The sequence below is a fragment of the Sorex fumeus genome, unplaced genomic scaffold (genome assembly GCF_029834395.1).
Source record: "Sorex fumeus unplaced genomic scaffold, SorFum_2.1 ptg000063l, whole genome shotgun sequence".
Lineage (NCBI taxonomy): Eukaryota > Metazoa > Chordata > Mammalia > Eulipotyphla > Soricidae > Sorex > Sorex fumeus.
This window is the reverse complement of record NW_026606120.1, coordinates 13,728,724-13,790,384: the sequence shown is the minus strand read 5'-3', so window position 1 is coordinate 13,790,384 and position 61,661 is coordinate 13,728,724. Positions and strand designations below refer to the sequence as shown.

At 42.9% G+C, this 61,661-nt stretch overlaps 1 protein-coding gene across 1 annotated transcript; it reads right to left on the bottom strand.

The window, feature by feature from the left end:
• Positions 1-971: 971 nt before the first annotated feature.
• MFSD14B (major facilitator superfamily domain containing 14B) lies at positions 972-41,679 on the bottom strand. The gene is made up of 12 exons (XM_056127785.1): positions 41,398-41,679; positions 24,823-24,918; positions 20,351-20,413; positions 15,954-16,081; positions 13,591-13,705; positions 12,847-13,065; positions 10,567-10,680; positions 8,368-8,439; positions 7,054-7,166; positions 5,383-5,480; positions 3,520-3,662; positions 972-2,612 (listed from the first exon to the last, which is right to left on the bottom strand). Exons 1-12 carry the CDS (start codon positions 41,494-41,496, stop codon positions 2,361-2,363), a joined length of 1,512 nt encoding a protein of 503 aa, XP_055983760.1. The 5' UTR covers positions 41,497-41,679; the 3' UTR covers positions 972-2,360.
• Positions 41,680-61,661: the final 19,982 nt, after the last annotated feature.

The following is a 61,661-nucleotide window of genomic DNA, read 5'->3' as shown; positions in this document are numbered from 1 at the left end:
ATACTCGAGAGTCACACATGTAAAGGTTCTGAGTTTGTATGTGGTTACTGAAATAATGATGCAGAAGAAAGATTGATCTTGATTGGGCTGGGTAGATGGGTTATGGTGTGGAGCGAGGAACTGACTCCTGTGCTGTTCACAGAGGCATACATTCAGTGTTTTCTAAGTACCACTCAGGCCAGGTCAGGGTGCTGAGAGTGAATAGCTTGGTGGGACAAAAAAAAAAAAAAAAAAAAAACAGATGCAAACGCCTGCCTGCAGTGGGGCTCCATTCTAGGGTATAGAGACAAGATGATGAAATGGGCAAAATAGACAAGAAGTGAGATGACTGGGATGGACAGGAAGGGACCATTAATAGGGTGCTCGGGGAACAGAAACACGGAGGTGAAGAAACGCATTAAGTAGGCGTCTGTGGGAAAGGAACATGAAACAGCCTGAGAAGGTCAGAGGGGTGTGTGTCTGTGTATGTGTGTGTGTGTGTGTGGGGGGGTAACTGGGGTGTTAGGGAGGGAAGACCAGGATGCAGGCAGTGAGGGCATGTGCAGTGTGTGGGCCAACAGCAGGGGCTAGGTGTTTGGCAAATGAGACCTTGATGTAAACAAACTGAAAAAGACATGGACAAGCAGCCCTGTGGCCACACGGCCACAGAGACGTTGCTTACTGCTGCTGAAGTGAGTTAGATATGCACGCGCTGCCTTACCCCGTGAATTGCTTTGCTTCGTTAAAGGCAGTCGGATGGACTTATTTGGGGCTGCCCTGCTGTCTATTCCTCCTCCAAATCTTGGGGGAGGGGAGGGCACACCATCTTTCCAGGACTGTTCAGGAAGCCTGTGACCCTTGCAATGAGTCTCTCACTAGGCCAGCAGTTTATGCAAGGGTCCTGTGGTTTAAAGATATCCTATCGTTTTTAACTAACAGAAAACTACTCCGAAGCTCAATGTACGATTTGCTTTAAAGAAACACAAACGGCATAAAAGTATCCACTGCAAATTTATTATGCATTAGGAAGCTTAACTTAAAAACCAAGAGCATAGTAAAAAGATATGTTATCTCTGTTCACAGCAGAACAGGTTTCAAAATATATTTTCTTTTAAATGTATTCAGTCAGTACACAATCCTTTATAAAAGTTGTATATATTTTTTTCTGTCAATACCTTCATTACATTTATAAATACAAGATTTACACAGCACCCCATCGAAAAAGAATTAAGACTCCTTACAAATATCTACATATATTTCATTCCTATAAAACATTCAAAGGAGTGCTCAGTTAAAGGTGGGCCCTAATTTATGGTCCTTTTTCCTGGTGCAGCAAAATACATATAAATCTGTAAAGTTTACTTTGTCCATAAAACAGCTCAAAAAAATTAGCAAGACACTTATTGTAAGACTGAGCTTCCTAACCCATCAAATTTTAGAAAGGAATTTGAAGTGCATATTCCCATGAGATCCAAAGTGAGAGAAACAGATGGAAATAAAGACCCACAGGAAAGATACTACAGAGCAGTTAAGGCAGGGGTGAGATGAACGAGCAATGGGACATGAACCGCAGGAAGGAGCACAGAAATGCATGGGATCAGCCTGAACCCGGATACAGATTCCACAGTGACAGGTGACCAACGCTCACCTTGAGGGCAGCCACACTGTCGAGACTTCGTTCCTTGCATCCTCCAATTTCTATGTTGCCACCAGAATGCTTAGATCCAATAAAAACAGTAGGTTCAGGAATCTAAACTTCTTCTACCCAACTCAAATTTTAAACAAAAAAGTTCCTTCATGTGATAATATTGATCAGTGATAACCTTTATTATAGATCAACGGTGGATAGGCTTTCACCTGACCAGTGAACAAAGGTGAGAGATCCCTGATACTAAGACCCTGGAAGCAGCGACTCAAACACCTTATGGGCTAAGCGGGCAGTTCAGAAATACAGTGAGGGAGATGCTGAGAAGGGAATCTTGACCTCACATTTGGCCAGAGATGGCCATCCTGCTGTAACGCTGAAAAGGGCATGGGAACGTTACCCTAAATCCTGAGTTATGAAGGAAAAGTCATCATTTCTACCAGAGATAAGACTTTTTCTATTGAGTTTTCAAGGTTGGACTCCAGATAGCTTTGCAAGTTGCATATTAGTTGCAGAGTCATTTTTCAAATCCTAACATGTTCTAATATAGAAACTGAAAGAAAAAGAATGAAGAAAGGAAACAGGAGGGAAAAGGGGGGGGAGGCAGACGGACAGAGGGGGTCATTCCTAAAACTTGGCCCTGAAGGATGCCACCAGCCCTCCCCTTCAGCACCATGAAGTGTCCATGTGGTGTGGCTCTCCGAGCTGGTGTGCGCAGAGCTGCTTCCTGCCGTGTTTACAGCTCAGTGCACTGGTTCCCAGGCTCTTCGAAGGAAGAGAGCTCCCAGATGCTGCTGTCTTGCAATAGTGGCTCAATGTCCTCGTCACTGGCACGGTCTGGGGTATTGGTCAGGCTCCCGCTGATGCTGTTGCTATGCTTTTGGATTCCACTGCCTTTACTGTACTCAGGGATGAATAAGGCAACCAGAAAGGACATAAGGACTATACATGCCCCGAATAAAAACGGTGGGCCTGGGACCATGGCTCCCTGATGGCATGAAGAACAAAGAAAGATGAGGAACTTGGTTAGTGCTTGCAACCTAAAAGGAGTCCAGGGTCCCCTCCACCCCTCTAGACCACACCTCTGAAAGTGGATCATTGTCTCAAAGCTAATGTTTCAGTTACCTCTACAATGGCTGCTTCAATTGGGCAAAGTCTAATTGAGTCTGGGGCAAGGAACAGAAGATGGCAGTGAGCCACCTCTCACCCACATAAGCAAACTTGCTACCTGCAATCTTATTCTGTGATATCATATCGTGCAACTTTGTTTCTGTTTTTGTTTTTGGTCAACATTTGGTACTCAAGCCTTACTCCTGACAGGACTGAGGGGCCATATGGGGTGCCAGGGATCAAACCCTGGTTGGCCATGTGCAAGGCAAATGCCTTACCTGCTGTACAGTCATCATGGACCACCATATTCATGAAATTCTGTACACAAATGTAACTTCTGGCTTTGTACAGCAATCTATATTCTTAAATATCACTTTGGGAAAGGAGTGTATCAGTATAAAAAAACAGTAAAAATAGTATTTCAGTTTCAATTCTAGCTGGAACGTTTCGATAGTATAGTACGCTGAGTGTTTGTACGCAGCCAAATGAGGGTCAATCCTTGGCATCCTTTTATGGTCCCGAGTACCACCAGGAGTAACCCCTATGCAATGCTAGATGTGACCCAAAAAGCCAAAAGTCAAAGCCAATAAAAAATAAAAAAAACAGCTTAACAAAATTCGAACTCATCTTTGATGAATCACTGACATGATTTCAAATTCCAGGAAGCATCAAAGAGAGCATTACTTAGTTAATAAAGGACTAATACTATACAAAAAAAAAATCACACTCCAAATTTCAGGCCAGAAGATTTTCCTGTTTGAAAATGAGACTCATCATCAAAGTACCTGCAGGGCAGCACTATTAGAATTCACTTCTGTTCCCAATTCAGTCAGTTCGACGTGAAACATGTAGAAAATGAAGCCATACAGTGCTGGCCCCAAGCCATTACAGAGTCCCCTTATTCCAGTTATGATCCCCTGAGCAACTCCTAAATCAGAACAGAGAAGCGAGTTAGTATTCACAGAAAAGCAGGTTGAGATCTGACTTTATACTTCCCAATTATAGTGTGCTGTGTCCACAGAGGGCTCTGTGCTGGGGGAAAGCCACTCGGGGTCTTGGCCCAACATACCTTCACTCACTCCAGAAATGCTTTCTGGGTTTTATCATGCCTCTTGCATGTTTAATCTGCCAGTACCAGGCAATCTGCACTTCTGCATGGATTGCATTGTTCTGCCTTTCATGTAAAGATACTTTTTACAATGAAACTCTGCCCTTTGCTTCTTGCCCTGCCACCCAAGTGCTGGTAAAGAAATGCCTCATTTCCTGCTATCTCTGGCCCTGTACAACCTGTGTTCAAACCCCCATGTCCTATAAGGTCCCCCAAGCTATGTCAAGAGTGATCCCTGAGCGCAGAGCCTGAAGTATCTCCTGAGTATTGCCAGGTGTGGCCCCCAACCAAAACAAACAAAAAAGGTAACAAACAATCCCTTCCTGTGGGCCTCCCCAGCAGTTCTCTATTTGGTCCAGCAGTGCAGGTCTATTAGATCATGCTCAGGCTGGCAACTCAGTGCTGCCAGTGGTGCTAAGACAGAACCCAGGGCCCCACCCATGCAAAGCAAGCTCCAAGCCCCATGGCCTATCTTCCTAACCCAAGACCATCTTTTTCAAGTTCTTCTATGGTTTGTTTTTGGGCTATACTTGGCAGTACTCAGGACTTATTCCTGGCTCTGCACTCAGGGACCACTCCTGATGGTGCTCAGGGGACTGTATAGGATGATGGGGATCAAACCTAAGTCAGCCTTATTCAAGGCAAATGCCCTACCTGCTGTACTAGCACTCCAGTCCCTTCAACGTAGTAGTATTTCTTCTTCTTTTTTTTAATCAAAAACATTTAAAAATGGTTGTTAGGCATTTAAACACTCCCCCTCCCTCCCATAAAATCCTGCTTTTCCTGGGGTACATTGGGTAGGGCATTTGTGTTGCATGCAACCAACTTGGGTTCGATCCTGAAATCTCATGTGGTCCCCCAAGCCTGCCAGGAGTGACTCCTGAGTGCAGAGCAAAAAGTAAGCCTTGAGCACTGCTGGGTGTGCCCAAACGCCCCCAGTGCAAAAAAATAAATAAATAAAAAAAAACCCAAACCAAACCTGTTTTTCCTGATAGGTAAGATGAGCCATTAAAGAGACAGAAAAGGACTGACCTGGGGAATAGGAGCACAGAGAGGAGAGTCAAACTGGTCAGCGCCAGCTAATCTTAATTCCTCTCACACTCTGCTGCACCCAATTATCACCAACTAGACAGATTTATTTTTTCCTCATCTTCTCAGAGAATCATTTCCTAAATTAAGTTAATGGACTCTTAACTCATGGCTCTGTTGCACTGTCTTCCATTATTTAACAGATTATCTGTTAAAATATTATCATCTAGTCAATACCAATGGCCAAACACAGAAGAAGCAAGAATGAATAAAGGATAGTTCAATAAAGGACAGTCCCACTTCTGAGTCTTGGTATTCGACCTGATGATTCAGATAAAAACAACTCTGCTTAGAAGATCAAAGCAGGAAGGTGACCAGAACTGTCCCCCTGCAGAGCCAGTGTGTGTGACTGCCGATGGGTCCAGTGGCTGCCACCTCTTTTGTTTATGAGGAGCGTACGAGCGCCACTGTTTTGGGCAGGAGCTTTCCCGCTGGAGGAGGGCGACCTCACCTTGCTGATCTGACTCAGCATTCCGTGAGACGAGGGCACTGATCGCTGGAAACGTGATGCTGGACAAAGCGGCCACTGTCCCTGCTGCCCACATCATCCTGCAATGACAGGACAGGCACAGTCAGGCGGCGGGGCAGACCCAAGATGCAGCAGACAGCAAGAGGCCAACACACACTTACCTTAATTAGTACTTTTTTTTTCCTCTTTAAAAACATTAACAAAACAAAACCCAAAAAAACAACCAACCAAACTTTAGAATATTTTTATATCACAATTTCAAAATCTGAGCTTCCTCTACTTCAGACTTCTACGTTTTTAGGGCTACGCCCAGCAGTACTCAGGGCTTACTCCTGACTCTGTGCTCTGGGATCACTCCTGGTGGTGCTCAGGATATGGGATGCTGGGGATCAAACCTGGACTGGCCACATGCAAGGTAAACAGCTGTACACTCTCTCTCTCTCTCTCTCTCTCTCTCTCTCTCTCTCTCTCCTGTGCCCCTCAAGACTCCTGTCTGTTGTGTAGTGGCCTTAAGTGTGTGCCAGTGTTAAGTACAAGCATGAGGCAAGTACAGATCCTGCTGGGTTCACCACTCACAAGGTCAGCTGAGCTAATTTCCCAGTTTTTACTGAAAATATAAAGTCCCTTAGACCACTCACAAGGTCAGCTTAGCTAACTTCCCAGTCCTTACTGAAAATATAAAGTCCCTCAGGCCAAAAAAAAAAAAAAACCCAAACAAACGCATTTTTAAGGCATCATGAGTTTTATTCAATCAGCTCCTGAACCAAAGCTCACAGGACTGAAGAAGAATCAACCACAGACCACTGAAGCATTTTTCTCTAAATTCCATCCTCTGTTTATAAGCGCAAAACAAGGGCTCTGATATGTGGTGACTTGGCACAGAAGGAAACTCACCACCGAACAGAGCAGCACTTAGGATTCTTTTCATTTCTTCCTTTACTGCAGGGTCCATCCTGATCTTTCCTCCTGCTTATGGGAATCTATTACTCTAGTACTGGTCAGCTCCCAAGGCCTGTGATTTTGAAAGCTCTCTCGAGGCCCACGGAACCAAAGGCTTTGTGCCCAAGTCTGTGCTGTTGCTCCACCTGAGCAGTCACAGGTGGGAGCAGTAACAGGCTAGTTCAGTCTTCACGCTGGGGTTCTGACTGCTCTGTGATGTCTCTAAGACCAATAGCCATAAAGCTTTCCTGGTGGCTGGGAGAGGAGTTAAGTAATGACTCAAGACAAGCTTTGTGAAAGCAACTAGAATAATACAAATTACCTAGATCCACTCTTCCCAAAAGTAAATCTGAAAGTTGTCTTATGAAAAACATTTTGTAAATTGGAAGCATGGGGATTACACTTATACAAGGGTCCAACTCCACACCTGCTTACTCCCCCCTCCACCCCACACTGTCCCAGGGCCTGCATCCCCCCACTTGGTTAGCTCAGTCCTGCAGACCTGTTCTCAGGTTCTGTCATCTTGGACCATGCTATTCCCTTACTATGTTTCTTGATATTCTCACACCTGAAAGCTTCAATACACTTCCTGAGCAATTTAGTAAAATAATCCTTTATTTTATTCAAGTTCTTCTATATCACACTCAACCACCTTGAGCTACTCTGAAAGACAGATCTGCGGTTAATCCCTGATAATTCACAGTGGATGCTTACCAGGCCTGAGATCCAAAACCGTACCAGGCTAACTGGAACATCTGGAAACCCAAACCAAGGAGGACAGTGTTCTTATTCCCTAAGGATCTCATCAAGATGCTCAGGAAGACTGTCTGCAAGGCAGAGAAGAGAGTCCTGAGAAACCATGCAAAGAAAGACTGTAGACCAAGTCCATTAACGATGACCCAAAACCATAGAGCCTGCAATGTGCTGAAGTGATGCTTCATGGGGTCCTGAGCGAGCAAGGGAACAGGCCTCCAGCCCTCTCCACAGGGGAACAGAATGACACAGGGAGCAGGACTCCAGCCCTCTCTATAGATGCCCATCTATCCTGATACGTGGTCAGCACTTCCGGAAATGCCATCCTCATCATTTGCCAGATATCCCATGCCCCAGTCTCCAGAAAAACGCCAGTTAACTAACATACAGCAACTTCCTGTTGAATGTTGAGAATGTGGGATTTGGCCAGTGATATTTTACAAAGTTGGATTGGTAGGAATTTTTAATAATTCTTTGCTAAGAACTAGGTAAGGTAGTCTGAAAGGATTTAGTCTTGGCTTTGGCTAGTTGAGGAACCAATTACACTGAAAAGTCCAACAAAGACATGAGTCAGTTAACAGTTTTGCATACTTTACATTTGCGGATACAGTATCTGCGAGCTCCCAAGGACCCTGTCAATTTTAACACTGGTCAAAACAATTTTGGGGGAAGAAAGGGAGAAAAGGGAAGACAGGGAAAAAGGGATGCTAACTGCCTCCAGGCAGTGGCACAGGCCAGAGTGGTGAATGCATCTAAGCCCCTGGAGGGGCTGACTTGAGAGACCTGGGTCCTGTCTTTTGTGACTTTCTATCTACAATAGATGTAAAACTGTTTCAACTCTTCATTCATCATATATTTTCTTTCCTTTTCCGAGGAGCTAATATTCTAAAAAGTACTGAAAGGCTGTATTAAATACCTAAGTCACACCTCAACATTCTATTAAAAATGTTAGCAGTGGGGTGGAAGTGAGCACAGTACACAGCCTCGTATATGGCTAACACAGGTTCAGTCTCCAGCACTGCTTATGGGCTGAGCACCACTCGTGTGGTCCCCCAAAAACCACAACTAAAAAAAAAGTAATAGTTTTGTGGACTGTCTTCATGTCAGCTTCCTGTGTTTGATATCATACCACAGATCTACATAATAGGCTGGGGAGAGGGGGCAGATGCAGGACTGAGGTAGGGATGCTGGGAATCTTCATAAACATTCCTGTAGGTTCCCATCAATCTAATTATTTCTCAATGAAAACATTTTTAAAATAGGGGTAACACTTACCTGAGCCACAATAGACAGGATTCCTACCATAGCTATGAATGCTGCGATTTTAACAGATCCAAAACCTATGACCTATGGAAATGGAAAACAGGCACTTTTTGTAATATGATACTAATAAAGGTTAACTGTTCTACAAAAGTCATAAAACTTTCATAAAACAAACGAAGGCAATGCTGAAAGTTGTGCATGAGTTTCTGTTCAGACCTGTATTTTCATCTCTTTTGGCTCTTCCCCAGGAAAGGTCTGATGAGAACCCCACGGGGAAGATCTCAAGGAGCTGCCAGACTCTCTCCCAGTAGCCGTCCCATTCTACATTCTCACCAGCAGCTTTAAAGTGCCCAGCTTCTCCATAAACTTATCAGTATTTTGGGGGTTTGTTTCTGATTTTGGGTCACAACGGTATTGCACAGGGGTTACTCCTGGCTCATGGACTCAGGAATCACTCCTGGCAGTGCTCAGGGGACCATATGGGATGCTGGGGACTGAACCCAGACTGGCTGTGTACAAGGCAAGTGTCCCACCTGCATATTATCGCTCTGAACCCCTTCATCAGAAACTTCTGATGACAACCATCTGGCAGGAGTAAATGGTAGCTGACTGCTGTCCCAACGTGCACTTTCTTGATAACTAATAATACTGTGTGCACCTGCATTCTGGCCCTTTGTCTAACTACTCTGGAGATGCGTGTATTAAATATCTTTTGCCTTATTTTTTAATTTTTTCTTCCTTATTTTTTAATTTTTTCCTCCTTATTATTTTATACGTATTACTGGACACAAATTCCTTATCAAATGTATGAATTATAAATATCAAATGCAATTTCAACTAAAATTGTGTAAATTAACATCTCTTAAAAGCAAGCATAAATACAAAGTAACAGAACACTGATTTCGTTGTCATCAACAAGCAAATGTACAGGAAAAAGTTTATATATGTATAGTAGCTGTTCATATCAGTGTAAGGGAATAAGATATGACTTTTCACTTTATTCACTGGGCTTTCCTTACATGTTTCTTACGTATTTTCTGTACTACATGCTTATTTAATGCTCAATATAAATATAGGTGCAGATGAAAATTTCTACATCCATATTATACTACCACTTTTCCTGCTAAATCTTCAGTATTCACCCACCAAAATGAGCAAAACAGAAAGAGAACTGTTCATAAGTTTTACTTATCTGCATATACCATATGAAGTATCAGTCGCTATCATGAGACTATAACAGCATATTTAACAAGCCTTGTTAAAAAATAACTAGGGCTAGAGCGATAGAACAGCAGGTAGGGTGCTTGTCTTGTACACAGCTGACCCGAGTTCGATCCCTGGTACCACAGATGCCACCCTTTACTCCCCCCCACCTCCTAACACCCCCTCCTGCCCCGCCAGGAATGAGCCCTGAGCACATCTGTGTGTGCCCCTGCCTTCCTCCCACCCCTAACATGGGTCTTAGAAATTCCTGAGTTGTGAAACAATAGCTGGAAGAGGGAATATGGCTATTTTCAACTGCCTTAAATTAACTGCTGAGGACAAGGCAGAAAGTAACTTTTTGAAGAGAACAAAAGCAGAGGAAACAGACTGTTTTAATGGCTGCTCTGGGCCATCCTGAAGTCTCCAGCAGTCAGGACTCTGCCCACTGAAAACCATTACTTAGCTGGTGTGATCAGAGCAGACCAGGTCAGGGCAAGTCTGAAACCAACATATCCCTCTGAAAGTTAAAGACTGAAAAAATGATTACAAATATTTCTCTTTATATGTAACTGCCAAGGAAACTTTTTCCTAGTAAGCACTTTTACTGTATTAAGACCTCACTGCATTAAAGGTCTACTTAAGTAAGAGCCTATATCGATAACTGGAGGCACATTCACACATTTTATTTTCTCTACAATCTTCCTCCCAAATACCTTCAGACCCTTCTTTGATTTTCCTCATCATGGTCACGGTCACGGTCTTCCTGTTGTTCGTCGATTTGCTCGAGCGGGCCCACTAACATTGTGAGACTTGTTACTGTGTTTGGCATATCGAATACGTCACGGGGAGCTTGCCAGGCTCTGCCGTGCGGGTGAGATACTCTCGGTAGCTTGCCGGGCTCTCCGAGAGGGGCAGAGGAATCGAACTCAGGTCAGCCATGTTGGCTGAGTGTAAGGCAAACGCCCTACCCACTGTGCTATTCAAAAGCTATTATGCACCATTACCCACCTGCCTGAGATAGAGAAAAAAACTTGAATACTGTCCAGCTTCAGGGAGGTACGAGAGAAACACAGTAATGCAGATCAGCAGAACGGTAGAATCTTTGCCGACTTTCTTCAGAGACTAGAAATAAGCAGAAAATGAATCATATCAACAGCCAAAAGACTCTAATAATCACTGATTATCCAGGACATAAGTTTACCTGCTTGATCTACTTAAATTTATAACAAAATTTAACAGAAGTAAAAAAAAAAAAAAACCTAAAAATGATCTCATCATGATCTCTCTATGGAAGTCACACCAAATCCTAAATTCAGAGGGACATGCTTGAAATACTCCAGCTTAAAACAAAAACAACCCTACTTGCTCATCTTCGTCAGTAACACTAACTGGACACCCTGAAAAAGACCTTGAACATACTTCCATTACACCTTCCCACTATCAAATCTGGGATGTTAGCATCCCAAGTCCCAATCCCTATCCCAATATACTTTTAACTTTTAAAGGCCATTCTGACTGTTTCTTTCCTTGCTCTTCCTAAAATCATAAACACCATGGGATTTTCATTATACACAAGTTCAAGAATGTTAATTTTCTTTAAAATTTAATGTTTGCTTGTAAAACTGGTAGGCAAGTAAATACTCTCCAGTCACGGGGTCAGTGATAACAAGATTTCCTGGCTAATAACATTTTATTTTATTTATTTAAAAAAATTTTTTATTAGTGAAACACCATGAGGTTACAAAATCCCCAGATTTGTAAGTTGTAGACTTACAAATTTTTGTGCTTGGGTTTCAGTTATACAATGATCGAATATCCATCCCTCCACCAGTGCCCATTCTCCACCACCACTGATCCCAGTATCCCTCCCACCCCCACCCCTCCATATGGCTAATAACATTTTAAGCATTACAGCCTTGCTCAAAGTCTTCAGCATTCCTTTCTACACAGAATCTTTGAGTGAATCTAAAAGAGATGTTATTTCAGAAATGTAGAGTGCAGGAGTACCTCCAGGGGGATCTTAACCGTGACCTTTACATAATTAAACACCAAAGTGGCTCATGTCTACTGAGAGACCCTGATAGGTCCCTGGCCCACAGACTCAGAGCCACGGTCAGCCCCACCATTCTGGGATAAGCTATAATGGTTGTCACCATCAAAGGCATTTCTGTGTGGGCCTGAGCATTGTAGGATGAGAAGACAAGAGGCCTGATAGGCTCCAGGTCTACCACTGTTCCCCTTCTCTAAATACCTGCTTGGTGGATATCATCACACAGAGAATGGGCCTGGAACCCATGACTGTATTTGGAGGACGCTTTTTATAGAAGAGAATTTCAGATGAGTTAGTTTTCTTGCTGAATGGATTTTCCTCCCAAAGATAAAATTTTTATCTTTGAAATTTTTTAACATTTAAACATTAAAAAATAATAATCAAAACAGGTGAATTTTTATATTAGAACTAAAGTTTCTATAGAGGAATAAAGAGCAAATATCAAGCCTACTTATTCTTTTCTTCTGCACAGATGTTAGAACAATTAAAGGGGTTGTAGCTGTAGTACAGTGTGTGGGCTGCTGTCCTTAAAGGTGAGTGACTCTGGTTGAATCCGTGGGCTAAACCCTGTAAAATCCCCTGAGTCTCACCAAGAATGATCCCTGTGCACAGAGCCCGAAGTAAGCCCTGAGCACTGGTGTAGTCTCCAAACTGAAACAAAATAAGAACAATTTAAAACCAAATAATGTAGGGGAAGAGGTGAAGGTTGGGGGGGAGGGGGATTAGAAAAAAAAAAAACATTTCCCTCAAACCTTCATTGAGACTTAACTGGAGAAATTTCTTACGATAGCCTCATGCTTAAGAGATTTAAATTAAATTAAATTAAAGGCCCTCCCGTTGATCATCGATTTGCTCGAGCGGGCCCAGTAACATCTCCACTGGAGACTTTGTTGTTACTGTGTCTGGCATATCGAATACGTCACGGGGAGCTTGCCAGGCCCTGCCGTGCGGGCGAGATACTCTCGGTAGCTTGCCGGGCTCTCTGAGAGGGGCAGAGGAATCGAACTCGGGTCGGCCATGTTGGCTGCCTGCACAGCATACGCCCTACCGCTGTGCTATCACTTCTAAATGCTTCTTGTTGCAAACTCCCTTATTTCCTCACTCACACTTAAAACCCTATTTTTCACTGGAGTAGAAAATGAATTAACAACTACTGGGATGTTCAAGACTGCAGCGGCATCTTTGAGCCATGTGGCACACAAAGATATTAGGAAAGACAATGTCATGCTTTTATTTACCGCAAAAGGATCTGCTTGTTTCCAGGAAATCTGAGCTCCCCAGGAAAGCGGCCTCATTTTCTCTGGCAGAGACTCTGGGACAGCCAATAAGATGAAACAGATGTCCACGAGAGCCACCACAGTGGCCACCAGCACCACAAGGCTGTCTCCGTAACTGGCTGAGAGGTACGCTCCGATGGCAGGACTGCTGACCAGACTGGCCGCGAAGGTAGCAGAGACCTGTGGAAGACACACGCTCATGCAGGATCCGGCCAGCGACAGCACATGCACGCTAGGGCCAGCTCGTCCCCCAGGGCCCACGGGGAGATGATCTGGACTCATTCCTTCTCAGCTTTCAAGCAGCACGAAAGGAGAATGTTGCACCCAGATTTCAAGAATAAAGGAGAACTGCGGTGATTTTTAAGAATTTTTTTCATGAACAATTAATTGGGGATATTCTAGAAAGCTGTAAGATATATTAATGATTTATAAATAACGCAACAAAACCCCCAAAAGATGCAATCTTTAGAGTTGTCTTTGATTGGGTAATGGGAAAGTGCAAAGAAGGGGATGCAAACAATGAGAATGCTCAGAAACATGGAAACTGTCCGTATAAAGTTAGTGCCAGAAGTGTACTGATAATCAAAAATCATTGATTCAATTGCCTCAGATTCTTGTACGTAAATTAATACTTTATACAGTACAAGCTCAGTGAAATTTTAAAAGAACGTTATTTCTGTTGCTGCAGGCAGTCTGTTTTCTTACCCATCCATAAGCAGTACTTCGCTCATGCTCCTGAGTGACATCGGCCACGTAGGCAAATATCACAGAGAACGTGACCGAGAAGACTCCAGACACAGAAATCATGGCAAAATACCACCTGTAAAAAGATTTTTCATTAGCCAGGAGAGAAACAGTGTCTGTGTATACTGTATAATCAGAGTCAAAGATATCATGTATAGATTATAAACTCAGATACAAAAAAAAAGGTATCATTAAGTAAACAACATATAAAATTAAGGTGGGAAGGAAGAATCAGAAATGTAATTCTGTGGTTTCCTATAGAGTGGCAGTACAGGAGAGACTGGAGAGATACTACAGCGGGTAGCGCACTCGCTTTGCACGAAGTTGACCCAGATTTGATCTAGCACCCCATGTGGTCCCCTGAATAACGTCTCCAGGTATGGTCTGAAAACCAAGAGTGGTACTACATGCGGTTTGTTTACATATTTGTTTTTTTAGGGTCACACCCACAATCTTCAGAAATTACTCCTGGCTCTGAGCTCAGGAATCATTCTTGGTGATGGTTGGGGGATCAATCTACTCTTATGCAGTTTATTGTTTTAATTTCTTAAAGTGAAGCCAAGTAGTCTTATTTAAAGCAATGTAGCTAGAGAAATGTGAGAGGAGAGACTGAGAGAGACGTGATCAAAAAGAACATGGGCTTCTCCAGGGTATAAAGAAGTCAAAATGTATGTTTTTTGAAATTAAAGATTAAAATTAATGATTAACAAAGTTATAGGAGTCAACAGTCTATCTCCACCAAAACCCACTCAACAATTATGAGATGACAATGCTTCCTTTAGCTCTGTACACAGGTTAAGTTCCCAACCACCACCATCTTTCTTGGGTGGGGCTAGGGGTATGTGTGTGAGGGGTTGATCAGTGCTGATCAGGGGGCCCAGGAGGTAATCAGTGCTGACTGGGGGCTCAGGCCACTTTCAGCGGTGCCAGTCACCACAGCTGGCAGTTCAATACTCTGGCCAAAGGAAATAGTGCTGGGGGAACACCAGGGCCACCGCAGCAATGCTGGAGAATGAACAGGCTATACCTGGCTGTGGCCAGGGCTACCCAGGGCTACATCTGGTGATGCTCAGGAGGCAAGTGGCTAGTGATCAAACCTGGGTTAGTACGTGCCTTTCGTGCACCTTAACTTCTGTACTATTTCTAGCTCCCTCATCACTCCCGTTTAACATAGTCAAAGCAAACTGGAAGAGTTAAAATCATTTATAGGTGATAATCAAGAAGTAAGGGAATACACAATGTTCAATGGAAAAACCCTTAAGACTGACCACAGAACTGAGGTTCCAAAAGACAGTTTGAGTGAGCTGCTAGTAGTCCATGGGCTCAGAAGGGGGTGTTGGCACTTACAGAGTCAGTAAGCTAACACTGTTTCTCTAATTCATGAAACATTTATACTCGAAGAACTCTGCTTCAAGAAAACAAAAAATTAAAAATGAAGACAACTACTACTCAACCAACAACCTCCCATGCTGAGCAGCTTGGTGATAAAATCAAGGCCAGAGTGGCATTGGGTACTAAACGACAGATTGTGGTTACATTCTTCTCTAGCTAACATAAAAAATGTAATCAAATTAAGAATGAGGGGCCAGAGAGAGTAGGGCAGAAGTAGCTGACCCATTGTTTGATTCCTAACACCACCTACGGTCCTCAGGGCACTGCCAGGAGTGATCCCTGAACATCTCAGGGTGTGGCTTAAACACCAATACAAAATTAATAATGAGTTGTCAGCTGGAGCAATATGACAGCAGGTAGGGCACTTGCCTTGCATACAATGGACCGGGGTTCGATCCCCAGTATCCCATATGGTCCCTGAGCACTGTCAGGAATGGAGAGCCAGGAGCAAGTGCTGAGCACTGCTAGATATGGCCCCAAAACAAAAGACAAAAAAAACCAGTTATAATCTAGAAAAAAGCTTTCAGCCTCAACAGAGTATATGCTAAAGTGGCTGCTGCCTGCCATGGTCGCTGCAACCACAGTAGTGCCTCAGAGCAGTAAGCTGACAAATCTGATGCAAATTCCCCGGAGTCCCTGTGGGGAGGGCAGGGGCGAGGATGGGGGGTTGCAGCTTCCTCCCAGATTCCAGCCCAGATGCCACCGACCTCAGGGAAATAGATGCCCTTACACACACTCCTTTTCTCTATATCCTCCCTAAGGTAAGTTACCTTATAGTTTATCCTGTAAAGTCTCCATCTCCATCAGCCATTTAGAAATACAGGGCCTCACGGCACCTGTGCAAACAGGCTTTGAGTAATAACACAGACAACCAGCACTGGGCTTTGAATAGTTAAGGGTGTGGCGGCTGCCGTGGGCAAAGGGCAACTCACCAAGGACTGATCCGCATCAGAGGAATCGGGAAGCAGGTGAAGAAAACTGTGCCAAGGAGAAAGGGCTTCCTGCCCCAGACGTCCGAGAGGGCGCCTATCAGAGGGGCACTGAGAAAGGAGAGCAGGCCCTGGAAACAAAACAGGCCAAGGTCAGATTCATGTTAGCCCCAACTGTAATTCAGACCTTCTAAATGTATTCATTCATTTTATTGGCTCCCAAACAGAGTAACTTCAGACATGAAATACAAACTACCATTAAAATTTTAAACAAAATTTCTAAACAGGCTGTTTTCTAGAAAGGGACGAAGTGAGTAAAGGTGTGTATTTTCTGGAAAAGATGGAAAAAGAGGTAGTATGAATCACATGCACACACACCACCCTTGAGATGAACGCACTACAAACAGAAAGTGAGAATTTAGTTCATTTTAATAAATAAGTATCACATGCAAAGCAACTCCATGCAGTTCTCAGGGCTCATTCCTGGCTCCATGTTCAGGGGTCCCTCTTGGCAGTACTTGGGGAACCATATGCAGTGCCGAGGACAGAACTGAGGTTACCTGTGATCAAGGCAAGCACTTTAACCCTGCAAAATCTTCCCAGGCTTCCTGTTAACTTCCTAACTGGTACTTACACAACAGCACTCCAGCTCATGCCCGAACGAGACTCACCTAACAGATTCTCTCTGAGGCTTATCACAGCCCCACAACACAACACTTACAGAGTCTACCTGGGGCATTTCAGACATCAAAATCACCACCAAAAGGCACAAAACTGGGGGTCAGAGGAGTGCATTCAATGGAGTACAAAAAGGACACAATTTCAGAGTATAAACCAGGTATTAAGCCAGGATTTCACCTAGCTCTCAGCTGTGAATGCTGCACTGCGTAATTCAAACCATGACCACTCCCCCAGCTAAGGAGTGAAACAAAAGCAAAGGACTGATTCGGGGGGTACAACACAAAGCTGATTTGTGAATATGGACTCTGAGACTAATGAGGACCAAACTGTGCTACCTTAGCCTTGCGATCATGAGTGTAACAGAGCTCATCAGGTACACGATAAATTAAGGTGTGGAGGAATCCAGAACGGACAGCAACACCGACCAACAGATAATCACAGCCAGGTATAACAGATAATCACAGCCAGCTGTGCTATCATGCATGTAACAGAGCCCAGCAAGTACAGGATAAATCAAGGTGTGCAGGAGTGCAGATTGGATAGCAACACCAACCAATAGATAATCATAGCACTGTAGCACTGTCCTCCCATTGTTCCTAGATTTGCTCAAGCAGGCAACAGTAACATCTCCATTGTGAGACATCTTGTTACTGTTTTTGGCATACCGAATATGTCACAGGGAGCTTGCCAGGCTCTGCCATGTGGGTGGGATACTCTTGGTAGCTTGCTGGACTCTCCAAGAGGGATGGAGGAATCAAACCCGGGTCAGCCTTGTGCAAGGCAAATGTCTACCTGCTGTGCTATTGTTCCAGCCCTGATAATCATAGCCAGGTATAATTAAGTTCCTAGTTCAAATAGGTATTTACGGTAGGCAATTAATTGGCAAGTAATTCTTACGATGCCTTATACTTCAACAAAACAGCAACCAGAACTTATTGTTCAGGACAGAGAGGATAGCGGGTAGGACACTTGCCCTGCATGGTCTAGGTTAGATCCCCAGCATCCCAATGGTCCTCCAAGTCTGCCAGGAGGATTCCTATGCACAGAACCAGGAGTAATCCCTGAGCATAGCTAGTGTGTGGCCCTGAAACCCAAATCATACAAAACCCAAAAACATAGTTCAATTAAATCCAACTCTCCAATAAACTTTTGACACATACAAAGAATGGCAACTATATCTCATTTGAAGCAAATGCACATCAACTGTCTACTTACAAGTAGACAGTTACCATCAAGTTTTAAGTATATGGTTTTCTTAACACATAGAGATGGGAAAAAACTGAAACAGTCAAGTACCCAAATAATAATATACTTTGGGGGATGGAGCTATAGTACAATGGGTAGGGCATTTGCCTTGCATGTGGCAGACCCGGGTTTAATCCCCGGCATCCGTTAGGGTCCTCTGAGCCTCACCAGGAGTAAATCCTGAATATAGAGCTAGGAGTAACCTCTGAGCATTGCTCGGTGTGACCCAAAAGCCAAAAAACAAATAAACAAATAATAATTCACTTTGTACTGAGTTTGAGGATGCAGTGGCATCAACAAATAATTAACTACAAAGTCACTGCACTACTTGAAAATTTTTCATTTTACACACACACACACACACACACACACACACACACACGTTTACATCTAATTTCAGTTTTCCTTAAGAAGCTACAAGGAACTTGCAACATGTAGGCCTAGGTTACCCCCAAATTAATTTTTTTATACAAATTTTACTAATAATGATGTTGCTTTCATTTCATAAAAAAGATCAAAGAGAAAATGCCACACCAATGAAACTGTGGCTTTTACTTACATAAGGGGCTCTAGCCCTCGGAGCCAACTCCCAGTCCTGCCCGTTTCCTTGAGCACATTTTAAGACACGGACAGACTAGTGGTCAGTTAAAAATGACCACCTAAAATGTATGGGGATCATTCCTCCCAAGTAGGTTCCTTTAACAACTTTACTTACAAATCAAAAAAAAGGAACTTTATTCTAGTCACTGTCCAGATGGAGAATGCAAGGTCTGGGTGCCTGTGAGAAACACTCTGTACCTGCTAGTCCCAAAGAGTAGCTCGCGGAGAACTCAGAGTTACGGTGTTCTTTCCTGAGCCCGGGGCTCTTGCAAACACACTAGATCCTCTAGCCTTCTGTACTATCTTCTGTATCATCCTTGGAGATAATAATTTGTTGTGTTTGTGTATGTGCTCATACTGGTAAGTTACTGTGCTACACACTGATATTTAACTCATTTCCAGAGCAAGCTGAAGGAGCTCTCTGCGATTCTTAGGACTATGCCCAGGGGTTCCTGGGGAGTGATGCAGGGCTCAGCATTGAACCTAGAGCCTCCTACAGGCCACACATGTGCCAGACCACCCAGTCCATGTCTGATGCTATGGGAGCTCCTGACAACCCAAAGGTCCCAGGAGGAGCTATAGCTCCTTGGCAGAGGAGCAACCAGGCCACATCCTTGGCCAGTCCTGATTAAGTCTGCAGAGAAGCAGCACCTCTGTCTGTGAACACTGATCTTCCAGTCTGAGCTGACGAGACAGCTCTCCTACTTACTACCTTTCCTTTCCTAAGCCTTTCCTGTGATAAGATGAAGACTGCCGGCCTTTCTCTCTCTCTCTCTTTTTTTTTTTTGGAGGGGAGGGGGAAGCTGGCTCTCAGTGCTCAGGAATCATGCCTGACAGGCTTTGGGAAACGTGGGGTGCCGGAGATGGAATCCAAGCTGGCTATACAGATGGCAAGAGCTCTAACCACTGTACTGTCTCCTTGGCTCTTTTCTTTCTTTTAAAATTTAATTAAAGAACTGTAATTTACAAAGTCATTGAGAGTTGAGTTTAGGCATATAATATTTCAACACCAATCCCATCACCACACCAGCAGTGCCAACTTCAACTTCCCTCTCTCAGTGTTCCCATTTCTGTGTCCGCCCTCGCCCTCACCCCCACCCACCAAGCTCCTGCCTGTCACCTTAACAGACAGACTCATTACAAAGGTCTGGTGAATGCAGCTTAGGTCTCGAGTTTTCAGTGTTGTTGATACACAATCCTTCTTTTCTTTGGTTTTTGTGCCACATCCAGAGGCGCTCAGGACTTGCTCCTAGCTCTGTGCCCAAAGGAACCATGTGGGCATCAAACCAGGGCAGAGCAAGTACCTTAACCTCTAGACGATCTCGCTGGACCAACCCTCACTCTCTCCATGAAGCATCTGTTATCATCACTTCTGGAATTGTCATTACGGTAACTATAGATTAGAAATAATCCTCTGCCATATACCTTGAATCTAACTTGTCATAACTGCTTATTTCACAATCCACTGAGGTTCCTATCTGAACAACACTCCCAGCATTACCACTTTTCATTTCTTTACTGCACTTACAGTACTGTTAACCAATTCCCTCCTTTGATGATCCATTTTCATTAACTGTCTTTTAGTTTTGGTTTATCAAGAGAATTAAAAGTGTATAAACTATATGCTTTTGCTTTATGCTACTTACCGGCCTATCAGTAAACCATTCTATGCCTTAAGAGTTTGGTTTGAATTATAGTTTGACCTTTGTAATCCAGCTGGAAATTTAGATTCTACCTAAAGTAATAATCATTTTCCTAAGCCTGATTTAAGCTTCCAGAATAAAGTCAACTAAGGATTTATGGCTTTGTGCGCATGCGCGCGCACACACACACACACACACACACACACACACACACACAAACCCTGTTCTTACCTTTACACCTTGAATGAGACCATTCATGAGGAAAGTGTGCTGAGGAAATGTTTCATGTAGAACCTACAAAAAGCAAACAAATGTGAAGACAGATTCAAAAGTGGATTAAATAGATAAACCTCTGCTAATTAACCTCTGTTAATGGTGGGCTAAGAGAAGAAAATACTCCTAAAATTTTACTAGTAGAAAAAAAATCAATAAAATATGAAAAAATAATTCCTTAAGCGACAAAAAGGTAAGACAGTGAGGCAGAAATATTCAGAAGGCAAGAACTCTAAAAATGATGCCAAACACTCAAAGTTGAGAGAGAAAATTTGCAGTAGTTGATGACTGGCTCTCCAAACCAAGAACACTTCGAAGCATATACTACAAAGGATATACAGACTCAGAATACACCTGCAGTCCATATTCATGCCACCTAGCAGGGATTCTTTCTGAGCTTTACATTATGTTTGATTATAATCCAGATTACAGTAATTCCAGACTGGTAGTACTTCTAAATATCCCACAGAGCAAAGTAAAATAACTTCTAAAATGGTCATCACCTAGGTTCCAAATCAGCGATATTTTTATTAATTCTCCTCCAGTCCCCCCATACGACTGACATGATCAAAGGTTACAAAGGAAGTATGGGGCCATAATCAAGAAAGGCAGCAAACAGCAGGGGCGGAGCGATGGAATAGTAAGTGGCATGCTACTGATATCTGGCATCCCATATGGGATGAGTCGAGAGGAGCCTGACAGGAGTGATCCCTGAGCCAGGAGCAAGCTCTGAGTACCACACCAAAGACTTCATGATCTGAATTACTTAATAAAATGAGTATATTGTGCAAAGTGATTTCTCTGACCTTAGGTGTGCCAGTTACTGGCTCAATGTCTCTCAGCACCCAACTCATAATAATGCCAGACAAAGGCTGAGAACTCAACAGCTAGCAACTGATAATGTTGTTTCCCTCATACTGTTTTCAAAATGAGGATCAATATGTCAATTGCAAGACTGTATGATTTTCTTAGAGGCAGAGATAAACTGGACAAAATATGACCATGGATACGATATAGTTCTATACCAAATATCCCAATTTCAAGGGTATTTTCCTTGTCCTGATGGACAAGACAGTATTTTATAACCTGTTACAACCAGTTTTGTGTTTCACAAAAATGCATCTGACTCACCACCCAACAGATAGAATGAAGATACCAAGAAGTAAAACGCCAAAACAAAGCAGCTAAAGAACCCCAGCTAAAATGAAGTAAGCCCTAGGCTAGAGCTAGTAAAGTGGATAGGAAGCTTGCCTTGCATGTGGTGACCAGGGCTGGATCTCTGGTGCCCTACAGGGTCCATCCCCTGACCCAGGATTAACTGCTGAATGCAGAGGCAGGAGTCAGCCCTGGGCACCACTGGAAGTGGCCCCCAAACAACAACAAAAAGAAATGAGCCCTATTTTGTCCATTTTTATCAAATATCCTAATTTCTGTGACCAGAAAAGTCATTTAAGGAGACACGTAATATTAACTTCCCCTACCCAAGGAGTGTACTGGTTCTTCCTGTATTACAAAGGGTTAAAGCAAGTATGGTGTAGAGTAGGGGAGAGATAAGTAAAGGACATTATAAAGATCAATTTAGCCATGTCAAAAACACAGTAAAAAGAGAACGAGCCCATATTTTTCAGCAGTTTTTTTCTGACACTATAAAGTGATGCTAGCAACTCTGCACTCACACAAACAAATCTTCCTGCAAGCAGCAAAACTGCTTCGAAACTACCAATATGTTAAGTAAAGCAGAATTTTAGCTAAATTCTAAAATCACTTCAGGGCTCAAAAGGGACACAGAAACCCACAGAAAAATGATGTGCTCTGAGCAATGTGAAGTACATCAGTCCCCAAATCCTATTAAAATTTTTTAACTAGGGCTGAGAAAAGGCACTTGCCTTGCATGTGGCCAAGACCAGTTTGCCCTGGAGCCACAAGCCTCTGCACTGCTTGGAGAGACAAGACCCCCACCCCCACCCCCACCCTCACCTCCACCCCCACACCCACCAGCACAGAGCTGAGAGCTGCACTCAGCACTGCAGAACGTGGCCTCTCTGTGGGTCAAATAAAAAAAAAAAAATAGGGATCTGATCTAGGAACAAAACTGAAAGGTTTAGAATTAACAGCAGGGCATAAAACAAACAAACAAACAAACAAACAAAAGTCTTTGGGCCTGAGAGATAGTAGAGGATTAAGGCACTTGCCCTGCATGTGGCTGACCCAGGCTTAATACTTGGTACCACATCGGATCAGCCAAGCATTGCTAGGGATCACTCCTGAGCACAGAGCTAGGACAAACACTGCCAGATGTGGCCCACCCCCACCCCCAGTAAAACAAGAGTACTCTTAATCTGAATTTATATTCTTACCACATAAGGAATGATTCCAAGATTGTTTCTATACTGAGAAAACTGCTAGATCATTACACTGTACCATGGGCAACTGGTTGCATCAGAAAAATACTGTTTTGAAACTCTTAAATTTATAATCCTAAATAAAATATGGGGAGAAAAAATGAAGAGAACAAGGTCCAAAAATAAAATAACACAGCTCCTTAAGATTAATGGCCTGGTGTGCTTAAATTTATATTAAGAATGTATTGGACAATCACTCGAGGCCACAAGTGCCCATGACCTATATGCTGGTTTGAAGAAAATACGTACTGAGCAACATGCACCCCCGGCAGCCTGACACACACGAGCAGTGATAAAGCACAGAAAATCTCCTAAGACTTAAACATGGACACCATTTATCCCCAATAACATTCTTGTGTAAAAAGGCCTTATGAAGGAAAGGTGGCACACTGAGAAGGAGGAAAACAAAGTGTAAAAAAAAACAGAGGCTATTTAAAAGTCAATGGTTCAAAGCTGCAATTTTAATTAATCGAATTTTCTTTTAAAATATGCCAGAAGTATTAAAAACTTTTCAGAGTCAATGGCCGGGCTGAAGAGATGCCTGAAGCACCAGCATGAAGCCAGCATGCACAAGGCCCCGGGCTCAGCCTCCCACACCTCCCTGCCGTCCCCTGGCCCCCACCAGCACCACTCACTGTGCCAAGGGGCCCAGTTACCCAATGCTCAGGACCACAGAGCTGGGCCCATCAGTGGAGTACCCACATTCCAGCACCCCTGAGTATTGTCCCTACCTGGGATGGGGGTGGGGAGGGGAGAGCTGCCTATGGCTACTTTTTATGTAATTCTAAGAGTTTTTTTCCCCAAAAGTTCTGTAGTGTCTAAACATAATTTGGAAACAAAGCGTATCTGTATTCTTTTAGTTTTGTTTTGAGGCCACACCTTGCAGTGCTCAGAACTGGCTCTGTGCTCTAGAATTACTCCTGGAGGGGTCTGGGGGACCATATGGAGTGCCAGGGATCAGACCAGGGTTAGCTGAGTACTAGGCAAGGTAAGAACCTTCTAACGGACTATCTCTCTGGCCCAGAAGGTAATCTTTGGCAAGGCAAAATGGTAAGTGGAGAGTTAACCACATATGATTTTTTTTAATTAATTTTTATTAGTGAAACACCTTCGATTCCTCCGCCCCTCTCGGAGAGCCCAGCAAGCTACCGAGAGTATCTCGCACGCATGGCAGAGCCTGGCAAGTTACCCGTGATGTATTCGATATGCCAAACCCAGTAACAACAAAGTCTCCAATGGAGATGTTACTGGGCCCACTCGAGCAAATGATGAACAATGGGAGGACAGTGACAGTGACACACCATGAGGTACAGCTGTAGATTTACAAATTTTTGTGCTTGGGTTTCGATTATACAATGATCAAACACCCATCCCTCCACCAGTGCCCATTTTCCACCACCATGGGTCCCAGTATCCCTCCCACCCCCAACCCCTGCATCCCACCCTGCCTCTGAACCACATATGATTCTTTATTAAAATTAAACATTAGTTACTAGGGACTTAAAACCTGCCTCCTATTTTTTTTCTTCTGCAACACCCTCAGCTACATACAACATAAGTGAGGCAGACAAGGTACAGCTATGGAATTGACACTGCAAAGAAATGACTATAGGTAAATTAACCAAATGTAGAAACATGGGTATTCTCACAATCAACATTTTCATTGTACAAATGTTTACCAATCTCCTATCATACTCTTATGTTAAAGGTCACTACAGTAATAAAAAAACAAGTTATAAACATCTACAGCTGTGCAGTAATTTCCTTTAGGGCTTGCTAACACTCTTCTAGAACATACACAGTTCATTCACAGCACTCCCAAGATTCTGGTTCAGAAGGAATATCTTATTACCAGGAAAATTTAACAAAGAGCCCAAGTATTTTTGTTCACAGTAATTCACATCGACACAGTGGAATAAGCAGTATTAAGAGCTGCTTTCAGACTCAGTTAAGACACACAGTCCTGAGAGTATGCACTTAAGAATGTCTCTTCTCTCATAAATGAGGTACTACTCCAACAATACTTACAGTTAACATTGGAGTTGTCAACAGGCCCCATGCAAAGAATTCAAGGAAGATGACAATAGCAGCATGGTAAACACTTGGTCGTCCAAGGCCTTGTGGCTAAAAAAGGAACAGAATTATTGTTTTTAAAAAAAAAGCAGCAGATATAAGAAGTCCACTATCCCCAAAGGATATCTAACACATACACATAAAAAAATGTATAGCATCAACTGAGGATCTACCTATATTAGATAAAACTTCATTTTATCACATTCCTTCATCTTTCCTAATCACAAAAGATACTAAGTTATAGACTATTTTTCTCATCAAATCTTTGCAAAACTTTGGTACAAAACCACCTGGGCTCTGGAGAGACTCAGGTGGAGGATCTAGAGACGGGGCCTAAGGCAGGATCTAACTGTTCTGTCTCTTACCAAGTACACTTTCCTCATCATTTTGGCTTTATTTGTAAATGTGACATTCTCTAGCTAGAATTAATGAGTGAGGTGGGCTGAGGGGTTGTTCAAAAGCATTGGGGATGCACAACAGATCAATGTGTGAAAACCAACTTCCTGTTTGTTATTTTTTTTTCTTTTTCGGGGTCACACCCAGCCGTGCACAGGGGTTACTCCTTGCACTCACGAACTGCTCCTGGTGGTGCTGGGGGACCATATGGGATGCTGGGAATCAAACCCGGATAGTCTGCGTGTAAGGCAAATGCCCTACCGCTGTGCTATAACACCAGCCCCCTTCAGTTAGGTTTTATCACTGCACCTACGATCCTAATTTGCTGCAGTTTGTGACGGTGACTTCTACAAATAAAAATGCAAAGCTGCCCTCCACGTAATGTACTTTAGCTTTGTGATAATGCTTACTCCAAGATGCTTTGCTAGCACTGAGCTGTAAAGGGAAGCAGTATTTTATAAAAGATGGTAAAATATGTACTGTTCCCATGCTTACATTTCTAACTTTCCAAAATGGTAAAAATACATCTTTTTTTTGGTTTATTTTCTCTCCCAAGTAGTGTTAGGGAGGCTCAGGGCCACTTGGGTTCTGCAGTATGAGGGACCATCAGGGATACCCAGTGGGGCCTGGAGGCCTCCACTGCCATGTGACACTTGGGGCCTCCAAGGTCACCACAGTGATACTCAGGTCATGTGGTGACAGGGATCAAACCCAGGCCAGGTGCATGCCTAGCTCCCTGGTCCCAACAATTGTGTGAATTTACTAGGACCAAAAGAGGAATTATGGCACAAATTATGGGGGATAGGGAAAATAGCAACACATACTTTTAAAAGGAAATGCTATATAAATCACCAGCTTTTCCTAGTCTTTTACCAACAGCACAGTGAATAGAAACGGCAGCCAACACGCAGTTTAAGCCACTGAAACCGGAAACCCCATTACCATCCTTGACCCCATCTCAGTTCATCCTTTCTTAGTTCTTGCCTGGAGTATAGAACAGCTTCCCACATTTGCTGTTATCTACCACACAGCTGCCAGAACAATCTGTTTAACTGTAAGAGAATGTCACTCTGCTGTGCCCCCATGGCTCATACTGTATTTGGCCAAACATTTTACACTTCCCATCAAGACCCACACCAATCTTTGTTACGTATGCTCTACTGTTATCTAAAGAATTTCAAACAACTTTATGATGCTTTTGTTCATTGTTCATCTTCCCTGGAATGAGAATGTCAGACCAAGAAGGAAAGCAATTCTGTCTCGTCCACTGATGGTAACCTGCAGCCTTCTCTCACTTTTCTATAGTAATAAGCATGCATTGAAAAACGTGTGAAATGAAAGAAGGAACTCATCCGGGACTCATGTCTTTGCTCTCATCCTTTAAACAGCAAAGTACTGGAGAGAACACTTTGAAACAAATGACCCAGTTTCTTCAACAAGGAAATGTATGATCAAAGAAAATAAATTAGAGGAAGAATCATACTAGATTGAAAGAAGTTTAAGAAAGATAAATTAAAGTGAAGAAATATTAACCTAAAGAAATACTAATAAAAACCAATGTGTAGATTTCAGATTTCACTTAAATTAATTTTAAAGAGAGACAACTCTGAGAGCCAGAAAGATGCTTAAGGGGCCACATGCCTTGCATGCAAGAGCCCTGGGTTGGATCCCAGCCACACAAGGTTTCTAAGCACCGCAGGTTCCATAAGCACTGCTGGCACAGTCCAAACCGACCTCCCAAAAGACAATGTTGAGTCAACCGTGGAAAGTGAAAATGCAGTGGGTATCGGAAGTCATGAAATTATACTCATATTTTGAAGTGGTTTCATATCCTTATTTCTTAGCGATATACTCTAATGTATTTGTGACATAAAGACATCTGGAATCTTTAAAAATTGACAGCAAACAAAGGCAGAAATGGCTACAAAGTAAAGACAGAAAATCACCAGCCGGCTTGGGCTTCTGTATATACATCTGACTGTGCTAAGGGAATCTATGTTGAGCTGGGGATCAAACAAGAGTGCAAGAAAGATTATGAATGTGTACGAGAACGTAGCTATACCCCTGTACTATTTCTCTAGCTCACTGGTCTCTGAATTTACTAATACTTTCCTGAGCATCTGGATGAAAACCCTAGTAACAAAATACCCTAAAATGCTTTAACAATTGCTTCTACAAGGTGAATGTCAACAGCCTAACTATTCCTGTTGTATCATTTATTTTACCTTTCAAGCATCCTGACAAGCATACAAGAATCTTAAAATAACAATAATAAGAATTCATACTCTGAAAAGAGCACACAGAAGAAGCACAAGAGTTATCCTATTTCTCTTTAGTGGTTTCTGTCACCTATTCTCTTTCCCAGGCAAGAAACAATGATTATGGAGACCACTAGAATAAAGATATTGTGGCTGCAATGTTGATTAAATAGGAAAGTAGACAATCATTTTAGCCTGTATACACATATCTTTTTTGGACTTGTTTTGATTTTGGACCATACAGTGTGGTTCTTGGAGGGCCATGTGGGGTGCTGGGAAATCAAACCTGGGTAAGCCAAGTATTGGGCAAGTTCCTGTCCACTGTACTATCTTTCTGGCCCCTGAATAAATTACTTTAACTGAGCCAATAACAATTATGGAGAAGAAAACTGAACGACAGGCTGGCCTCTGTGTGGGCTACTGGCTATGAAAAGGTGACAAAAGTAGACCTGCCTTCCTTCTAAGTTCATGGTGTCCAGTATGCAGATAAAGTGTCACAAGTTTCTCTTCTAAATTGTCTGAGCTAATTAGAAAAGCTTTATCAAAATGTTCCCAATGATTCCTAGTTGAAACTAATCTGGAGCAACCTGCCTGGATCTGTTTCATGTCTCCCTTTTCCATTTTACCCTTTTAAATCTGTAAAGAACATGATGGGGCTGGAGCAACAGTACAGTGGGTAGGGAGTGTACCCTGCACACAACTGACTTGGGTTCAATACCTGGCACCTCAGATGATCCCCCGAACACCGCTGGGAGTGATCTGAGTGCAGAACCAGGAGTGTCTCCCTCCCTGAGCATCACCAGGTGTGGTCCAAAAACAACAACAACATGAGAAGTTTAGGAGCAGAAGATGAAAAGAGTGTGTTATTATACATTTTCACTGCCACAGCTCCACAGACGACTGCAAGGTCTCTTCATCTTGCCTCAACCAAACTGCTTGACATGAAGACCCATTACCTCGAAGTGCATCTCTCATCCGATCACTCCTGTGGTATGGCAGAAACAGAGCCACTGATCCCTCCCATTTCTAGGTGCACAAAATTCTCATAGTATGGCTATAATGCAGACTTCAACAAAAGGTGAAAGTGCTCCACTTTCCTGTTCTGGGCTAGCTTGACCACTTGCTCTACTCAAAAGATGTCTGAGAAATGGCTACAATGGCTAAGACTGTGAGGCAGAATCCCTTCTAGTCTCCAGGGAATGAGTGTATGTGACCCTCCCTTTTGAGGTCACCAAGAGAATCAACAGCTATCACCAAAGGCCTTACAAAGGACCAAGGTCATCTTAGATCACCCACGCATTATCAAACTTGTGATAAGACTGCAGAGCATGAGTAAAACCAAGAAAATCCAGAGAAACTCCCCCAGCTGAACCCATGCCAAACTGTTAACCTGCAACTTTTTATAAGAATCATTTAATTGTTAATAATTTATGAGAATTTCTGTAAGTCATTGTTTTAAGCCAGCACATTTTGAGGTAGTTTCTTATGTAGCAATAATTAACTTATACGATCCCTCTTTGCCATCACAATTAAGTTTAAACTATCAAATACTTTTTACAAGCTGCCTTTTGTAGCTCTCCATTCTTATCTCTCAGTCCAATATAATAAAATAAAACATTTGTAATGGGAGAGAAAAAAAATTTTATACAGATATCATTTGTACAGGTGGAAATGTTTCTTAGCAACAAATGGTGCTAAGAAAATTGAAGATCCAAATGCATCAGTGAAGCTGGACCATTTACCTCATATCAGGTAGAAACATTAATTCACAATAGGCCAAATTTCTAATGATAAAAACCAAAACAAAGTAACGCTCAAAGGATAACACAGGGTGCCAAAAAGGACTGGAGCAACAGGACAGCAGGAAGATACCGGCCTTGCACACGGCCAATTGGGGTTTGACCCCCAGCATCCCATATGGCCCCCTGAGTACTGCCAGCTGTGATTCCTGAGTGCAGAGTCAGGAGTAACCCCTGAGCATTCACCAGGTATGGCCTCAAAACAAAAACCAATGAAAAAAGACATGACATTAAAGAATAGGTAACAACAACAAAAACAAAATTGCACTTTATCAAAATTAAAAAATGTTGCACATCAAAGGACATTATAAACAAAGTGAAAAGGCAGACCATGAAAGGGAAGTATTTGCAAATCATAAATCTGGTGAAAACTCAATATCTGGAATATATCAGTGCCACTGAATTGCTTACTTGAAAATGGATGAAATGTTAAATTTCGTATTAGTACAGTATATTTAATTACCACCACTACCACAACAAAAAAGATCCAACTTAAGGAGTCTTTAGTTTGTTATATAGGTATAACAATAAATTAACTGTCCAAGCAAGAAAAAGTTGATATGCTAAACTCCATTAAAAGTAAACAGCTGTATTTTGTTCAAGACATTGCTAAGAATGAAAAGACAAATCAGGGAAAAAAGGTACCTATGAGCCAGAGAGCTCAATGGGCTCGGCAGTGATGCAGGCGGGAGGCCTGAATTCACAAGCGTACAGGCCCTGAGCGTCCTAGGGAGTGGCCCCCAGTAGGCCCCCTACACCCTTGGTCCCAGCACAGTCCCCTAAGCAAAAACAAAAGGAAAGTATCTAAAAAATGTTACTTGGTAAAAGGAACTTAAATCAAGAATATACAGTGAGCCTGCAAATCATTAACAAATAATCTAATAAAAAATGGGCAGAGGATAGAAAGATGTTTTCTCTATAAATTATATACAAGAGTCAGTAGCACTGTAGCACTGTCCTCTTGTTGTTCATCCATTTGCTTGAGCGGGCACCAGTAACATCTCACAACAAATTGTGACACTTGTTGTTACTATTTTTGGCATACTGAATACATCATGGGAAGCTTGCCAGGCTTTGCCGTGTGGGCGAGATACTCTCGGTAGGTTGCTGGAATGGAACCCGGGTGGGCCGCATGCAAGGTAGACACCATACCCGCTGTGCTGAGTTCATGAAAAGAGGCTCAAGATCATTATCCATCAGGGAAATGTTAACCAAAACAATAGTAAGATACCTCTTCTTGTCCATTAGAACAGAAATAATGAAAAAGTTATTTGATGTGGGTAAGGATTTAAGAGAAATAGAAGGTATCATACAAGACTATGAGAAAACAAAATGATACAGCCTCTATGGAAAATAATTTGGTAATTCATCTAAATGTTAAAAACTTACCAGATAACCCGGCAATTCTACTCTAATACTCAAGAAAATTAAAAACATACCAATATGTAAAAATTTGTATACAAATGTTCACAGCACAATTATTAGAATAACTGTGGAAAGAATACAAATGTCTACCATCTAATGACACAGACCAGAACACTGTTTAGCTATAAAAAGGAATCAAGTGTCAACTGAAGCTACAATGTGGGTGAAATTGAAAACACCAAGCCAAATGAAAGAAGCCAGACATAAGTCACAGTATTAAGTCCATTTAGGTAAAATGCCCCCAGACAGATGGTCCCATTAGGGCCAGAAAGCAGATAGTGGATAGCAGGGTATGAAGGGGGATTGGAGGGGGGTGGGGGGGAAGAATAAAGCTGTTCTGACAGTGATAGTGGCTGCACAAGACACAACTATACTACATGCAACAGAGCAGTGCGCTTTAAGACAGTGAGTTTGGGAGTTTGCAGGATAGTGCTGGTCAACTCTTAGTGGTGCTCAGGGATCACTCCTGGTTCTATGCTCAGGATCACTCTCCATGGTGCTTGGAGGACCCGATGGCAGTGCTGTGAATTGAACATGGGTTCAAGATTTATCCACTTTACCCGCCTTATCCATTGTACTATCTCTCTTGCCCCTAACATGTATTTAAAAATAAAGAAAATGCCTTTAGTACATGTAATCTTTCAATTCCTATAAAGATCCAGAGAGAGATGTCCTGCATTTAATAAGTCATAATCTTCCCATTAGACAGTTAAAAACTAAAAGAGGTGAAGAAAAATATACAGTGAACTACATAGATGAAATATACAGAAATGTACGGTGAAATATACAGAAACATACTGTTAGAGGTGAAGAGAAATATAGTGAAGAGAATCCATAAAGCGTATGTATACTCTGCTGAAAATAGGATGCCCCCCCAGAGGGAAGGAAGGACTAAGAACTATTATTTGTATTAAGAACTTCAGAAATGAAAGTAACCCTAGTGATCTGAGAGTCTCTCTCCTCCCCTATTTTCTTCTCACTCTTAGCTACTATCAGTTGACATCACAACTTTGATATAATTCAGTTTTCTCCAACTTCTCCAAGTACTTGGAAGCTTTGGGGCTATGAGCACTACCAAACTCAGAAAAGACAAAAGAAAATCAATCATGCTCTACTTCAATATAAAATTAAGAAATTTAAAAAAGCTTTATATATATTCCCAAACACATATGTCTGAAATACTAGACAAAACCAGAGCAGTCATATGTGATCACCCCATACATGAATCAACACATGGCTGTGAACATAAATATCATTGTAGGTCATTTCTTATTTTAAGATCATGAATTTGTGGGCCCCGGAGCAATAGTACAGAGAGTAGGGCACTTGTCTTGCATGTGGCCAACCTGGGTTTGATTCCCAGCATACCATATGGTTCCCGCAGCAATGCCATTAATTCCTGATTGCAGAGCTAGGTAATCCCTGAGCATCACTGGGTGTGTCTCAAAATCCAAAATAAACCAAAAAAGATCTTGAATTCACTTTCAATCAGTTCAGAAATGAAAGGACCTTTTCAATTAATTTAATGTCAAACATCACCTCTAAGCAAAAGACTCACAAATCTCTAACACAATCTCTCGGCTACTTATATGGCTTGAAAAACAGTAACTCAGATGTCCTGCCAACACCTTCAAATGTATGAGAGGCATCTTATTCGAACCATTCCACCTTTCTTTAACGGGTCCTGGCTATAGTACTAAATTTTACCCATTTTGTTATGCTGCTTTCCTTATGAGTAGGATAAACTTAACATTCATCACACAAACCAGACTCTTTTAGGAGGAAATAGGAATCCTAGATAACACCTTAAAATAAGATGGCTAATCACCCTCCTTTGAAGACCATTCATAATATAAAAAAACAAAAACAAAAACAAAAAAACCAATAACTCTCAAGGATATAGAAAACCTGAGTTCATCCTGACTCTGCTGTTAACTAGCTTCTGGAATGCTAGTGCTTTCCTCTATAAATTGAGGAAACTAGTCTGTATAATGAGGGCCTCTCTTCTATGCAAGAATCCCAGCAAAGGAGTGATACCAAGCTCACACCAGAAAGGTCTATTAACAAGAAGGAAGGGAAGGAATAGGAGGCAGAAAAGAACCTGTAGCTACCCACAGACTCAGAACAGGAAGTCTGTGGGATATCCATAATTTTCATAATTTCAGTATTTCTTTCCACTGCTCTTTTAATTTTCCTTTGTAATTCATACATATTCAATAGAAAAAATACATGAGTACAGAAGGAGACAAGAAATTAAACTAAAATCTCCAAAATTTTAAAGCAGAAATAATTGTCACCAATCCTTTCAGACATTTTCCATTGGTGCTATAAAAATGTCTTAAAGATGGGAGCCAGAACGATAGTACAGTGGGGAGGGCATTTGCCTTGCATGTAGCCAACCCAGACTCTCCAGCATCCTATAAAGTCCCCTGAGCACCACCAGGAGTAATTCCTGAGTGCAGAGCCCATGCATCGCTGGATGTGACCCAAAGAGCAACAAAACAAAACAAAACAAAAATGTCTTAAAGAGTTTATTACTAAGGGATGGGTGCTGGAACATTATGTGACTGAAACCCAATCATGAACAACTTTACAACTGTGTATCTCACTGTGATTCAAGGGGAAAAAAAAAGATATTACTACACTGCCTATTTCCCATATCCAAATAGATGGGTAAAGAGCTTCACCCCCACCCCCACCCCCCATTTCATACTTTGTTTTGGGGCCACACCTGGAGATGCTCTGGGCTTACTCCTGGCTTTGCACTGGCGGTGCTGGGAGGGGGGGCCATATGGGTTGCCGGGGATTGAAGCTGGGTCCCCTGCTTGCAAGGCCAATGCCCTTCCTGCTGTACTATCACTTGAGCCCTAGAGCTGCTTATTTAAAAAGCTCTCAGTACTGCACTGCATGGATCCTCTACACTTGTTTCACCAAGCTCTTTTTAAGTTACAGTAAAACTATTTCAATATTCCACACGATTAATGTGTATTTATCTTGCAGAGAGATATCTCTACAGTCTTCTGCAAACTGCCTTAGGTTGATTTTCTTGAAGTATAATAACCCAAGGATAATTCAAAGGGGACAGTCTTTTCTTTTCTAAGTTTGTATTAACCATCTGGCCTCCCATGTAGGTGTTATCATTTGGAAAGAATGAAAATTTAATGACTGAAGATCACCTTAAACCATATCCAACATTCGTAATGCTATAAATCATGCTCATATCTCATGATGCCTCGTTATCATGACTCATTTCCTGACATGATACTCATGTGTGTCATGTGTGTAATTCATGCTACAATAAGTAACACCAAACAAAAAGCCACTATTTTTCTTCAGGAAATACAATTTCAGGTTATTGCCCTGATTCCATAATGTTCCTACTTTACTGCATCAGAGCATAAAATAATTTATGTTGTTTTGGGGCCATACCCAAGGATGCTCAAGGAGGTTACTCCTGATTCTGCATTCAGGAATCACTCCTGGCAGTGCTCTGGGGACCATGGTATACTGGGGATCAAACCCACATTGCTATGTGCAATGGAGGTGTCTTACCCACTGAGCTATCTCTCTGGACCCTAAAAGTAATGTATGTCTTATCAGTTTGCAACAGTATTTTTAAGTACTTCATAGAACTGCTGTCCTTCAAGAACCATTTAATTATATAACATTCATTAATTCAGTGCACTTTTGCTTTCAAATTTGTGAACCAAATTGCAAGACAATTATTAAAAGCAGACTATTGGCGCTTAAGAGATAATGTAGGAAATCATCTGCCCCACAGGTAAGGGGAGGGTGTGGGATGGGGGTATACTGGGGTTTTTAGTGGTGGAGAATGGGCACTGGTGAAGGTACGGGTGTTTCATTGTATGACCGAGACTTAAACCTGAAGGCTTTGTAACTGCTCTCATGGTGATTCAATAAATAAAATTATAAAAATGAAAAAAAAAGAAAGAGCGATAATCTAGGGGTTAAGCCTTGCATGTGGCTGACTAGTGTTTGATCCCAGGTACCACATATGGTCCCTTCTTGAGTACCTCCAGGAATAATCCCTGAACACAGACCTTAGAGTAAACCTTGAGTACCTCGGGGTGTGGCCCATGCCCAACCCACCCCATAAGTAAACAATGTAGGACAATGATGCAATCCTGTAACTGCACATATATAAAAGTGAAACAAAATACCACTTCTCTTAGGAATGCTTTCCCTTCTTTGGAGAATATAGAAAAAATAGGTTGCCTGTGTAGACAATTCTGTAGATGACTGTATGTCAGACTTGACATGCACTATTCCTCTGGAACACAAGAAATTGATCTTCTAAATTAAAATTCGATTAGGACCCAGAGATAAGAACTGTCCAGCCACTTAACAGCCTGCTCATTTTCAGTAGGTTATTTTATCTACATGAACTTATATTTCTCACCTTTAACTCGTAACACTGCCTACAATCATCTATTCTTATGAGAAACAGCACGCGGTGGCCAGTAAAAGCAAACCACATTCCTTAGAACATTATAAATATAATACTCATGATTTCTGCGACAATTGTGAGCAAAACCAGATGTGAAGCAGGAAAAGATCCAGATTTTCGGATGCCAGATTATTCTGCTTCATTGTAAATTAGAAAGCTCTTTAGTACATAAAGGACACTTAAAATGTTTCCTAATCTAATCTGGAACAGAGGTTTCCCTTTCTCTCCCCCCCGCCCCAACACACACACACATTTTGGGGGGCAATACCCAACAGTGTTCAGGGATCACTCCTGGAGGTGCTCAGGCAATGATATGGAATGCCAGGGATCGAACCCGGATCAGCTGCTCTACCCTGTTATGGCTATGGCCTCTCTTCCTTTCTTCTTGGTGTTGAATATGGGACCCAGGGCCTCCCACAGGTAAAGTATGTGTTCTCTCATTGCGCCACACCCCCAGCCCACAGAGGCTTTCCAAGGAGGCTTTCCAAGCAGAGCCAAGAGGTTTGGGAAGCATACAAGAACAGATGAGGGCAAGGATGGTCCTGATTCAGGACCATCCATGTAGTAACTTCCAGCAGTGTCCCTCAAGTCCCCTTCAATGCATTATGACATTCCCAACAGTTTTCTCCATAAAAATACCTTGATGGTCCAAGGTTGGTGTGGGAGGAAAAAGAAAGGGCTGCTATATCCAAGCATGAGATTAAACTATGGAATTCAGAAAAAAAAAATACTCACTCTGGAAAATGAAGCAAATTTTTAAATCAAGAAAAAGAAAACTGCTAACCTAAAATAATTATAGGGGCCAGAACAAAAGTTCAGCAGGTAGGATGCTTGCCTTATAAGCAGACCACCCGGGTTCGATCCCCAGCACCAACAGTCTCTCAAGCCCTGCTAAGAGTGATCCCTGAGCACAGAGCCAGAAGTGAGCCCTGAGCACTGCCGGATGTGGTCCAAAAATTTAAAAAATAAAAAAAAGTCTGAGACACTTAAAATTTCTATTATAGAGTACTGTAACTTCTATTGAAAGACTTAACCAGCCACTTCAAAAGTTGAGTTTTGTAATTTGCCTTTTAAAAAAGTCTAAAAAAAAAGAAAACAATAACAACAACAACAACAACAACAAAGGATGGGAACTCCAAAGAACCCATGACTATGCCCAGAAGGGCAAGAGCAGGTGGGAGACCATCTGCTAGGTCAGGAGACCCCCAAGTTGCCTCACAACTGCACCAGGGAATACAAGCATCTCCTCTCCCAGTCTCTCTCCCACCGGCTTTTCTGCAGAAGAAACTTACTGAGCAAACTTTCAGAGAGACACCAAGTGAGCAAGAAAAAGAGGTAAACAGTCCCTACTCAGTATATATTTTTTTGATACATTTAAGGAGTTTTTGTTTTTGTTTGGGCATTCAGGGCTTAACTCCTGTCTCTGTGCACAAGAATCATTTCTGGTAGGGCTCAGCTCAGGGGACAGTATGCAGTGCCTGGGATCAAACTCAGGTCGATAATATGCAAGGCAAGCACTGTACCCACTGTGCTATCTCCTCAACCCAGGAGAAGCCCATATTATATCAAGTTCAGAGGCTGGCCTATTTGGGGAAACTATGCTAACTGTCGAACTAAATTTCTATTAACATAGTAACTGTATAACTTTCTTTAAAAAATGAATTGTCTATAAAAATCATCCAGGGGCAAAGGGAAAACCTTTTAATTTAATAAAGTTTTAATAGTAGAAGACAAAAAGTAAACAAAATGGTAGAAAAATAAAGAAAACAGCGACTCAGGAAAAGGTGTATACTGATAACGAAGTTTCAATTTTACAAAATAAAAAGTTCTGGAGATGGATGGGATGGATGGTTGTATGACATTATGCATGTACTTGACATCACTGAACTGTACGCATATGGTAAATCTTATTACAATTTAAAATGAAGAGGGAAAGTATCGATATGATAGAAACGTCAGCAGCTAGTTTACTTGAAAAGACCAGTAAAAGTATTATGTTCCAACTACTCTATAAGAAACAAAGAGAAACTTTCTACTAAAACCAGATTTACCTTTCTGCTGGAGACAACAACATATTCCAGTACTTTTTCACTTTTTTTTTGGAATGATCAAACTGGCTCCTAACAGTGTTAAGGAAGATGGGGGAGATCTCATATGCAGAGTATAAGGAATTGTAATGGGGACTAATGAATGCCCAGAGACAATGGAAACATCATGAGAACAGGTAGTCAGTAAGAAACATGTCACCTGACTGGAGTTGGGGGATAGGACAGGGAGGGGGCAGTGACTATGATGGAGGGAAGTTCAAACGGAAGGAGGAGGCGGCGCTGAAAGGTGGTTAAGTGTTGTGAAATCCTATCGGCAACCGTGCAGTAAACCACAATGCAAAAACATCTGTTTTTTAAAAAACTGTCATTCTTAGAGGTGGACTGGTGAATGGGAGACAAAATGGAGAAAGGTAAACTGGTGGAGGAAGTGGGCACTGGTGAATGGATGTGTTGAAACAATGTATGCCTGAAACCCAATCATTAATAGCTTTGTATTACCTGACTAACCCCTCTCCCCCGCACAACCAAACTCCCCCTCAAATCTTAGTGGAGTGGTGTAGAAAGAAGGGGCCGAAGAGTACAGCTGGTTAGGCACTTGCCTTACACACAGCAGACCTGGGTTCAATCTTGGGCATCCCATTCGGACCCGTGAGCAGAGCCAGGAGTAAGCCCTGAGCATAGCTGGGTGTGGCCCCCAAACCAACCGAACAAACTCAAAACAACCCTCCAAAACCCCAAACCCAAAAGAAAGAAAAAGAGCTAATTATTTTTATCCCCTAATATGTGCCGGAGTCCTCTTTTAACTTTTTACAAACAAGACATACCAAGGCATTTTGGTCTTGACATATACCCTCCCCACTCTGCTCTCCAGAATCCACAAGGTATGCAAAACCTTGTTTTGCATATAAAAAACTTAATATTCTTGTTCTCAAAATTCCACAGAAGTCTTTCTAGGGACTTCCTTAAAACAGTGAGGAAAATCAATTCAAGACATAATAGGTTCCCAGAGTAACAGTAATCTGAATGGCTTAAAAGTGGTTTCCTGGTGTCCAGGAACAGCCTGTGAAACTTGGGTTTGTTTTCTCTGTAGCAAATCTCAAGGTTGAAGTTTCCCCTTCTATCACCCTCTGCCAAAAAGGGGACCTGGATATAGCTCAGCAGTAGCAAACATGCCTCGCAGACCCCATCCGCCAATTCCCTCAGTACTGCCATGTGGGACCCCCCTGGCATGCCACAAGTGTGGGATTCCAGCGCCCCGCAATCAAGTGGATGAAAGCACAGTAACTCAAGTACGTGTCGGACCAACAACAAAAGAAAGGGTAAAGAATTCCCAAAGGACTTTTCCTACTACAAATATTAAAAATGTAGTAGAATACTGTATTTAATGATAATGCAAATAGTAGATAAAATATCTCAAGATGTGTCTACACACAATAAGGGAGAGTAGAGCGAAAAGAACAATGAAACAAGAACTTATTCGCTACACACACACACACGCACGCCTTTTCCTCTTGAAATAAACACTTGATTCATTTTTAGTCAGGTCAACAAATTCCTTTGTCAAACAAGGCAGGAAAAAGTTGATTTCCTGTATGTTTCTTTGTGGTTCATGAACTTAAAAACTTCACTATCAATAGGCTCTACTTCTAAGGAAATTAAGAACACACTGAAATAAAACACAAGTCATGAGAACTGCAGAACACAGAAACTACAAACAGGAAAGTAGTACATTTTATAAGTACTGGCAGACAACACAAATATTTACGATTAAAGGCATTAATTTTTAGCCTTCACATAGCACAGAAAGTACCATGTCTGAACCCTGCCACTTTTCCATGCTGGTCATCTCATTCTTCAGTGAAGAAGCACCAAAAAAAACCTCGTTAGTATTTACTGAATTTATCAATACAGACTACATGCACAAAAAGCAGAGACAAAAAGAGACTGGGAAGAAATTTACTTGCACCAAATTTGGCAGACTAGTTTCAGAGTCCACAAAAAAACAAACAAACAAACAAACAAAAAAATCAGGGAAGAAAACTTGCAGGTTTCTTTGATTAAATACAATACTCCTCAAAAGTTCCTGCTTGCAGGCCTAGCTCCTGTAAAGATTAGCAAATGGGAAGTAACTTTTATCATCATGGATATTTATGTACTCTGATCTATCATTCCTGCAAAAACACCTTGAGAAATAACAATAACAGCTAAAATTTATCAAAGACTTCCTAGGTGCCAGGTTGCAAAGACTACACAATCTTATCAGTAAATTCTCTTAATCGTATCTAATTCTGAGTGGTTCTGCAACTCAAACCACATTATACAGGTAATAAAAAGTCAGAACTGGAGTTCCAGGAAAGCTCAACAATATACCAATTTTTTTTCTGGTCTCATAAGCCAGGTAGGGTCAATGTAAAAATGTAAGGCCCATTCGAAGGTCCATATCTGCACGTTAGATCACATGAACCAACAATAGTTGGGCTGGATGGTGGTGAACGATCTCAAGAAATGGTTAAAATCTAGGTCAGAAATACTAAGGTCTGGAGGGATAGATCGTATTGGAGGTGGGGCGTTTGCCTTGCACGTGGCTGAACTGGCTTCTATCCCATAGCACCCCATGAGGTCCCCTGAGCACCACTAGGAGTGAGCCTGAGCACAAAGCCAGAAGCCTTGAGCACTGCGGGGTGTGACCCCCAAAACAAATAAAAGGAATACTGAGGATTCACTGAAACACAGAGAGGAGAATTAAAGAGGTTTACTTGGTAAATTTGGCTGCACTTCAAAAAGGACTTTTGGATGCAGTAGATACAGGATGGATGAACGAAGCTGCCTCTTAGGCTACTTACTAGCTTGGCCACTAGTAATTGGTTAAGTGTCCAAAGCCTAGTGGTCAGTAATTACCCTATGTCAATTGAAAGGAGGCATAAGAAATGAGCAGTCTGGCTGTTTTAGGGATCAGAAGATGAGAACTCTACTTCGAGCATTAAAAAACATGAAACACCAATTCAAATGACCCCCCCCCCCCACCTCATGCTTTTCAAAAATGAGTCATTTGCACAGGAAGGGACTTCAACATTAGGCAAGGGACCCTCACTTAAAGAAAAAAAGAAAAAGAGAGAAAGAAAGAAAGCATTCGGCGCTGAGTGACTGTGCTACGTCGTTGTTCCACCCACCGAACTCCGGGGCGGCTAGAACCAGACCAGGCCGGGGCACAGCTCGGCGGGTCCTACTCTATTTACTGCTCTTTTGCATCCACCCGCCCCCACTTCCCCATTCTAGCATGGGGGCTCCAATCACCAAATACAACCACCGACGTTCTTTAAAAGCAAAAGCTGATCAGCAAAACCCGAAGCCACTTATTTAAATACCTAAATAATGTCAATTTTGCTTTGGAAAATTGATATGAGTTCCTGAAGTTTAAGTAGGTCTTCAACTGCCAAAAGAAACAAAGTTTCTGAGCGGGGCAATAGATCCTACAGCGGGTTGGGCGCTTCCCTTGCACGCTCTCGACTCACTCGGGTTCGATCCCGGCACCCCATATGGACCCCCCCCACCACCGCACCCATCACCACCCAGGAGTGATCACTGAGCACACAGCCAGGACTAAGATCTCAGCACCGCCGGGTGCGGCCCTACAGCAAACAAAACGTAAGGAATGAATGCTAAAGTGTTCCATCCCGGAACGTCGAAGCGCCGGTGACAGCCAGCCGGCCGGCTGGGCCGCGGGGGGCTTCCCACCCACCCCGGACCCGCAGTCCACAGCCACGTGAGAAGTCACAAACAAGAACCCCGGAGCGCTCGGGCCGCACGGGCAGGAGCTTGCAGCCACGCCGGACCCCAAAAAGGGCTCCGGCGCGCATCGGGGCCAGGCGTTGCCGCAATCACCTGGGTGCCCAATCACCGCCCCATGCTTGGCGCGTTTGGAAATGCAGAATGAATTTTAAGCAAAACAAAACCAAGCCCACGCGAATCACCGAAAAGTTGTGTGTGTGTCGGGAGGGCCGGGGCGCGCCCCGCCGGCCCCGCAACCCGCAGCCCGCAGCCCCCGCCGGCCCCGCAGCCCCCACCGGTCCCGCGCCCCGCAGCCTCCCCGGCCCCGCGCCCCCACGGACCCGGCCTCCCGCGGGGCCGCCGCTCACCGCGCCGCCGCCGCCAACGCCGCCCGCGGCCTGCGCACTCGCGCGCTTCTCCGGCATGGCCCCCGCCTCGGAATCGGCCGCCTTCTCCTCCGGCTCCATGCTCAAGCCGCGGCCATGCCCCGGGCCACTCGGGGCGCCCCGGGACAACGACGACGACGACGACGCCGCGGCGGCGGCGGCGGCGCCCGCGCTCTCATGGGCTCCGCGGCCCGCGGCGGCCCGCAGGTCGTGAGGCGGCGCCAGCGGCGGCGACGACGCCCGGGGCAGCGACAGAGCCGAGGCTGCAGCCGCCAGCAGGCGAGGGGACGCGAGGCCAGGCCCACAGCCGCCGCACCGACCCCGACAGACGCGCTCGCAGCCGCCGCGGCGTCAGGGCAGCGGTCGCCAGGCCCCGCCCCGCGCCTCGGCTCCCGCCTCGGGCCCGGCGACGGCGCCCCAGCCCCCGCCGTGCCCCGCCCCCGCCGCGCCGCGCCACGCCCCTCTCCCGTGACGTCACGCCGCGCGCGCGCGCTGGAAACACGTCATCCGACCGCGACCCGCACAGTCCGCTTTCTCCCAAGCCCCCGCGAGCGTGGCGGAAGAGCCTGACGTCCGGAGTCGGGGTTCGCTTTGAAGGATTTGGGTCACTGGCAAGCGCGTGACTCCCGGCTGCCCCTTGCAAACACAGAGACGAGCGCGTTCTCAGAGGGGAGCCCTCCGAGGCTGCAGCCCCACACTCGGGGACTCTTAACAACGATCGTTGTGTTCCTCTCCAAAGGCTGGAGGAACTGGAGGGTATCACGGAGGTCGGGGGCGTGGAAGGGCGGTCTCGGGAAGCGTGCTGGTTTCTGTCCCACTTCAGAGCCACTCGGTGACACCACCACTGTGAATATGAGCTGTTTGTGAGACTCACTGACACTCTTCTCTGTGAAATGGGAACAGTCGGCAGCTGGAGTAGGTGATGATGTTTATGAATCAGCGTACATTAATTCTTCAAACAGACATTTTTGCTGGTCGTGATGACAGTTAGATCATTAAGACAGCAGCACCTATTTTGCAGCTGCCGTCCGAACTTCACACACACACACACACACACACACACACACACACGAGCTAGCTAAAAAGCTAACGTAGTGGACAGGCCCTGGGCATAATTTTGGATTAAAACTGGTAGAGCATTATGAGCCCCTTCAAAAAGAGGCGATTTTTATGATTTCCCCCTAAATGAAATACTACGTTTGATCAGTTCAGATTGGATTGCATTTTTTTAAATGACAATTTAGGAGCAATCCTAGAAGTTATTACATGCTCTGCTATAGTATATATGGATTAGATCCTGCCCGAACCTTGGGTTCATATAACTTCTGGTTTGCTTCAAGATGGTCATAAGGAAATTCATGAATTGTCTGGTTTAAACCAGAGTCTCAACTGCGGGGGGGCGGGGAGGGGAAGAGTGGTGACACACATGTTGTCCTTCTGTGGACCCCCTGGGATAGTTCAAGGTGGCCTCATGATGAGACGTAAGTAAGAGGGGAAACAGGAAGGAAACAAGGTTGGTACCAGGCCGTGGTGGGGAAAAAGTTGAGAAACACTGGCTTCAGCATCAAAACTAGGTTTCTTATTGTGCTGAATCACAGACATCTTGAGCTCAGTGTCCACAAGTCAGGTTCTGGTAACAGCTTTTTTCCTGACTTGCAGAGGATCTCTGTGAAAATCACATGAGAGGAAAGAGAAAGCTTCACTTGTACAGCATATTGCATTACTGATCATGACTCAAACACTATCCATAGGTACTTATGGAATAAATGATAATACAAAAGAATTATGGGGAGCCAGAGAGTAGTACAGCAGGGAGGGCACTTGCATTGCACGTGGCTGATCTGGGTTCAATCCCTGGCATCCCATATGGTCTCCTGAGCACCTCCAGGAGTGATTCTTGAGTGTAGATCTAGATTCCCCCCCCCCCCAAAAAAGTATTATGGAAAGTCATTTAATACCACCATGTGAAAGTCTTCTATGTAGTATTGCAGAGATTGAGGACATTTTCATTTTTGGAAGTTCTCTAAGATAGGGCTGACCTCTGGGTACTAGATATCTCTGGTAATCAAATATAAAAGATCATGGGTACAATTATTTTATTTTTTTGTTTTCTGTCTTGACATTTAAGTATAAATCCTTAGAGAAAACCTTTAGAGATACAGAAAAGGCAAAGCACATTCAATTTCCCCATGTTCTTGTTGGGACAATAAAGCAGCCAAAATGACATTATTTGATTGATAGGTAATGGTTCCATCTTTTATTGTAGCCTAGTAAGACTATCTGAATATACACAAGAATAGAGTGAGTTTTAAAATTATTATGTATCCATCATAAAAGCCACAGAGCTGAAGTTGGGAGATTGACTCTTGGCCAAACCCAGTTTCCTTCACAGCAGTTACCCTTAGAGAACTTGGTATATGAAGTGAAGAAATTTCCTATCCAAACTTTGAGATACAAATACTGAGCTCTTTGGAGATGGAGAAAATGAGGCACTACCTAGAGAACGGTGGAGCCCTCAGAAATCGAAAAGCTCCAGGAGAAGCTACAGGTTCTAGTTAGAATAGGAAGGAACCATTAACAGTCCAAGACTTCTTCCCAGATGTCTTTTATATATGCATAAAACTTCAGGCCAACATAGTTTGGGAGAAGCCCTATTATAAAACCAAGTTTGTAAGGCTAGGAGTGATACTATAGTGGGTAGGGCATTTACTTTGCATGCAGCCAAACCACACCCCATATGGTCCCCCAAATACCACCAGGAGCAATTCCTGAGTGCAGAGCCAAGAGCATCACTGAATGTTACTCAAACAGACAAACAAGCAAACCCAAACCCCACTCCACCCCCACTTTTGTAGAGCTCATTCTCTACCTAGAAGATTAACCTACGTCTTGATCTGAGATAAGTGCTCTCAATTCTTTTCCCCTTATGCTCAGAAGCCTGGGTTCTCTCATGAATACTTAGCTGTCTCTCTTTCCCTCACACACATCTAAGTAAATTTTAAAAAACTAAACCACATTATCAATATGCCTACAACATCATTATTAAAATCCTGTGTGGGCACTGAAGGGCTAGTACAGTGTGTAGAGTGCTTGCCTTCCATGCAACCATCCCTCACACACATCTAAGTAAATTTTAAAAAACTAAGCCACATTATCAATATGCCTACAACATCATTATTAAAATCCTGTGTGGGCACTGAAGGGCTAGTACAGTGTGTAGAGTGCTTGCCTTCCATGCAACCAACCCAGGTTCAATCCCTGGTACCCCACAGGGTTTGGAGTCTTGCCAGGACAGATCCCTGAGTACAGTGCCAGGAGTAAGTCCTGTGCACAGCCAGGTGTGGCCCAAAAGGTTTTTTAAATTAAAAATAAAATGCTATGTGATTGTAGGGAGAAGTGAGATAATTAGTTGAAAGACTTAATATGGAGTTCTTAGTAGAGGAACCCTCAGTGTATTTTTAATTTTTTATTTCCTTAATATTTTCTCTCTCCACCCATAGATTGTGGGAAGTAATGTTTAAAAAATGAAATGTTAGGTTACCATTTAAAAATATTATACACACTGGGCAGGAGAGATAGAACAGTGAGTAAAGCCTTTGTTTTGCATACAGAAGACCCATATACAACCCCCAGCTCTCCATATGACCCCCAAGTCCTGCTGGGAGTGATCCCTGAGCATAGTCAGGAGTGAGCCTTTAAGCATATAACTGGGTATGGCTCAAAGAAAATTGCACACGCTTTGCAGAAGTTCAACTTGGTTACTTCCGTAGAGTACTATTTATACTTCCCTGTTGAAATAGTGTTGTGGTTAGTTCTTTGTTAATATATCTGTGTGGGAAGACTGCATTTGTTCACATGCTAACATTTCAGTAAAACAAGAACTTTTTCTTTCAAAAATAGACCTGGGAACCTGAAGGATACTACAGTGGATAGGTGCTTGCCTTGCATGTGACCAATCTGGGTTTGATCCCCGGAATCCCATATAGTCTCCTGAGCCAGCTAAGAGTGATCCCTGAGTGCAGAGCCAGGAGTAAGCCCTGAGCATTGCCAGATGTAGTACAAAGGCCAAAAGTAGACTTTGGTCAGGGAATCAGCTCAAGTGGTTGAGCACTGAGTTTGATCTGTGCCTCTGCATGTTTTCTTAGCACATGGTCTAACATGTAAATAGCTCTCAGGTTAAATAAATCCTGCTTTATACAAAGGAATTCAGATAGTGTCACTTGATCACTTGACATCCCGTTACTCATCGATTTGCTTGAGCGGGTGCCAGTAACATCTCCATTTGTCCCTGTCGTGGGCTACTGTAGCCCAATGGGGTCTGCTCGTTCTTGGAACACGAAGAGCCTCAAGCAGGGTCTTGAAGAAGTCTGACAATCTCATAGGTGGGTGGCCACATGATCTTTTGATGTGCCCTGAAATCCAGTTGGTAATGGCTCTAGTTCAGCGGTCGTCTGCAAATCTCATTACATGTCCAGCCCATCTGATTTTCAGTGCCTTGGCAAATTAGAAAGTGTCCCTGATTCTTGACTGTTGACGGAGGTCAGAACTCCAGATTCTTTCTCTCATTTGAGTGAAGTGTGATACCAAGCATAGCTTGACACAGACAACAGATATCCAAGCATAGCTCTTTTGATTCCTCTTTGGGAGACCCGTATAGCATTCTCATCCTGTTTTCGTAGGGCCCAGGTCTCTGAGGCATATCTTAATACAGGAAGAACAGTGGAATTGAAGAGAAGTGTCCAGAGCCGGAGGTTCTTCATCCTCTTAGCTATTTCTTTGACACTCTTGAAGGCGTTCCAAGCCGCTCTCTTCCTCCTGCACAATAGTCCCAAAGAACTCCCAGTTGTTGGTCGTTTTGGGAGTTCTCTTCTTAAACTTTGCAGCCCTTTCTCCCCTCTCCGTGAAGTAAAATTTTGCATGAAGGAGATGGTGGTCCAATCTCTGTTTGGAATTTTGGGACAACAGAAACACCGGTCAGGCAAAACCGTCGATTGAATATGATATGGTCAGTTTCATTGTGGAACTGTCCACTGGGAGACTCCCATGTGCAACATTTAGATTTGGCCATCTGGAATTGTGAGTTACCATGGGTGGTCTTGGTCGACATGATGAACTCAGACAGTCTCTCACCCTGTTCGTTCCATTCTAGGCCCTGGGTCTTGATGTGGAATTCTTTGGCTGATCTTCTCGGTCCTATCTTGGCATTAAAATCACCGACAATGATCTTGAAGAAGGTGTGGTCTTCTTTATAGAACTTCTCCAGCTCCATGTAGAACTCAGAAATGCGTGTGTTACATGTCTTACCTCCTGGCTTTGCTCCCTGGCACAATTTTTTAAAAAGAAAAATGAATTTGTGTTCAAAGTTAGGGTAATCGTGATATGGATGTATTTGCAGGACTGGTATTCTCTTGATCTGAATACATAGTTACAGATAATGTACATTTGGTAAAGATTTATCAAGTATATATATATATATATATATATATATATATATATTGATTGCTCTACTTTTATTTTTGGTGCTGGGACCAAACCCAGTGCCTCTTGATTATGAGGCATGTGCTGTTCTGCTGAGCCACATCACCATTCTTTGTTGACATTTCTGAATGACTATCTTATTTCAACAAAGAATTTTCCAAACCAAAAAGGGATATATGAATTATGATACTCCATCTGATTATAGTGATTCTACCATTTACGAACAAGAGTATCATTTTCTGATTCCTCGGTGAATGAATTAGATGAGTTTAATGGGAAGATAAAATGATTATAATTTTTATAATTCTCGAGACTTTGTTGTTACTGTGTTTGGCATATCCAATACGTCACAGGGAGCTTGCCAGGCTCTGCCGTGCGGGCGAGATACTCTCGGTAGCTTGCCGGGCTCTCCGAGAGGGGTGGAGGAATCGAACTCGGGTCGGCCATGTTGGCTGCGTGCAAGGAAAACGCCCTACCGCTGTGCTACTTACTTACTTACTTTATAATTCTACAATTATATAAATATATGTTATTTATATATAGCTATAAACACTGAACTCAGGGATGCATCTAACTACCTAAATGCGTAAAACAAACGTTAGCCCTGAAGAGAGCAACTGACAGTAAAAGGGGATTTCAGACCACCTAGATCAAAGCCAGTGAAGAGAGGAACTGAAAATCACTATAGACTAAATGTGCCTAACAGAACTTTTCACCCGAGAGCAAAAGAATGTAATTTTTTCTTTTTTTCTTTTTTTGCTTTTTGGGCCACACCTGGCGATGAACAGAAGTTACTCCTGGCTCTGCACTCAGGAATTACTTCTGGCGGTGCTCAGGGGACTATATGGGATGCTGGGAATCGAACCCGGGTTGGCCGCATGCGAGGCAAATGCCCTACCCGCTATGCTATTGCTCCAGCCCCAAGAATGTACTTTTTCAAGTGTCCATGGAAAATTCTCCAGATTACATAATAACCTGGGTAGCAAGAACGAATTCTTACCTATTTAAGAAGACAGAAATCATTCCAATTATCTTTACTGGCCCCATTACAGTGAAACTTGGAATAATTTCTGTTGTAAAACAATAAAAAAAAAGTGGCATTATATAACTAAACAATACACTTGAACAATTGTTGGTTCAAAAAGGAAATAAAGAGGGAATTTTAAAATGACCTCAAGACAAGAAAAAATGAAAACACAATATGCAAAAATTTATGGGAGGAAACAAGAAGTACTGAGGAATGTTATAATGGTAAACATCTCTGAAATGAAGGAAGAGTAAGCACAGTGGAAATAGTTAATAGTGTGTTGCACATTTAAAATTTGATAGCTAGTATATATTAAAAATTCTTGTCCTAAAAGTATTTTTTAAATTTTTAGTTACTACTGTTCTTGGGCCACACCCAGCAATGCTCAGGGGCTGTTCCTGACTGTACATGAATGTGATTCTTGGAAGTGCTTGAGGGGATCATATTTAATGCCAAGGATTAGGACTAGACTTGCTCATAAGTAAGGCCAGCTCCTTATCTCCCGTTGTCTCTCTCTAGCTCAATTTCTTAGATATGGGGCTGGCAAGATAGTAGAGTGGGTAAGTTGCTTGGTTTGCACCTTGGTGACCCAGTCTTGCTCCCCAGCACCCCATGTGGTCTCCTGAGCACCACAAGAAGTCATCCCTGAGAACCACCATTTCTGGCTCCAAAACAAACAAGACAAAACCAAAAAATATTCCCTAGATAACACAATTGATGACAAAATGACATCATCATAGTGATAACCTAATAAGATCATATTAATAAAATCATAATAATTAGATAACTAATTTAATAATACTGCTACTTCATAGTTATTGTCAAAATGACTTCCATAAAGTAAGATCTTTTTTTAAAATTGAATCACTGTGAGATTCAGTTACAAAGCTTTCATGTTTGAGTTTCAGTCATACAATGATTGAGCACCCATTCCTCCACCAGTGCGCATCTTCCACCACCAATATCCCCAGTATCCCTCCCCCATCCCACCCCTCCCCCTGCCTCTATAGCAGACAATCTCCCCATACTCTCTTTTGTACTGCTTGTTATGAATAGCATCTTACTGCCTCTAGCTCCTGGAACTCTAAAATTTTAGATAACTAAAAAAAAACAACCCTTAAGATTAACCTCTTCTTAAAATACCAGGTTCACGGAGATGTCCCATAGGGATGGCAGCCACTGCATGACGATCCCCAGCCCTGCTGAGGAGGCGCAAAACAGACAAGAGCATTTTTATTAAGCAATTAGAAACCAAACAAAGTTATTTGGCCACACATACACATTGATGGTTGATAGATGGCAGAGATAATAAAATCCATGGTTTGCTAGTTCATCATTTTTAGAGCACTGTCAAATGCATCATCAGATTATTCTGATAATCCTAGCCTGCCTTACCCAGAAGAGGGAACTGAGAAGCAGAGTGAGGGAGAGACATGTGGGATGCCTGGGCAGAGTCGATCTGGGCTGGGCTACCGTGCCAGCCTCTGACTCCTAATCCCAGGGCTGCCGGACTGCCAAAGTGATGGGTCCCATCTCAAGGGCACTGTGTGAATCTTTCGTTAAGATGAAGCCCGGCCCCCATCTAGCTTCTGGCTGGAAAGACTCGTGTTCAGTGTGTGGGCAGGCCTTTGGAGTATGGAGCCCTTCATCCACCTCGGAGGAAATGTTTCAGGAACACGGGCTTTGGACCAGAAACTGTGCGCGTTCCTCTCTGATCAGGGACACGACCCGAAATCCTGCATCTCGCTCAGAGCTAGGGCCGTTATAATTGATCATTGGTCTGCGAAAGCATATTTTAGTAGTGCTAGAGGTAACTTGTAAAAAAAAAAAAATCTGTTTTCTAGTCCCAGAAGTATCTTACTGAGTATTTCCAGTTCTGATTTATTGAAATGATAGGTTTGTTGTGTATGTTTTTCTATAAGATAGAGAATTTTTTGGGGGGGTGGAGTGGGTCTAGGGGTCTGGGGAGCAGGATTTGGCCCACACCTGGCAGTATTCAGGGCCTGCTTCTGGTTTGTACTCCAGCTTAGGGGAGCAGTGTCCAACCCTGGGGCTACCATCCCAAGCACACACTCCCACCGGGTGAGCTACTCTCGGCCTTGAGATACTGATTGTTTTGGTGACAACTCAGGCTATCCTAGAACTCCAGGGAAAGGCAGTTTGGTATTCGTTGATGACTGGGTCCCCTGAAATGTGGGCGGATATATGCATATAACATAATTTGCTCTTTAAAGGTAAAATGCTGATTCTGGTCCCGAGAGACTACAGAGATGAAGGCACTTGCCTGGTGTGCCACTGTGGCTCTAACACCGGTTCTAGGGGGGAGGCGGGACGGGCACGCAGGTGCAGCACCTGAGCACCAGGAAACAGAGACCTTGAGCCGGAGCCATCGTCCAGTGGGGAGAGCGCTTTCCTTGCTTGCGGCCTGTCCTGTTTCCATCCCTAGGGTCCCTCGATCACTGGCAGGACTAATTGTTGAGCACAAAATCAGGAATAAGCCCTAAGCACAACTGGGTGTTGCCCCAAAACAAAAGAAGATGTTGAGTGATTCAAGTCCTTTCGGTAGTTTTTTCAAGTTAGGTTTCTGCCTTTTAAAATACTGCGCATTAATGTTGGGTATGCTTGTGTGACTCAGTCAGACATGCTGCAGGGTTTAATGATGCTAGAGCAGCAAGCCCCAGGGCATGGTTCAGTGGGAGAATGGGCACCTCCTCTGGCTTCAGTCCCTCCCACTGGATTTTTTTTTTTTTAAAAAAAACCATCTGCTCTGGAAGCATTGTAGAGCCAGGATTTCTTTCTTTTTTTTTTTTTTTTTTTTTTTTTTGCAGATGAATTCCTACAGTTGCTGACAGATTTTATCCTTACCCTTACCCCACATCCCCAAAAAGTGGGGATGTGACCTTTTTGTGAAGTTTCGTTCTTCAGTTGTGCTGGTGTTGCTTAAAAATAGAGTAATGATTCTGTGGTGAACTGCGGTATGCCCCTGTCTAGATCTTCCCCAGTTAGGTCGCTGTTCTGAGTTCTGAGCTCCCATCCTCGGGGAGAAAACACTATTATAGTATCTAGGTCTATGAAAGTCTCCCACCTGTCTTTTCTTGAATTGCACCAGGTATGGTTCCAGAGGGCTGGAGCGCTAGCACAAATTTGCCCTGGACGTGACCGACCCAGGTTCAATTCCTCTGTCCACTCTCGGAGAGCCCGGCAAGCTACCAAGAGTATCCTGCCCCCATGGCAGAGCCTGGCAAGTTCCCCGTGGCATATTCAATATGCCAAAAACAGTAACAAGTCTCACAATGGAGACGTTATTGGTGTCCGCTTGAGCAAATCTATGAACAACGGGAGGACAGTTCTACAGTGCTACAGGGCCTGGAACAATCTGCAGCTCGCTGGGTTCTGAGATTTTTTTTTTTTTGGTCTGTAATTTTTTTTTTTCTTCAGTGTCCTCTTTTTTTTTTTAATTTTTATTAGTGAGACATCATGAGGTACAGTTATAGACTTACAATTTTTTGTGCTTGGGTTTCAATTATACAATGATCAAATACCCATCCCTCCACCAGTGTCCATTTCCCACCACCATGGATCCCAGTATCCCTCCCACCCCTCAATCCCCCCATCCCACTCTGCCTCTCTGAGATTCTTTTGTGTGTCTTTGGAACATAGCCATTCTGGAGCTTAAAGAGCAGTCAGAGGCAGTTCCTGGATGTGACCTCCAGGATCTCTCTCATAGGTATGAGGACATGAGAAGGGCTGGCCCATCCCCCATCCCTTGAGGCCCTGTCACTGAACCCGCGAACCTGCACTTCTCATTGGGTTCTGAACGTTGAAAGCCACCAGGGTTTTTAGGACTCAGGTGGAGGGACGATGATTGCTCCCATCTGAGGCATCCTAGTGAAATTGACCTGGTTTAAAGTCTGGAGCTGGATTTTATAGTCACCACCATGCTGAGACCACTCTCCACACACATGAAGGTACTGGCAGAGGGACAAAGCCACGCGGGTTCCGGGGCCGAGATGTCCAAGCCTACTCGGACTGGAGTCGAGCATCTTCCACCCAGATCCTCCAAATCCCAGTAGGCGGGGGTCACACCCACCACCTGGCCCCCTGGCGCCGTGTAATCCCATCAGCGGCCAAGACTCAGAGACTATAAAATCCAGCTCCCATCTTATCAGGACATCTTTTTATGACATCTTATTATCTCATTCCTACTTTGGACAAACTTGCAGGCTATCGAATGTAGCCTGCCCACAGGGCAGAGTCTGGCAAACTCCCCGTGGCGTACCAAATATGCCAAATACCAGTAACAATGTTGGGTCTCATTCTCCTAAAGAGCCTTGAATATAATCTCAGGGCTAGGATGAAAGAGACGTTACTGGGGCCTGCTCGAGGCAATCGACGAATAACAGGATGATGAAATGAAATGAAATGAAAGTCTGGAGACATCTCTGTAGTGAGCTGCTCGGTTCCGAGATTCTTTTGTGTGTTCAGTAAAATTTTTATTACAGCACTTTACTGACATTAAAGGAGCTGTCAGTTGTACAATGTATTATGCATAATATAAAAGAAAATAACTGCCAAATAAAATAACTAAGAAATAAATTATAAAATGAAAGAACATAGAGTTGTATATTTAAATAAATAGCAAAGAATTTTCCATGAGAAGAAGGAAAAAAGTTAAAGGAGCAAAAATGGTGTCTATAAGTTGTGAATTATCCTTATTCTGTAATTTGGCTTTACAGAAATGTAAAATGAAACTTAAGTAAAAATCAACTCATAATAAAAAAAAACATAACAATATGTTGATCTGGTTAATATGTAGCATACCCATTCAAAGAACTATGTCAAATAATTTTATACACAAATCATTAATTTCATATCATTCTTAATTAAATATTATGTTGCAGGTAGACATGTAGGAGGACCCCTATAAAATAATTTAGGGAAATAATAATAAATCTTAAGAAATTTCCTTGCCTTGAAGTAGTCATATCCCTTTGGCATGCAAATTCTGAGCTTTTTGGAGATAGAGAAACTGAGGCACCACCCAGATGCAGAAATCCAAGCCCCCCTCCTCTCCGGTCCATAGAGGGGTAGGCCCTTCAGAAAAGGAGAAGCCAGGGGGTAGGGTGTTGTTTTGCACTGGCCAACCCAGATTTGATCCCTCACACTCCATATGGTCCTTCAAGCCTACCAGGAATCATCCTTAAGCAATGCTGGATGTGGTCCCAAAACAAAGAAAACACACACACACACACACACACATACAGAGAAAACAAAACAAACAAAAAAAAAGAAGCTACAAAAATACAATTATGAAGAGATATTGAGATTATCAATAGTGCTTCAAGGGATGGGATTATGAGAAGATCATCAAGAGAGCAAGGCTTTCCTGAGACAAAACCAGGAGTTCCTCCTATTTATGCAAAACTACACACACACACACACACACACACACACACACACACACACACACACTTGGGAGAATTGTATAAAAAGATCTTTCTGAAATTTGCTCTTCGAGTCAGTGCTTCCGCTTGAACAGATATCTTTCTTGCGTGACTCAGTGTCTCTTTGCTTGCTTTTTTTCTATTCTGAAAGAGCCTGTGTTCTCACGTGAACATGTACTTCCTCTCTCCCTTCCTCCAACCCCCCCCCCCCATATTTCTAAGCATGTTTCATTGAATAAAAACTATCTTGCTTCACTATTTCGCTTCCTCCAGAAATTTTTTTTTTTTTGTGAGGCAAAGTAGACAGATCCAGAGTGCTTGTCCCAGGGTTAGAATTGACTTTCCTGTCCTGAAAAGAGCAATTTTCACCCCACAAGCTGAGTCTACAGCTCCATAAATAACTGAGTAATAGGGTTGCAGAGATCATCTTCCACACCAAGCAGAACAAGTGGACTCTAGGCTCAGCTTGATGGCTGCCTCATAGAATGACTAAACCAGAACATCTGTGCCTGTATGCTCACAGCCAACTTTCCTAGTCCTGACTCAAGCCAGGCATTTCTCTTAGTGCTGGTGGCCAAGGTAGGTTGAGCAGAGGTGGAAGTACTCTTTTCTCTTGTCCAGTTCCATTACTCCCCACTTTAATGATCCACCAGCAACTTCCTCAAGAACAATTAAAAAGTATTGGAAAAAAATAATTGCCATATGTAATAATTACCATACCTAATTACCAAAAAGAAGTACCATATGATCCATTAATTCTATTTCTTACTATATATCAGAAAAAAGAAAAAAAAAACGACTAACTTTCAAAGGCATGTGAACCCCCAACACTATGTACAAATAAAATCACATGGACAACAAGAAAACAGCTAAATGTAAGAATACACATACTAGAAAAGTTAGATATAGCCAATAATTTATCAAGAGAGTACAGATTACCAAAAGAAAAGTAGAACAAGGACCAGAGAGACAGTACAGGTGGTAGGCTGCTTGCCTAGCTAACCTGGGTTCATTTCCTAACATCACATGTGGTCCTCTGAGCACTGTCATGGTGGTCTCTAATCACAAGACCAGGAATAAACCCTGGACGTAGCTGAAAACAAACCAAAACAGAACACACCAAAAATATCGAAGTTTTAATGATGAAATAATGTCTTAAGAGATACATAAAATATCAAGCTGGAAACAGACATTAAAATATAGTGATAGGATAGGGTACTTTTTTGCATGTGGATGATGAGGTTCAATCTCTGAATATGGTCCCCTGGACCAGGCGTGATCTCTGGGTGCACAGTGAGTAGAAAGCAAGCACAGCTGGGTGTAACCAAAACACCCCCAATCAATCAATCAATCAATCAATCACAATCACAACCATCCTATTATTCGTCGATTGCCTCGAGCAGGCCCCAGTAACGCCTCCTTCGTCCTAGCCCTGAGATTTTTTGAAAAAGTGCCATATTCAAGGCTCTTTCAGAGTTAGGAGAATGAGACCCTTCATTGTTACTGGTATTTGGCATATTGGGTATGCCACGGGGAGTTTGCCAGACTCTGCTGTGTGGGCAGATTACATTCGGTAGCCTGCCAGTTTGTCCAAAGTAGGAATGAGATGATAAGATGTCGTGTGGCCGCAAATGCGGCTGCACACTTCTGGGAGCTGGGTTTTATAGTCTCTGAGTCTTGGCCGTTGATGGGATTACACAGTGTCAGGGGGCCAGTTGGTGGGTGTGACCCCCGCCTACTGGAATTTGGAGGATCTGGGTGGAGGATGCTCAGCCTCGATCCGAGTAGGCTTGGAGACCTCAGCTCCAGGACCCGCATGCCTTTGTTCCTCTGCCGGTACCTTCATGTGTGTGGAGAGTGGTCTCAGCATGGTGGTGACTGGTTCTGGAGGTATTCGGCTGCCGGAGCCCTGGTCGGGGTGGGGAGGAAAACTCAACCCGCTCCCCTCCAAGGGGCCCCGGCGAGGACAGCCAGGCATGGGGGCAGGAGACTCTGCGCTGTTCTCTTCTGGGAGCTGGATTTTATAGTCTCTGAGACTTGACAATCAATCAATCAATCAAATAGAAGGAAAACGATTGAATAAACTTATTTATATGTGGAAGACAAGAAAATCTAATAGAAACAGAACAATGCCAGTAGGGTGGTGGGGAAAATGGAGGATGGTGGTCAAAATGTACAAGCTTGTAGTTATAAGATAAATAAGTTCTGGCAATGTAGTATACAGCATGGCCACTATAATATAGTTCACACTATCGTATTATGTATTTGAAAGTTGTGAAGAGAGTTGATATTGAGTTCTTGACCCATGAAGAATATTGTAAATACATGAAGTTATGGATATTAATCATTTTAATGGTAATGATTTGCACTAGGTATATATATATCATTTATCATATTTGTTAATACATTCCTCTATCAGGTCATATGTTGTATTCCTTATGGTAGTATAATGTTGTATATCAATCATAACTGGTAAAACCAATGGCAAGGGAAAATAATGATCAAATTGAATAAGGAATAAGTAACTGAAATTTTATATTAAAATAAAATAACATCATTTTTGATCATTAAAAAAGGAAAAAAGTAAAAACAACTGTACTGTGAAAATTGTTAACCTCCACTCAAATTGGAAACAAGTCTGTAGAGGGAGCTCTCACACATTCTCAATAGCCATTATTTACGTAAAGTAAAAAGGCCCTCTGGTTGATCATCGATTTGCTTGAGCAGGCCCAGTAACGTCTCCATTGGAGACTTTGTTGTTACTGTGTTTGGCATATCGAATACATCACGGGGAGCTTGCCAGGCTCTGCTGTGCAGGTGAGACACTCCCGGTAGCTTGCCGGGCTCTCTGAGAGGGGCGGAGGAATCGAACCCGGGTCGGCCATGTTGGCTGCATGCAAGGAAAACGCCCTACTGCTTTGCTATCGCTCCAGCCCTCTTTGCGAGTGACATTACACTTCCAAACAGGAAATTTACAAACCTGAAAACTTCCAAAGGGAAGATTTTTTTTGTTTGTTTTACTATGTTCGTTTCTGGGCTGGAGTGATGGCACAGCAGGTAGGGCGTTTGCCTTGTCTGCGGCCGACCAAGGTTTGATTCCTCTGTCAGTCTCGGAGAGTCCGGCAAGCTACTAAGAGTATCTTGCCCGTATGGCAGAGCCTGGCAAGCTCCCTGTGACATATTCGATATGCCAAAAACAACAACAACAAGTCTCACAATGGAGACGTTACTGTTGCCCGCTCAAGCAAATCGATGAACAATGGGAGGACAGTGCTGCAGTGCTCTGTTTGTTTCTAGGCCTCACCACTCTGGTTCCTTATACCTCACTGGTGCGCCTGACAGTGATCAGGAGAATCATATGCAACATCAGGGATAGAATCTGGGTCAGGTTGCTTGCAAGACAAGCACCTTACTTACTATACTCACTATGCACCTTTTTTTTTTTAAATTTTGAGGTTAAACCCAGTGGTGCTCAGGGCTTACTCTTGAATCTATGCTAAGGTATCACTCCTGGTGGGCTCAGAGGACCATTGGGGTGCCTGGGATAGAATCTGGTTGGCCACAGGTAAGGGCAGTACCCTCCCCACTCTACCGTTGCTCCTGACTCTTAATGTTTATAAGTGTCCAGAAACAACCAATCAATGAAAAGTACTGTCGCACAGTCAACGGGAAGACAACATCATCCTGGACTCTCATTCTCCTGTGAGCTTTTATTTGAACAGACCTGCTCAGTTCCTCCCCATCTCTTCCTCTATAAAATTAAGTCCCCTCCACCCTCTATTTTCTTTTTTTTTCTAATTGAGATGTCAATTTTATTTATTTTTTAAAAATTTTTATTAGTGAAACACCATGAGGTACAGTTGTAGACTTACAAATTTTTGTGCTTGGGTTTCAGTTATACAATGATCAAGTACCCATCCCTCCACCAGTGCCCATTTTCCACCACCACGGGTCCCAGTATCCCTTCCACCCCCAATTCCCCCTATCCCACCCTGCCTCTTTGGCAGGGCATTCCCTTTTGTTCTCTCCCTCCTTTGGGGTGTCGTGATTTGCAACAGAGGCAACGAGTGGCAATCATGTTTGGTCTATAGTCTACTTTCAGCATACTTCTCCCATTTTGGGAGGATCCTCCCAACACCCTTTATTTGGTGCTCCCTTCTCTATCTGAGCTCCCTTTTCCCCTAGCATGTGTGGCTGGCCTCCAAGCCATGGAGCAAAATTCCTGGTACTAATCTCGGCCACTCTTGCCACCCTCTATTTTCTGAGTTTGCTTATAATATTACATATCCCGGAATTTCCTGAAATGCAATTCTTCTGGCTCTCCCTAAATAAAAATCACTTTGCTATTAAATCAGCTGTCTATATTTATGAAGTTTATAGTACTCAGCAATGCATGAGTGAGACTCAATAGTATTCCACCATCAGTGGAAGCTGTGTTTCTTGGTATCCCAGCATACTTTCTCCATCACCTATCTCTTAATCCACCCACACAAACACAGCCTTGCTCTAATGAACTTCTTCACCCCTATACAGAGACTTTTAATCTACCTTCTAGGTAGCTCTTAAAAGAGCTATTTGAAGTAAATCAACTGTGAGAAGAAAATTATTGTCTCTGCAATATTTTTTCTAAGAAAAACCACAGAACCAGCTTCTAAAGTTATTTAAAGAAATCCTGCTGGAGTTGCTAGATGGATTTGTAACAGCCCAGACTGGGCAGCAAAGATTAGTGAACTTGAAAACTCACAATGGAAGTTATGCAAAAACAGTAGCACACATAGTGAGAGAGTCTTGGTGTGAGACAAATTCAAGCAGGAAACCATATCATTTCAGTTCCCAAAAGAGAATTGTGAGGGGGAAGATGTTGTTTAAAGAAATTATGCCCTGAATTTTAAAAATTTATCCGTCTATAAACCCACAGATCTCAGAAGATAACAATCTCTCAACATAATAAGCACTTAGGAAATGACACCAAAGTACATCATAATCAAATTGCTAAGTATAGTGCTAAAAGTCAGCATGAATCAATAAAAAGAAAGCATATTTCACATAAAATAGGCACATTACCCCTAGCAGAACAAAGCAAATTAGAGCACCGTTTTCACTGGAGACAATGCAAAATAGACAGAACAACACCTCTTGAGTGTTGAAAGAAGAAAAAAGATGAACAAAGAATTCTACTGTTAATCATTTTGCTCACATTTCCTATCTTTTGAGAAACCCTTTGCTTTGATTGTGGAACTGGGGATACCAAGTAGTGTGGGGTGAATAGGGTGGAGGAAGAAGAAAGTAGACTAGAAGTGACACAGACGGGCCAGACGGTACAGTGGGTAGGGCACTTGTCTTGCATGTGGCCTACCCTTGTTCATTCTCTGGTATCCCATATGATCCTCAAAGTCCCAGCAGTAGTGATCCCTGTGCACAGAGCTAGGAGTAAGCTCTGAACACAGCCGGGTGTGGCCTCAAAATCAAAAAGAAAAAAGAAAAGAAAAGAAAAGAGAAGAAAAGAAAAGAAACAATGGTGGAGGGTTTTGGTGGTGATGAAGGTGTGGTAACTTTTAATGTTGAAACCATGAATAACTATACTATTGTAAGCACATTGCCTAAACAAAAAACCAAAACCAACATAAACCAAATTGCACCATCTTGATTCATTGTGAGCTCTTTCAGTTTTCGTCCTCTTTCCCTTTTAGAGATCACCCAAAAATACATTTATTACTTTCTGACATCACAAATTGCTGCACATTCACAGGAGGCTGGTTGTTAAAGTGTCAGTGCTTCTATGCTATCTTCTGTCTACACTCACATTGTGTGTGTGTTTGTGTTTGTGTGTGTGTGTTTGTGTTTGTGTGTGTGTGTGTGTGTGTGTGTGCGCGTGCTTGCCTGTATCTGATTCAAGAGGGTTCACTTTGTTTCGTTTGACTTTCAGTCACAGACAACTAACTGTAATGAGTCATCTCAACCCCCTGTATTCCATCCAGTATTTAAGAGACAAATGTTATTTGCCTTTTGAAAAAACTACACTGATGAGTAGGCAAACTCATCACTGAGTGGGCAAACATTTCATAAGGAAGATTGGAATTTTGAGTGATCCAGTCAAATTTTATGTTCCATTATGCTCAAACAATATACAAATGATGCAGAAATTTTCTTTGCTCTCCTTTTCCCCCCCTTTAATTTACTGGGTGTGTAAGTTGTAGTCAACTGATGCAATCTCTAGGCCAATACAGAAAGTACTGTTGATGTGGATCAACTTCTTCTTCTTTCCACCCCCTCACAATTCATCATAAAATACTTTCCTCACCTCCTACCTCTCCTCACATATATGCAAGCATTCAACATATCCTATTTATTATATATGCCGAATGGTTTTGCACCTGTTCATCCCTACTGCCACAGCCTTGATAATCATCTCCTCATATCTCAATAAGTTAGTATTATTGTTTTGGGGCTCAAATAAAATTGGTCTTTATAGTACAAATTAATATTGTCATGTCACTTCCTTGCTAAACATTTTTCAACGCTGCCTGTTTTTACAAAGACACGACATCTGTAAACATGAATAAGCTATGAGCATGACATACAGGTTCAGGACCAAGTTTTTTCCCTTTCTTAGTTTTATTATCTGGAACCATTCTTTCCTTACCATGTCTCATACCTGAGGGTTACTCTGCCTGGCACTGAGAAATGATTCACTCTCAGTTCAGGCATCATCTCCACCATATCTTCCTCACCTCTCCTCATCATTCTCTTTCCTTGCATCATCTAAGTCCTTCAAATATATTTCTCTGTCAACATGATCATTTACATGCCAGAAATATAACTCTCAGCACTCACACCCCAACGGCCGCCACCTCAAGCAAGACTCCCCCGTCTTATGAATGCACTTCACAGAGATGCTAGCTTACCAAAAATTTCAGAACCTCCCAGAGTCTATCTAATGACTTAACCAGTTAGCCCGGGAGACTGAGAGGGCCAAGAACTGGCCCCAGGAGTGCAATCCTGTGCTCAAGCTCTGCTCTTGCTTCCTCTGGGGAACAGCCAGGGCCCTGTAAAGGATCCTCAGTCCAGTGTACGTTAGTCTTTTCCTGAATTGCAGCCTTATTTCCTCCCTGTGAACACTTTTGTTCTATTGATTGGGCTCTTGGTCTCATACTGTGACCACCTCCCACCTTATGCAAGTCTGTGTCCTGTTGGGATATCCTGGGGCCCACAGTGGCCATTTGGCCCCAGTTGAGAAACTTTAGTCATAACAGAAATAAACTCAAGTTCGCATAAGCAATAAAGGAGATGACACCTGGGCTTGGGCCTTCAAGGTGCCTGGGACCGGGGGATGAAGAGTCCTGGGAGAGCCAGGCAGTGTATCCAAAACATATAAATAACAGGGCCTGTACAGATAGTACAATGGGGAGAGTGTTTGCCTAGTATGCAGCTGACCCTGACATAAGGTCTACAGAGCCCCTCCATGAGTGATCCCTGAGTCTAGAACCAGGAGTAATCCCTAAGCACCAGGTGTGGTGGAAAAACCAAAACAACAACAAAGCACATAAAGTATAAACTCACACCACTCAATAACTAAAAAACAATGGACATAATTAAAAAATTTGCAAAAGTCCATTACTAAAGCCATAAGATGGTTCAGAGAAGCTTAACAAAATGATCATTAACACTTATTACAAAGTCTTGCAAGTCAGAACTACAGTAAAATATTGTCCAGTGACAATAGCCTCTGAAAAAAAGAAAGGGTGTTGGTGAGGATGGAAATAAGCAGGAATTCTAGTATACTGTGAATGAGGGATGAAAATTGCTGTAGCCTTTTTGGAAAGTGGTATGGAGATGATTAGAAATAAGTTGAATGAAAATTCTGTAAGATCCAGCAATACTACTCATAGGCATATATCTGAAGACTATAGAAACACCGATTCAAAAGGGTATTTGTCCCTTTGTGTTCATAGCAGTATTGTCAACAATAGCCCAAACATGAAGTCAACTCAAGTATGTGGTCTTTATACTCAATGGTATAGTACTCTGCCATTAAGAAGGATAAAATTGTGCCTTTGGGGACAAAGTAAATGGCACTTGAGGTGATTATATTATGTGAAATAAGGGAGTGAAAGACAATTATAAGATTATTTCGCTCATGTGGAATATGAGTTACTAAAACAAATTATCTTACAAAAACATAATTTATAGACTTAGTGGAAAACAAACAAGCACACACATAATTCTCACCCAAAGAGTCAGAGAACGTGGGGGAGGAGTAGACCTAGAAAAATCATTGTGATAGTTTGTGTCATTAA

Coding starts and splice junctions, on each gene's coding strand:
- MFSD14B (XM_056127785.1), bottom strand. CDS start 41,496: ATGGAGCCGGAGGAGAAGGCGGCCGATTCCGAGGCGGGGGCCATGCCG. Junction 24,919..41,397: donor GCGTTGGCGGCGGCGGCGCG/GTGAGCGGCGGC, acceptor TTCCTTTTTTAG/CCACAAGGCCTTGGACGACC. Junction 20,414..24,822: donor TGACAACTCCAATGTTAACT/GTAAGTATTGTT, acceptor TGCTTTTTGTAG/GTTCTACATGAAACATTTCC.